The sequence below is a fragment of the Amblyraja radiata genome, chromosome 25 (genome assembly GCF_010909765.2).
Source record: "Amblyraja radiata isolate CabotCenter1 chromosome 25, sAmbRad1.1.pri, whole genome shotgun sequence".
NCBI classification, from domain to species: domain Eukaryota; kingdom Metazoa; phylum Chordata; class Chondrichthyes; order Rajiformes; family Rajidae; genus Amblyraja; species Amblyraja radiata.
In genome coordinates, this window is record NC_045980.1 from 34,332,822 (window position 1) to 34,404,910 (window position 72,089).

At 46.9% G+C, this 72,089-nt stretch overlaps 1 protein-coding gene across 1 annotated transcript; it reads right to left on the minus strand.

The window, feature by feature from the left end:
* Positions 1-13,263: 13,263 nt before the first annotated feature.
* On the minus strand, positions 13,264-50,665 carry ube2l3 (ubiquitin conjugating enzyme E2 L3). The gene is made up of 4 exons (XM_033043821.1): positions 50,575-50,665; positions 35,357-35,452; positions 19,915-20,101; positions 13,264-15,550 (listed from the first exon to the last, which is right to left on the minus strand). Exons 1-4 carry the CDS (start codon positions 50,599-50,601, stop codon positions 15,396-15,398), a joined length of 465 nt encoding a protein of 154 aa, XP_032899712.1. The 5' UTR covers positions 50,602-50,665; the 3' UTR covers positions 13,264-15,395.
* Between the last annotated feature and the right edge of the window lie 21,424 nt (positions 50,666-72,089).

Here is a 72,089-nt window from a genome sequence, read left to right on the forward strand (position 1 = left end):
CCAGTTATTAAAAATTTAATAATTCTGCAGATGAAATGATGACAACATTGTGCAATAACGTGTTCAAATTCAGAATGAAGGCAAGAGAAATGTTTTGATTTATGATTTTTAAAATATTAATTCTTGGTTATCACTTATCACTTTGGTGCTATTAATCAGATTATGACTGTTTACACTTGTGTAATGTGCAATATCTTTCTGGTTTACATAGATACATAGACACTAGGTGCAGGAGTAGGCCATTCGGCCCTTCGAGCCAGCACCGACCGCCATTCAATGTGATCATGGCTGATCATCCCCAATCAGTACCCCGTTCCTGCCTTCTCCCCATATCCCTTGATTCTACTCGTCCCAAGAGCTCTATCTAATGGCCCTGTCCCACTGTACGAGTTCATTCCAAGAGCTCTCCCGAGTTAAAAAAAAAATCAAACTCGTGGCAAGCACGGAGAATGAACGTAGCGGGTACGTCGGAGCTCGGGGACGTCTCTTAGCGGCTCGTAACGCTAACGGCAGGTACTCGGGAAGATCCGCTAACGGCAGGTAAGCTCGGGAAGATCCGCTAACGGCAGGTACTCGGGAAGATCCGCTAACGGCAGGTAAGCTCGGGAAGACTGGTGAAGATTTTTCAACCTGTTGAAAAATGTCCACGAGAGCAGCCATTGCCATAATTCTCCGAGTTCGAATCAGGGCAAACCCGGGGAGAACTCTTGAATGAACTCGTACAGTGGGACGTTTAACTCTCTTTTGAATTTTCTTGATGCAAAACACTGTGGTGAAATATGCAAATTTCCTATTTGCATCAGAACATTCCAACAAGCACAAAGAACAGTTACAGCACAAAGGACAGGCCATTCGGCCCATACCATCCAGGCCATACATGATGCCAAGTTAAATTGCCCCCCGCCTCTCTGGCATATAATCCATATCTCTCCATCTCTGTGTGCCCATCTAGAAGCCCCTCAAACGCCACTCTGCATCCACCACCACCCCACGCACCCACTACCCAACGTGTAAAAATAACATCTCCTTTCAACTTAGCCTCTTTCATCTCAAGGCTACGCTATCTAGTTTTTGATATTTCCATCCTGGGAATAAGGTTCCGACAGTCTACTATTTGTGGCCTACCTTAATTTAACATAATATGCTTCTATCAGGGCATCCCTCAACCTCTGACAATCCAGATAACACTATCCAAGTTTGTCCAAACACTCCTTGTAGCTAATACGCACTAATCCAGGCAGCACTCTGGTGAACCTCCTGTACCCTCTAGTCTACACCCATCCTGTAATGTGGCGACCAGAACTGGACATAATGCTCCAAATGTAGTCAAAACAGACCCATCAAGCCTGCTCCACCATTCAATCACGGCTGATCTATCTTTCCCTCTTCTCACCATAACCCCTGATCAAGAGTCTTATCAATCTCTACTTTAAAAATATCCATTGGCACAGCCTCCGGTGGCAATGATTTCCACAGATTCACCACCCTCTGACTAAAGAAATTCCTCCTCGTCTCCTTTCTAACGGTGCCTTTTATTCTGAGACTATGGCCTCCAGTCCTGGACTCTCCCACTAGTGGAAACATCCTCTCCACATCCACTGTATCCAGGCCTTTTCACTATTCGGTACGTTTCAATGAGGTCCCCCCTCATCCTTCTAAACTCCAGCGAGTACAGGCCCAGTGCAATGATACGCTCATCGTACGTTAACCCACTCGTACCCGGGATCATTCTCGTGAACCTTCTCTGGACTCTCTCCAGCGTCAGCACATCTTTCCTCAGAAATGGGGCCCAAAACTGCCCACAACATTCCAAATGCCCGTTATACTGTGACGTTGATCGAGGGGAAAAGTGTTGGACAGTGTTAAGGATGGCTTCCGTGTTCTGAACGGCCAAAACAGCAGAGAATTGACTCGAGTTAATGTCACGCCTCTTGTGGTGTGTGTGTGTCCCTTAATATTGCCCTGGCCAATCTCAACCTAAACCTCCTAGACTTATGATGGAGACAAGTGTGTGACAATAGACAATAGATGCAGGAGTAGGCCCATTCGGCCCTTCGAGCAAGCACCGCCATCCATGGCTGATCATTCCCAATCAGTACCCCGTTCCTGCCTTCTCCCCATATCCCCCGATTCCGCTATTTTTAAGAGCCCTATCTAGCTCTCCCTTGAAAGTATCCAGAGAACCGGCCTCCACCACCCTCTGAGGCAGAGAATTCCACAGACTCTCAACTCTGTATGAAAAAGTGTTTCCTCGTCTCCGTTCTAAATGGTTTACCCCTTATTCTTAAACTGTGGCCCCTGGTTCTGGACTCCCCCAACACCGGGGACATGTTTCCTGCCTCTAGCGTGTCCAAACCCTTAATAATCTTATATTTTTCAATAAGATCACCTCTCATCCTTCTAAACTCCAGAGTATACAAGCCCAGCTGCTCCATTCTCTCAGCATATGAGAGTCCCGCCATCCCGGGAATTAACCTGGTGAACCTACGCTGCACTCCCTCAATAGCAAGAATGTCCTTCCTCAAATTAGGGGACCAAAACTGCACACAATACTCCAGGTGTGGTCTCACTAGGATCAAATTATGACTGATAACCATAAATAAGTTCCTGAGACACTATATTTCTTCTAAGCCCAAGGTCACTTCATAACCAAATTGAACAGTGTTGTACCATGGGCTGACGAGGGTGTTAATTTTCTTAAATTAATTGTGGAAATATATGTAAATACTGATTTGCATAATGTTTAGCTGCGAAACAGAGGAAGATTAAATATACGGTAGACAAAAATGCTGGAGAAACTCAGCGGGTGAGGCAGCATCTATGGAGCGAAGGAATAGGCGACATTTCGGGTCAAGACACTTCCGGTCTACCTTCGATTTTTCCAGCATCTGCAGTTCTTTCTTAAAGATTAAATGTATCATGAAGTTTGGGGCCAACATGCAATCGTCTCAATAAAATTGGCCATTAAAAACTCAATTTGTTTGTTGTCTTTAATGCTGAACCTTGATGGGAAAAACTTTTTTCACACAGAGAGTGGTGGATCTCTGGAATTCTCTGCCACAGAAGGTAGTTGAGGCCAGTTCATTGGCTATATTGAAGAGGGAGTTAGATGTGGCCCTTGCGGCTAAGGGGATCAGAGGGTATGGAGAGAAGGCAGGTACGGGATACTGAGTTGGATGATCAGCCATGATCATATTGAATGGCGGTGCAGGCTCGAAGGGCCGAATGGCCTACTCCTGCACCTATTTTCTATGTTTCTATGTAAGGTGGGTGAACTGAAAAATATCGGGGGGGGGAAAAAGTGAGTGTAGGAGGAAACCAGAGCACCCGGTGAAAACCCACGCGGTCACGGGGAGAACGTGCAAACTCCGTGCAGACAGCGCCCGTAGTTAGGATGGAACCGGGGTCTCTGGCGCTGTGAGGCTGCGCCCTTGCTTTTGGCAAGTTTGCCCTCAACCACTGATTAGCACTTAGATCTACCTTAGCCCACTCTCGCATCCACTCCCTCCACATAATCTCCCTTGTCCTGCCAGCGTTAACCAGGTTTGATTTCTGACTCCAGTGTTGACTGTTCTACTCCAGCCTTTCCCTTGGAAAAGATAAGACACAAAAATGCCGGAGTAACTCAGCGGGTCAGATTGTTACACGCTAGAGGCAGGAAACATGTTCCCGATGTTGGGGGAGTCCAGAACCAGGGGCCACACAGTTTAAGAATAAGGAGTAAGCCATTTAGAACGGAGACGAGGAACATTTTTTTCTCGCAGAGAGTGGTGAGTCTGTAGAATTCTCTGCCTCAGAGGGCGGTGGAGGCAGGTTCTCTGGATGCTTTCAAGAGAGCTAGATAGGGCTCTTAAATATAGCGGAGTCAGGGGATATGGGGAGAAGGCAGGAACGGGGTACTGATTGGGGATGATCAGCAATGATCATATTGAATGGCGGTGCTGGCTCGAAGGGCCGAATGGCCTCCTCCTGCACCTATTGTCTAATGTCAGGCAGCATCTCTGGAGAGAAGGAATGGGTGACGTTTCGGGATGAGACCCTTCTTCAGACTGAGAGTCGGGGGGGGAGGGAAACGAGAGGTATAAACGGCGATGTAGAGAGGAATGGAACAAAGAAATGAAAGATGTGCAGAAAGGTAATGATGATAAAGGAAGCCAAAAATGCTGGAGAAACTCGGTGGGTGAGGCAGCATCTATGGAGCGATGGAGTAGGTGATGATTTGGGTCGAAACGTTGCATATTCCTTCGCACCATAGATGCTGCCTCACCTGCTGAGTTTCTCCAGCATTTTTGGCCACCTTCGATTTTTCCAGCATCTGCAGTTCCTTCTTAAAACACGATAAAGAGGAAACAGTCCCCTTGGAGAACGTGATTCCACGTAAAATTGTCAATGAACTGCCATCTGGTGGTGCTGCCAGATACTGCGCTCACACACAAGAACTGCACAAGCAAAAAATGATGAAACAAAACACAACGTGCTGGAGGAACTCAGCGGGTCAGGCAGCAGCTGGGGAAGGGAAATGGACGGACAACATTCCGGGTCGGGTCTGCCTACTTGGGCAGCAGAGCGGTGCAGCGGGTAGAGCTGCTGCCTCACAGTGCCAGAGACCCGGGTTCAATCCTGACCTCAGGTACTATCTGTGTGTGTGTGTGTGAAATGTTACTGCTCTATAACGGTGTCTATAACAGGTTAATTGGCCCTCTGTAAATGGTCCCAAGTGTGTGGGGAGTGGATGAGAAAGTGGGATAACATTGAGCCGCGTGTGAACAAGTGATTGATGGCGTGGGCTCGGTGGGCCGAAGGGCCTGTTCCCATGCTGTATCTCTAAACTAAATGAAATCTCTCTTCCCAGACGCTGCCTGACCCGCTGGGTTCCTCCAGCAGTTTGTATTGTGTGCATGCAAACTAAACAGCATAAAATGAGAGGGGGGGGGAAGTTAAAGTGAGGGGGGGGGGATGTTTAAAGGAGACGTGTGGGGCAGGTTTTTTTTAACATAGGGTGGTGGGTGCATGGAAAACGCTGCCAGGGGTGGTGGTGGAGGCAGATACGAATGTGGCATTCAAACAGGCTTTTAGACGGGCACATGAAAATGCAGGGATTAGAGGGATATGGATCATGTACACACTTAGAATAAAGGGGAGGTCATTTAAGACTGAGGCGAGAAAAAAAAGTTTTCACCCAGAGTTGTGAATTTGTGGAATTCCCTGCCACAGAGGGCAGTGGAGGCCAAGTCACTGGATGGATTTAAGTTAGATAGAGCTCTAGGGGCTAGTGGAGTCGAGGGATATGGGGAGAAGGCAGGCACGATCACAATGAATGGCGGTGCAGGCTCGAAGGGCCGAATGGCCTCCTCCTGCACCTATTTTCTATGTTTCTATAAGTGATAGGAGAAGAATTAGGCCATTCGGCCCATCAAGTATGCTCCGCAAATCAATCATGGCTGATCTATCTCTCCCTCCAAACCCCATTCTCCTGCCTTCTCCCCATAACCCCTTGACACCCGTACTAATCAAGACTCTTATCTCTGCCTTAAAAATATCCACTGGCTTGACCTCCACAGCCTTCTGGCTGTGTTCAGCATGTCAGGCATTGGAGGGGAGAGAGATGTTTTCAGTTTTTAGTTTAGAGATACAGCGCAGAAACAGGCCCTTCGGTCAAGCAAGTTGCACCGGCCAGCGATCCCCGCACATTAACACTATCCTACACACACTGGGGACAATTTACATTTATGCCAAGCCAATTAACCTACAAACCTGCACGTCTTTGGAGTGTGGGAGGAAACCGAAGGTCTTGGAGAAAACCCACGCAGGTCTCGGGGAGAAGATTCCAAATGCCCGTTAGATTGTGACGTTGATCGAGGGGAAAAGTATTGGACAGTGTTAAGGATGGCTTCCGTGTTCTGAACGGCCAAAACAGCAGAGAATTGACTCGAGTTAATGTCACGCTTCTTGTGGTGTGTGTGTGTGTCCCTTAATATTGCCCAGGCCAATCTCAACCTAAACCTCCTAGACTTATGATGGAGACAAGTGTGTGACAATAGACAATAGATGCAGGAGTAGGCCCATTCGGCCCTTCGAGCAAGCACCGCCATCCATGGCTGATCATTCCCAATCAGTACCCCGTTCCTTCTCCCCATATCCCCTGAATCCGCTGTTTTTAAGAGCCCTATCTAGCTCTCCCTTGAAAGTATCCAGAGAACCGGCCTCCACCACCCTCTGAGGCAGAGAATTCCACAGACTCTCAACTCTGTATGAAAAAGTGTTTCCTCGTCTCCGTTATAAATGGTTTACCCCTTATTCTTAAACTGTGGCCCCTGGTTCTGGACTCCCCCAACACCGGGGACATGTTTCCTGCCTCTAGCGTGTCCAAGCCCTGAATAATCTTATATGTTTCAATAAGATCTCATCTCATCCTTCTAAACTCCAGAGTGTACAAGCCCAGCTGCTCCATTCTTTCAGCATATGACAGTCCCGCCATCCCGGGAATTAACCTGGTGAACCTACGCTGCACTCCCTCAATAGCAAGAATGTCCTTCCTCAAATTAGGGGACCAAAACTGCACACAATACTCCAGGTGTGGTCTCACTAGGATCAAATTATGACTGATAACCATAAATAAGTTCCTGAGACACTATATTTCTTCTAAGCCCAAGGTCACTTCATAACCAAATTGAACAGTGTTGTACCATGGGCTGACGAGGGTGTTATTTTTTTTAAATTATTTCTGGAAATATATGTAAATACTGATTTGCATAATGTTTAGCTGCGAAACAGAGGAAGATTAAATATACGGTAGACAAAAATGCTGGAGAAACTCAGCGGGTGAGGCAGCATCTATGGAGCGAATGAATAGGCGACATTTCAGGTCAAGACCCTTCCGGTCTACCTTCAATTTTTCCAGCATTTGCAGTTCTTTCTTAACGATTAAATGTATCATGAAGTTTGGGGCCAACATGCAATCGTCTCAATAAAATTGGCCATTAAAAACTCAATTTGTTTGTTGTCTTTAATGCTGAACCTTGATGAAAAAAACTTTTTTACACAGAGAGTGGTGGATCTCTGGAATTCTCTGCCACAGAAGGTAGTTGAGGCCAGTTCATTGGCTATATTGAAGAGGGAGTTAGATGTGGCCCTTGTGGCTAAAGGGATCAGGGGGTATGGAGAGAAGGCAGGTACAGGATACTGAGTTGGATGATCAGCCATGATCATATTGAATGGCGGTGCAGGCTCGAAGGGCCGAATGGCCTACTCCTGCACCTATTTTCTATGTTTCTATGTAAGGTGGGTGAACTGAAAAATATCGGGGGGGGGGGGGGGGGGAAAGTGAGGTTTGGTGGAAACCGGAGCACCCGGAGAAAATCCACGCGGTCACGGGGAGAACGTGCAAACTCCGTGCAGACAGCACCCGTAGTTAGGATGGAACCAGGGTCTCTGGCGCTGTGACGCTGCGCCACCGTGCCGCCCTTGCTTTTGGCAAGTTTGCCCTCAACCACCGATTAGCACTTAGATCTACCTTAGCCCACTCTCGCATCCACTCCCTCACACACTCCCTCCACATAATCTCCCTTGTCCTGCCAGCGTTAACCAGGTTTGATTTCTGACTCCAGTGTTGACTGTTCTACTCCAGCCTTTCCCTTGGAAAAGATAGAAACAAAAATGCCGGAGTAACTCAGCGGGTCAGATTGTTACACGCTAGAGGCAGGAAACATGTTCCCGATGTTGGGGGAGTCCAGGACCAGGGGCCACACAGTTTAAGAATAAGGAGTAAGCCATTTAGAACGGAGACGAGGAAACATTTTTTCTCGCAGAGAGTGGCGAGTCTAGAATTCTCTGCCTCAGAGGGCGGTGGAGGCCTGTTCTCTGGATGCTTTCAAGAGAGCTAGATAGGGCTCTTAAATATAGCGGAGTCAGGGGATATGGGGAGAAGGCAGGAACGGGGTACTGATTGGGGATAATCAGCAATGATCACATTGAATGGCGGTGCTGGCTCGAAGGGCCAAATGGCCTCCTCCTGCACCTATTGTCAGGCAGCATCTCTGGAGAGAAGGAATGGGTGACGTTTCGGGATGAGACCCTTCTTCAGACTGAGAGTCGGGTGGTGGGGGGGGGGAGGGAAACGAGAGGTATAAACTGCGATGTAGGGAGGAATGGAACAAAGAAATGAAAGATGTGCAGAAAGGTAATGATGATAAAGGAAGCTAAAAATGCTGGAGAAACTCGGTGGGTGAGGCAGCATCTATGGAGCGATGGAGTAGGCGATGATTTGGGTCGAAACGTCGCATATTCCTTCGCACCATAGATGCTGCCTCACCTGCTGAGTTTCTCCAGCATTTTTGGCCACCTTCGATTTTTCCAGCATCTGCAGTTCCTTCTTAAAACACGATAAAGAGGAAACAGTCCCCTTGGAGAACGTGATTCCACGTAAAATTGTCAATGAACTGCCATCTGGTGGTGCTGCCAGATACTGCGCTCACACACAAGAACTGCACAAGCAAAAATGATGAAACAAAACACAACGTGCTGGAGGAACTCAGCGGGTCAGGCAGCAGCTGGGGAAGGGAAATGGACGGACAACATTCCGGGTCGGGTCTGCCTACTTGGGCAGCAGAGCGGTGCAGCGGGTAGAGCTGCTGCCTCACAGTGCCAGAGACCCGGGTTCATTCCTGACCTCAGGTACTATCTGTGTGTGTGTGTGTGAAATGTTACTGCTCTATAACGGTGTCTATAACAGGTTAATTGGCCCTCTGTAAATGGTCCCAAGTGTGTGGGGAGTGGATGAGAAAGTGGGATAGCATTGAGCCGCGTGTGAACAAGTGATTGATGGCATGGGCTCGGTGGGCCGAAGGGCCTGTTCCCATGCTGTATCTCTAAACTAAATGAAATCTCTCTTCCCAGACGCTGCCTGACCCGCTGGGTTCCTCCAGCACTTTTGTATTGTGTGCATGCAAACTAAACAGCATAAAATGAGAGGGGGGGAAGTCAAAGTGAGGGGGGGGGGGGGGGGGGGGGATTTTTAAAGGAGACGTGTGGGGCAGGTTTTTTTAACATAGGGTGGTGGGTGCATGGAAAACGCTGCCAGGGGTGGTGGTGGAGCCAGATACGAATGTGGCATTCAAACAGGCTTTTAGACGGGCACATGAAATGCAGGGATTAGAGGGATATGGATCATGTACACACTTAGAATAAAGGGGAGGTCATTTAAGACTGAGGTGAGAAAAAAACGTTTTCACCCAGAGTTGTGAATTTGTGGAATTCCCTGCCACAGAGGGCAGTGGAGGCCAAGTCACTGGATGGATTTAAGTTAGATAGAGCTCTAGGGGCTAGTGGAGTCGAGGGATATGGGGAGAAGGCAGGCACGATCACAATGAATGGCGGTGCAGGCTCGAAGGGCCGAATGGCCTCCTCCTGCCCCTATTTTCTATGTTTCTATAAGTGATAGGAGCAGAATTAGGCCATTCGGCCCATCAAGTATGCTCCGCAAATCAATCATGGCTGATCTATCTCTCCCTCCAAACCCCATTCTCCTGCCTTCTCCCCATAACCCTTGACACCCGTACTAATCAAGACTCTTATCTCTGCCTTAAAAATATCCACTGGCTTGACCTCCACAGCCTTCTGGCTGTGTTCAGCATGTCAGGCATTGGAGGGGAGAGAGATGTTTTCAGTTTTTAGTTTAGAGATACAGCGCAGAAACAGGCCCTTCGGTCAAGCAAGTCTGCGCCGACCAGCGATCCCCGCACACTAACACTATCCTACACACACTAGGGACAATCTACATTTATGCCAAGCCAATCAACCTACAAACCTGCACGTCTTTGGAATGTGGGAGGAAACCGGAGATCTTGGAGAAAACCCAGGCAGGTCACGGGGAGAACGTACAAACTCCGCACAGACAGCACCCGTAGTCAGGATCGAACCCGGGTCTCTGGCGCTGTGAGGCAGCAACTCTACCGCTGCGCCACCGTAGTCAACATATCAGGTCAACAATAGTCATCAGTTGATACCTGCATGGTTTTGGTCTCAGAATTGCAGCATCTGCAGCTTTCAAACAGGATGTTGAAGTGGTTGGTTCTGCTGCCTCATGGTCCCAGGTTCGATCCTGACCTCTGGAGTTATCATTCCTCCCATTCATCACAAGTTAGTTTAGTTTATTGTCACGTGTACCGAGGTACAGTGAAAAGCTTTGGTTGCGTGCTAACCAGTCAGCGGAAAGACAACACATGATTACAATCGAGCCATGCAGTGTACAGATACACAATAAAGGGAATAACGTTTAGTGCAGTAACGTCCGATCTAAGATAGTCTGATAGTGGTTCAGCGCCGCCCTCTAGTTGGTGGTAGGATGGTTCAGTTGCCTGATCACTGCTGGGAAGAAACTGTCCAATGCAGGAAAAATGTTCCCAATGTTGGGCGAGTCCAGAACCAGGGGCCAGTCTTAGAATAAAGGGGAGGTCATTTAAGACTGAGGTGAGAAAAAAACATTTTCACCCAGAGTTGTGAATTTATGGAATTCCCTGCCACAGAGGGCAGTGGAGGCCAAATCACTGGATGGATTTAACAGAGAGTTAGATAGAGCTCTAGGGGTTAGTGGAGTCAAGGGATATGGGGAGAAGGCAGGCACGGGTTATTGATAGGGGACGATCAGCCATGATCATAATGAATGGCGGTGCTGGCTCGAAGAGCCGAATGGCCTCCTCCTGCACCAATTTTCTATGTTTCTATGCTCCTGAATCTGGAGGTGTGCGTTTTCACACTTCTGTACCTCTTGCCTGATGGAAGAGGGGAGAAGAGGGAGTGGCTGGGGATGAGACTGGTCCTTGATGATGCTGCAGGCCTTGCCGAGGCAGCGTGAGGTGTAGACGGAGTCAATGGAAGGGAGGTTGGTTTGCGTGATGGTCTGGGCTGCGTCCACAACTTCCTGCCAGTTTCTTGCGGTCTTGGATGGAGCTGTTCCCAAAGCAGGCTGTGATGCATCCCGATAAAACGCTTCCTACGGCACATGTGCAGGAGTTGAGAAGTAGAAGTCTCTCACGCATCCCAAAAAAAAAATAGCTGTTGATTAATTACTAGCCCGTGTTAATAGCAAAAAAGATCAAAGTGGAGCTGATGTGTACAAGAAGTCGGGAAGAAATAAGAGTACGGGATGTGGAAGAAGGAACTGCAGATGCTGGTTTAAACCGAAGATAGACACAGAAAACTGGAGTAACTCAGCAGGGCAGGCAGCATCTCCGGAGAGAAGGAATAGGTGATGTTTCGGGTCTTGGTTCTTGGTTTCTTGGTCCTCCAAAATATTCCAAATGGAATTTAAACTGGAGGGGGTGAAGGGAGGGCTTAAGCCAGAAAGGGTTATTGGGAAGAAAGAGCTACTTTAAATGTAGTTGCATCTGGTTGGGTAACTATAGTTGGGTGGAGATTATTCCGTGCTTTAATTGTGCGGGGGAAAAACGAATTGCTGTACACATCTGTCTTTGTAGCTGGAATCACAAATTGGATCGAATGCCCTCGTCTGCTCCTAATTGGTTTGGGTTTGGTGTAGGTCTTGTCGTCTATGTCGAGCTGACCATTTAACATTTTGTAAAAACAGGTCGAGACCCTTCTTCAGAAATTCTCACAGAATCGATGGGTCAAATGGCTCTCACCTGGTCTGGACCCGAAACATCACCCATTCCTTGTCTCCAGAGATGCTGCTGCCTGTCCCGCTGAGTTACTCCAGCTTTTTGCGTCTATCTTGGCTTTCACCTGCGTTGTTACAACTTTAAGACTCGATTATTTAAATATTATTCTCGCACTGGGGCTGAACAGTTGTTCAGTGCACGTTGGCGCAGCGGTAGAGTCACAGCGCCAGAGATCCTGACTACGGGTTCCGTCTGTGTACGGAGTTTGCACGTTCTCCCCGTGACCTGCGTGGGTTTTCTCCGGGTGCTCCGGTTTCCTCCCACGCTCCAGAGACGTACAGATTTGTAGGTTAATTTGCTTCGGTAAAATTGTAAACTGTCCTTAGTGTGTGTAGGATAGCGTTAGTGTGTGGAAATCACAGATCGACATGGACCCGGTGGGCCGAAGGGCCTGTTTCCACGCTGTATCTCTAAACTAAACTGGTTCAGGAACAGATTATATAATTAGAGTCACACAGCTTGGAAACAGACCATCCGGCCTAATTTGCCCACATCAACCAACATGTCCCATCTACACTAGTCCCACCTGTCTGCGTTTGGCCCTTATCCCTCCTGTCTTATCCATGTACCTGTCAAAATGGTTCTTAAACATTGCGATAGCACCTGCCTCAACTACCTCCTCCAGCAGCACATTCCGTACACCCACCACCCTTTGTGTAAAATAAAAGTTGCCCCTCAGGTTCTTATTAAATCTTTTCCCCCCTCACCATAAACCTTTGCTTCTCGATTCCACTACTCTGGGCAAGAGACTCTGTACGTCTACCTGATCTATTCCTCTCGTGATTTTGTACACCTCTATAAGATCACCCCTCATCCTCCTGCACTCCAAGGAATAGAGACCCAGCCTGTTCAGCCTCTCCCTGTAGCTCAGGCTCTCAAGTCCTGGCAACATCCTTGTAAATCTTCTCTGCACCCCTTTCAGTTTAAGATGCACACGTTGACACTTCAAATAGTCCCAAATACGGTGTCTCTCACTTCGCAGAGTAGACGGATTCCTGTTTTGAGTCCAACATCGCTACCGAAAATATGTTCTAGATGCCCCATGCAAATGAGATTGCTGCAATGACTTCAATACATTCGCAGAAAATGACGGACCAATATTTTACAAGTTTGGTGGATGAATAAACTGCAGGACTGAGGAAGGGAAAAGGCAATGAGAGACAGAGGGAGAGGGACAGACAGACACAGAGATACAAACACACAGTGAGGCAGAGAGACGGAGACAGCGAGAGACACACACAGTGAGAGAGACAAAGAGAGAAACAGAGACAGAGAGACACAGAGAGAGAGAGACAGAGACAAAGATAGAGACAGAGAGAGAGAGAGAGAGAGAGAGACAGAGACAGAGAAAGAGACAAAGAGAAAGAGAGAGACAGAGATAGAGAGATAGAGACAGAGGCAGAGGGAGAGACAGAGAAAGATAGATAGATAGAGAGAGAGAGAGGCAGACAGACAGAGACAGAGACAGATTCAGACAGAGACAGAGAATGAGGTGAGAGTGGATGGAAACAAAGAAATGGAGAATGTGGGTGAGGCGGGGAGCAGGGGATTGGGCTGGAGAGAAAGAGAGAGCTCAGATATCCAGTAATGCACTGCATGGTTTTATTTGAATCCCAAAGTGCCCAGAAGTTTCTCAAATCCAGGTTCATTCACAATTTTCTATACAAACCCAGTTGAGACAATTACGCTTTATCCAGACTAATTTTAATGTTGGCTGCTTAAAAAAATGATTTGGGGTACTTAAGTTTAAAGGGTTGCTGTTCCCATTTTACAGACAGTACCTGCAGGTTAACAGTGTTAAAATGTACACGAGTCAAAATAGGATACAATTTCAGAGCTAGTTATCCACAAATGGTTCAAATAAAGCCCAGATGATGTACTTTGGCTAACCTTCATCAACCGATATTTCAGCCTCGTGAACATGCTTCCAAAATACCTTTACCGTAACGCTCAAATTCCATTCTATTTTCTATTCCTTCCTAGAGTAAAAGATGGAAATTTGTTTAAGATACAAGGATAATGAATGATCAGGAGAAGGCTTGCCTTGCCAAACACTGGCGTAACCGGGGATTAACTTGAGCCGCTGTAGTTTTGCCAGGAGTCAGTATATTGTCTAAGGCTGGATAGAAATAGACAATTCTCATCTCCTTTCTTAAATGATTGGAATACTTCATGTTTTAAGTGTGACAAGGCCCTGAAATTAGACATCCCAAATCTTTACTCGTATAACAATGCTATGATGTCAAATACTTTTATTTTTTTAACCCCTCAACTGAATGAACTAAACTCGGAACACTTTTCTTTAGCCGATTGGATTGAGCGTAAAAGGGAGCGTGGCGATTTGGCCTCACAACTCCCCAGTCTTTTCGCAAATTTCCCCGCCTCTCCCCCAAACTGAGCCATGTTGGATCGCGAGGCTTTTAAAAGAAGGAGAAAGAGAAAAAAAAGAGAGAGATTTCGACCATCTCTACGAATGCTAATATTATTATTTTTTCTTTTCTGGTTAGGCAACACCGTACCTAAACTAGTGAAGCAGTTTTGAGCAGGATCTAATCCACAGGAGTACAGAGAGGCTGTCGAATCTTGTTCACCGAGCAAAACAAACCAAAAATGGGGGCGAGTTCGACGGCACAGAGGTGGGAAGAGGTGGCCGGAAGGAAGGTAGAGGCTGGGTCGATTGGCTCGTGCAGCCACTGCACTGATCTTACATTCCTATCGCTAGGCTTCGACTCTTGGTGTTATTAATACTGACCACGAGCGGCTCCAAACAAACTTGCTACTGGTTTATGCGTGCGACGCACACAAAGTGCTTTTGCACAGATGGCGAGTGTGCAAGGAAGTGTGAGCAACGGTGCAGCAATGCCTATGTGCCGGGTGACGTGTGGCCCTCAAGGTGTTTTTAATGCCTACACCTCCTCCATTGGTCAGTTAACTCAGGGCGTAAGCGTGGAAAGGGGAATAAGAAAAACACTTTAAAACAAAAAAAGAGAGAAATGAATCCGTAAAATGCTTTTACGTTTAATCGCAAGCAAATCCGTGGGCATCCTATTTTATGAATCGTATTGTAACACGAGTTAAATTATATGGAAACAAGTTGAATTTATTCTCTCGAACTACATTAGCATCCCGCCCTGCCCATGTTCTGAGCACATTGCAGGGCAGGTCCACTTGCAACTGAGTTTCGCACAAAAGCAACGTGAAGTAAACAGTTTTGCTTTTAACATTCACTCATCTCCTTCAGGGCTTTTTTGTGTGTCATTTTTTTTTTGTACCCGCTAAAGATATTGGTTCGGGGGGGGGGGGGGGAAGAGTTATTTAATGGAGGAATATAGCAGAGGGGGATAAACGGAGGCGTGGAGTTGAGAGGAACAAAACAAGAACAAGAACAAAAAAAAACGAACCTGAAGCTGAAGAATAGAATACCATCTGTTATAAGGAACGTGTGGAATTGTGAGGGAGAAGAGCTGTTTACTAAGCAGTGATTTTGTGTTTTTTTTAAACTAGAAAGCAGAACTAGACTGTCTTATTTAAAGTTTTAATCCCATCTGAACAGTCATTATCTAAACCGTTTCTGATTATATGAAAACTGTAGAAAGTTAGTAACAGCCACAAGTGAGCACCAAGGTGACGCTTGTATGTGTTCATCAGAGTCCTGCTGGATGGTGTTTGAAATGTACTGCCCGCAATCTGCTGTCAGAGAGGCAGCGCGTGACACAAGTCTTAGTCCATTGGTCGCTTTTCTCCATATTTCTTAGTAAATTCTTCAGCGTTCTTAAAGAATTTTTTACGGTCCTTAGAGTATTCTTCAGCTAGGTCGGCTCTTAGAGGGTGCTCGGGCTGCGGGTCATTCACAAGTGCAATGAGTGACTGGATAACTGCAAACAAAACAAAAGCAGGCAGCGTTAAAAGAGCAGCAATGTGAAAAACAGTCAAATGACAAAGACAATTAAAATAAATAGTGGATGGCAATCATATATCAGAGGATGATATATTAATAATTAAGAATTATTTTATTAATCAAGCAAGAATTTCATTGGTACACAAAATTGCTGGGGAAACTCAGCGGGTGCAGCAGCATCTATGGAGCGAAGGAAATAGGCGACGTTTCGGGCCGAAACCCTTCTTCAGACTTCAGAATTTCATTGTCCCATCTGGGACACATGACAATAAAACTCTCTTGAATTCTACCTTCTTACTTAAGAGCAGTTGGTGTCTCACTTGTACAGCCTCTTTCTAACTGGAGAATACTTTTGCTGGGATGTATGAAATACCTCCTCAATTTCCATTGCTGATCTGCCATTTTGTCTTTTAGACTTTACGTTAGAGATACAGCGCGGAAACAGGCCCTTCGGCCCAACGAGACCGTGCCGACCAGCGATCACCCCGTACACTAGCACTATCTTACACACACACACACTATATACGGATTTTAACAAAGCCAATTAATCTACAAGCCTGTACGTCTTTGGAGGGTGGGAGGAAACCAGAGCACCCGGAGAAAACCCACGCGGTCATGGGGAGAACGTGCAAACTCTGTACAGACAGCACCCGTGGTCAGGTCTCTGGTGCTGTGAGGCAGCAACTCTACCGCTGTGTCGTCTCACACTCCAAAGACGTACAGGCTTGTAGATAATTTTCATTACACTGAAATGAATCATCCTACCACAACCAGAGAGCCAGCCTGAACTACTATCTACCTCTTTGGTGACCCTTGGACTATCCTTGACCGGACTTTGCTGGCTTTGCCTTGCAGTAAACGTTATTCACTATACACTGTAAATGGATTGATTGTTAAGCATGTATTGTTTTTCTGCTGGTACACAAAATTGCTGGAGGAACTCAGCGGGTGCAGCAGCATCTATGGAGCGAAGGAAATAGGCGACGTTTCGGGCCGAAACCCTTCTTCAGACCTGTTTTTCTGCTGACTGGTTAGCACTCGACAAAAAGCTTTTCACTGTGCCTCGGTACATGACTATTGTATCTCTCAGGCAAGTCCCTGGTTGGTTTTGTGTTTATACCTTGCCCCAAAGCATGGCCACTGTTATGGGACTCACTCCACCACTGATATCTTACCCCAGGGGTGGGGAACCTTTTCATGTTGGAATGCCGCAATAAAGTTAGCTGTAATCTAACAAGGCCGCGTCCAAGAAACTTCAATTAAATATGCTTCAAAATGTACATTATTTTGTCAAAATCTAACTACTATCTACTAACTTCAAGAAAATGAAAACATGTTGTTAATTCTAAAGTTAACTAATCTTTTAATGACTTTGTTGTGACTGCTTTTTGTGGGAAAGCATTTGAATATTTGGTTGCCACATGGAGGTACGCAGTTTCAGCTGATCTTCTAGATGGGTGTCCGTCATTTGTGACCTTAAGGGCGTCTTGTTTTGGGTTAGGTAGGAGAATGTAGATTCGCAGCAATAAGTGGTTAAAAAGCACGTATTTTGATGAATCTTCTTTTACTCTTTGGTATTTTAAATACGTTCATTTTAAGATAAAAATAAAAATAATAAAAGACGAACAAAAACATTTAAATAAAAATAAAAGGATTTGATCTACAAAATTTGGATTCAATCAAAAGGCCGCACTTAATGGCCTAGAAGGCCGCAGGCTCCCCACCCCTGTCTCACCCTAAACTTCCTTCCATACAACTGAGCTCTGGCACAAAGATAGAATAACATCACTAAAACGAACTGTAATGGCCATAAGTAGTTCTGTTCTAGTAGGCAGACAATAGATGTTTCAGGACAGTATTATCTGGCTTTATTCGTCTTAAGTTCATAAGTTATAGGAGCAGAATTAGGCCATTCAGCCCATCGTCTACTCCGCCATTCAATCATGGCTGATCTATCTCTCCTGCAACCTACTACCACCTCTCACGCATATGTTGAAAACCTTCCTCGACTATGAAGAAAACCGGCTTCCACTAGACCTGCGACTACAAAATGATCAATTTTTAAAACGGCAACCTATTTTTAGTCAAGGCCAGTTTTAATCATGGTGAAAAAAAAGCAGCAACCTAGATGAAGCCTCGACCATGCGGAAACCAGTTTCGACCATTAGGGAGAGTGACCAAAACCTCTGGTGACCTCATGGAATGAAACCTTGGGTGGCGGGCAAGGTCACCAGAGGTTGCTGTTTGGGTCTCCTAAGTGGGACAGGGGCTTAAGACTCCTGAAATGGCGTGATAACCTAATCCAGTTAGAGAGAGACCAGATCTATTTAGGTAGAGGGGATGCGGACATTACCCCAGCTTACGGAAGGGCTGTTCAGAAGCCTTCCCCTAACAGAGGGGAAGAGGCTGTTCTTGAGTCCCAAATACCCAAGGCCAGTGAGCCCAAGCCAAAGATGGCCGATGGTCGACATTCCTCGACTATGAAGAAAACCGGCTTCGACTAGACCTGCGACTAAAAAATGATCGATTTTTAAAACGGCAACCTATTTTTAGTCGAGGCCAGTTTTAATCATGATGAAAAAATAGCAGCAACCTAGATGAGGCCTCGACCTATCTCTCCCCATAACCCCTGACACCCGCACTAATCAAATTCTGTCCGGTGAAATCCTGAGATAAAAATTCTGTGGAGTTCAAGATCCAAGCTAACAAATCTAGCCTCCATATCTATGACACGTCATTGCTGTGCAGGGGGTTTAGGAGTTTCACTTCCAAATCACAAATGTAACTTTTAGTTGTTAAAAACGTAGTACTTGTTGTAAAGGTTTCAGCAAGGAAACGAGGCCAAGCCAAGCCCAACCACAAACCGATTTGACCTCGGTCATCGAGTCATAGAATGGTACAGCGTGGAAACAGGCCCTTCGGCCCAACTTGCCCACACCGGACAACATGCCCCAGCTACACTAGTCCCACCTGCCCACGTTTGGCCGATATCCATCTAAACCTGTCCTTTCCATGTGTCCATTCATCCATGGTCAATGGCATACTTTTAAAATTTCTTATCAGCAAATCACTTTAATCTGGATCTGGATGTAGTACGTTGAAAAACTCTAGGTAGAGCATCACTCAGCAGTGGACAATTTTATACTGGACAATGTTTACATTTTTACAAGCCAATTAATCAAGCCAATTAAACTGCAAACCTGTACGTCTTTGGAGTGTGGGAGGAAACCGAAGATCTCGGAGAAAACCCACGCAGGTCACGGGGAGAACATACAAACTCCGTACAGACAGCGCCCGCAGTCGGGATCGAACCAGGGTCACTGGTGCTGCATTTTGCTGTAAGGCAGCGACTCGACCGCTGCGCCACCGGGACATCCCGCAGATTTTTGGGGATCTCAGCACTAACCCCAATCCTAGCTTACCATTTGCCCCAATTTTGTTCCTCGCATTAACAATGTCGACCATCGGCCATCTTTGGCTTGGGCTCACTGGCCTTGGGTACTTGGGACTCCAGAACAGCTTCTTCCCCTCTGTTAGGGGAAGGCTTCTGAGCAGCCCTTCCGTAAGCTGGGGTAATGTCCGCATCCCCTCTACCTAAATAGATCTGGTCTCTCTCTAACTGGATTAGGTTATCACGCCATTTCAGGAGTCTTAAGCCCCTGTCCCACTTAGGAGACCTAAACAGCAACCTCCGGTGACCTTGCCCGCCACCCAAGGTTTCCTTCCATGAGGTCACCAGAGGTTTTGGTCACTCTCCCTAATGGTCGAAACTGGTTTCCGCATGGTCGAGGCTTCATCTAGGTTGCTGCTATTTTTTCACCATGATTAAAACTGGCCTCGACTAAAAATAGGTTGCCGTTTTAAAAATCGATCATTTTTTAGTCGCAGGTCTAGTCGAAGCCGGTTTTCTTCATAGTCGAGGAAGGTTTTCAACATATGCGTGGGAGGTGGTAGGAGGTTGCAGGTCACCTCGACCTTGATTTTTTTTAGGGTTGGGGGCAAGGTCACCAGAGGTTGCTGTTTAGGTCTCCTAAGTGGGACAGGGGCTTTAGGTAAACAAAAATGCTGGAGGAACTCAGCGGGTGAGGCAGCATCCATGGAGCGAAGGACGTTTCGGGTCGAGACCTTTAAGGGCGAGGCAGCATCTATGGAGCGAAGGAATAGGTGACGTTTCGGGTCGAGACCCTTTCGGGTCTCGACCCGAAACGTCACCTATTCCTTCGCTCCATAGACGCTGCCTCACCCGCTGAGTTTCTCCAGCATTTTTGTCTACCTTCAATTTTTCCCGCAACTTCACAGTTCTTTCTTGAACATTTCACTCTTCAGTTTGATCTCACTCACCTTGGTCAGCTTTGGTTGCTGGTTTCCAGTTCTCAGCACTAATGACTGGGAGACAAACTTGGCCTTTTTCATCAATGTTGGGATGATAGATCTTTGTCTTGAATGTAATTTTAGGTGGTTTGAAAGGATATTCTGATGGAAAGCTTATTTCGATCCTGAACGCCCCTTTGTCATATGGAGGGTTATCCTAGGAGAGAAGAACACAACTTAATAAGCCGGCAAAAATCGCTGAACTGTCGACAAGAGAATAAACGTCCTTCGTGTGAGTAAAAATGGTGTAATTGTCGTATAAGTTGATAATGCAGATGACACAAAGCTGGGTGGCAGTGTGAACTGTGAGGAGGATGCTATGAGAATGCAGGGTGACTTGGACAGGTTGGGGGAGTGGGCAGATGCACGGCAGATTAAGTTTAATGCAGATAAATGTGAGGTTATCCACTTTGGTAGCAAAGACAGGAAGGCAGATTACTATCTAAATGGCGTCAAGTTGGGAAAAGGGGAAGTACAACGGGATCTGGGGGTTCTTGTACATCAGTCTACGAAAGTAAGCATGCAGGTACAGCAGGCAGTGAAGAAAGCGAATGTCATGTTGGCCTTTATAACGAGAGGAATCGAATATAGGAGCAAAGAGGTCCTTCTGCAGTTGTACAGAGCCCTAGTGAGACCACACCTGGAGTATTGTGTGCAATTTTAGTCCCCTAATTTGAGGAAGGACATTCTTGCTATTGAGGGATTGCAGCGTAGATTTACAAGGTTAAATCCCGGGATGGCAGGACTGTCATATGTTGAGAGAATGGAGCAGCTGGGCTTGTACACTCTGGAGTTTAGAAGGATGAGAGGGCATCTCATTGAAACATATAAGATTGTTAAGGATTTGGACACGCTAGAGACAACAAACATGTTCCCGATGTTGGGGGAGGAACCAGGGGCCACAATTTAAGAATAAGGAGCAAGCCATTTAGAACGGAGACGAGGAAACACTTTTTCTCAGAGAGTGGTGAGTCTGTGGAATTCTCTGCCTCAGAGGGTGGTGGAGGCAGGTTCTCTGGATGCTTTCAAGAGAGAGCTAGATAGGGCTCTTAAAAATAGCGGAGTCAGAGGATATGGGGAGAAGGCAGGAATGGGGAACTGATTGGGGATGATCAGCCATGATCACATTGAATGGCGGTGCTGGCTCGAAGGGCCGAACGGCCTACTCCTGCACCTATTGTCTATTGATAAGCTGTAGGAGCAGAATTAGGCCATTCGGCCCATCAAGTCTACTCCGCCATATATGTGTGTGTATATATATATATAAATATATATAATAATATATAATGAATATAAATATAGAAGTTCCCTCTACAACAGACCAATATAACTAACACAAGAGAAAACGCAGACACACACAGTTAAGGTCATAGGTCATAAGGAATAGGAGTCGAATTAGGCCATTCGGCCCATCAAGTCTACTCTGCCATTCAATCCTGATCCACCATGAAACATGCAGGTCACGGGGAGAACGTACAAACTCCGTACAGACTGCACCCATGGTCAGGATCAAACCCAGGTCTCTGGCGCGTTAAGGCAGGAGCTCTACCGCTGCGCCACCGTGTCGCATGGAATAGCGGCATATGGATCAGGTCCAGGCAGATTTAGATAGACGATAGAATTTATTACTACACAACCAGGGTCGGTGGAATTTGGGTTATCAGCAGCGGTACAATAATAAAGAACACACAACCACAATAAAAATGTAACATAAACATCCACCACAGCATTCATCACTGTGGTGGAAGGTACAAAATTTGGCCAGTCCTCCTCCATTTCCCCCCCCGTGGACAGGACCAGAGTCCAGAGTCAGTCCAGGATCGGCTCTTCCTCACCGGAGACCGCGGCTTTAAGTTGTTGTAGGCCGCAGGCCGGCGGTCGATATTTAAAGTCTCCGCCGCAGCCAGAAGCACCGTAGACTGCAGGGCCGGCGGTCGAAGCTCCCCTCCAGGGGTGATGGTAAGTCCATGCCGGGCCCGCGGTAGAAGATGGCCGCGGGCTGGCAGTGGTGGCTTCTTCTTTCCCCCCCCCCCGGGTCCCCCACGAGGGATCCCGGGTTGTAGACGCCGCGCCAGCTGGAACTCTGCTGACCGCGACTTCAGGCTTCAGGCTGTCCCGGGCCAGCGAAACCGAGCGCTCCCCTCCAGCGAGGGCTCACCCGTTCCACGCCGAGAGTCCACGCTGCGCCCGCCGCTGAAGCCTCGAGCGGGTCTCCGTGGAAAGGCCGCGCCGATCCTTGTTGTTAGGCCACGGGGGAGGCGACCTGGAAAAAGTCGCCTCTCCATGGAGGAGGCGACCGAAGCGGTTTCCCCCTTGCCCCCCACACAACCCCCCACACAAAACACACAAAGGAACATTAAACACATACTTTAATACATACTAAAAAATAACTGACGCGCAGTTGACATGGCTGCTGCCAGAGCAGCGCCCCCTAACAAACAGATGAGATCAGTTAACGCAGAACTAAATAAATTCTTTGATCCGTAGAATAAGTACAGCACAGAACATGTTGGCAAGTTAAACTGATCTCATCTGCCTGTACATGGTCCATATCCCTCCATTCCATGCGCCTATCTTAAAGTTTCATGAACACCACTACGGTAGCTAGCTCCACCACCACCCCTGTGTGTAACATCTGCAATGTTTCAAACATCTCACTTCTAACAATGTAACATCTGCTTTGGTGTTAGCAATCCCAAAAGAGTCCCAACTGGCATGAGAAACAACTGCAAGAAACTGAAAGTCATCCAAAACTATTTATTGCACCAAATTAAAAAAAGGCTTAATGACGTTACACTCCAGATTAAAAAAAAATCAGTGGCTATTCTGAGCCTTTCCTTTCATTCCTACAAATAATTGCGTAAATTGCCCGTAACGTTAAAATAGTTTGTTTTCTAAGCAACTTCCGATCAACAGCTAACACATATTCCTATAGCATTTAAGAAGAAACTGCAGATGCTGGAAAATCAAAGGTAGACGAAAACGCTGGAGAAACTCAGCGGGTGCAGCAGCATCTATGGAGCGGAGGAAATAGGCAATGTTTCGGGCCGAAACCCTTTGGGTTTCGTCCCGAAACATTGCCTATTTCCTATTGCCGAAACATTGCCTATTTCCTATTGCCTATATTTTTACAGAGAGTGGTGAATCTGTGTAAAACGAACGTATTTAAAATACCAAAGAGTAAAAGAAGATTCAACAAAATAATCAAACTCAAATCAGCATTTCAACCTCACCTAGTTGTTGTCTCCAAGGCTCCTAAAGAACTTAAGGATAAGGGGGAAATCTTTTAGGACCGAGATGAGAAAAACATTTTTTACACAGAGAGTGGTGAATCTCTGGAATTCTCTGCCACAGAAGGTAGTTGAGGCCAGTTCAGTGGCTGGATTTAAGAGGGAATTAAATGTGGCCCTTGTGGCTAAAGGGATCATGGGGTATGGAGAGAAGGCAGGTATGGGATATTGAGTTGGATGATCAGCCATGATCATATTGAATGGCGGTGCAGGCTCGAAGGGCCGAATGGCCTACTCCTGCACCTAGTTTCTATGTAATAGGAAATGCCTATTGCCTATTTCTACGCTCCATAGATGCTGCCGCAACCGCTGAGTTTCTCCAGCATTTTTGTCTACCGTCTGTACTCCTATAGCATTATCGTAATATTACATTAACAAATGTAGTCAGTGAATGCTCGGGCCTTGCATCAAGAGCATCACAAAAGCAAATGGTTCATGTTGCAAAAAACAAATGCTGCGCAGAGCAAAGAAGAATAATTGACTTAAAGTTCTCTCTATGTGGATAGAATTAAGATAGTGGCATTTCAGACACTTTGGAAAGGAAAATAGATATGCAGGGAATGGAGGGATATCGATTAGAAACATAGAAACATAGAAATTAGGTGCAGGAGTAGGCCATTCGGCCCTTCGAGGCTGCACCGCCATTCAATATGATCATGGCTGATCATCCAACTCAGTATCCCGTACCTGCCTTCTCTCCATACCCTCTGATCCCCTTAGCCACAAGGGCCACATCTAACTCCCTCTTAAATATAGCCAATGAACTGGCCTCGACTACCCTCTGTGGCAGAGAGTTCCAGAGATTCACCACTCTCTGTGTGAAAAAAGTTCTTCTCATCTCGGTTTTAAAGGATTTCCCCCTTATCCTTAAGCTGTGACCCCTTGTCCTGGACTTCCCCAACATCGGGAGCAATCTTCCTGCATCTAGCCTGTCCAACCCCTTAAGAATTTTGTAAGTTTCTATAAGATCCCCCCTCAATCTCCTAAATTCTAGAGTATAAACCAAGTCTATCCAGTCTTTCTTCATAAGACAGTCCTGACATCCCAGGAATCAGTCTGGTGAACCTTCTCTGCACTCCCTCTATGGCAATGTCCTTCCTCAGATTTGGAGACCAAAACTGTACGCAATACTCCAGGTGTGGTCTCACCAAGACCCTGTACAACTGCAGTAGAACCTCCCTGCTCCTATACTCAAATCCTTTTGCTATGAAAGCTAACATACCATTCGCTTTCTTCACTGCCTGCTGCACCTGCATGCCTACTTTCAATGACTGGTGTACCATGACACCCAGGTCTCGCTGCATCTCCCCTTTTCCTAGTCGGCCACCATTTAGATAATAGTCTGCTTTCCTGTTTTTGCCACCAAAATGGATAACCTCACATTTATCCACATTATACTGCATCAGCCAAACATTTGCCCACTAACCCAGCCTATCCAAGTCACCTTGCAGTCTCCTAGCATCCTTCTCACAGCTAACACTGCCCCCCAGCTTAGTGTCATCCACAAACTTGGAGATATTGCCTTTAATTCCCTCATCCAGATCATTAATATATATTGTAAATAGCTGGGGTCCCAGCACTGAGCCTTGCGGTACCCCACTAGTCACTGCCTGCCATTGTGAAAAGGACCAGTTTACTCCTACTCTTTGCTTCCTGTTTGCCAGCCAGTTCTCTATCCACATCAATACTGAACCCCCAATGCCGTGTGCTTTAAGTTTGTATACTAATCTCTTATATGGGACCTTATGTGCGGGGAGCTGAGAGTTGGACTGGGCATCATGTTCGGCACAGACTTGGTGGGCCGAAGGGCCTGTTCTTGTGCTGTACTATGTTCTATGAACCCAGGTCTCTGGTGCTGTGAGGCATCAGCTGTACCAGCCGCGCTACTGTGCTGCCTGACAATAGAGTTCTATATTTAGTACCTTCCCCACTAGACTCTCCTGAAAGCAGGGGCTTCATCTCCAGATTTAAAGAGCAGTGCAAAGTGATGAATAATCTAAAATACACATTTAGCCACTGGCTGCTTAGCACCTTCAGCTGTTACCTCTAGCTGTGTTACTTCCAGTCCCATGGCTTTCATGCATGAACTGTCCAAATGCAGATCTGCTGTCAAATGAAGTCAGCTGCAAAAAGATGGGAGGAGGGGCCTCAACTGGAAACGTCGCCCATCCATGCTCCCCCAGAGATGCTGCCTGACCCACTGGGTTACTCCAGCACTTTACAAAGACAAAGTGTTGGAGTATCTCAGCAGGATGGATTAGAAGGATGAGGGGGCGGAATCTTATAGAAACATAAAAAATTATAAAAGGACTAGACAAGCTAGATGCAGGAAACATGTTCCCAATGTGGGGCGAGTCCAGAACCAGGGGCCACAGTCTTAGAATAAAGGGGAGGCCATTTAAGACTGAGGTGAGAAAAAAACTTTTTCACCCAGAGAGTTGTGAATTTATGGAATTCCTTGCCACAGAGGGCAGTGGAGGCCAAGTCACTGGATGGATTTAAGAGAGAGTTAGATAGAGCTCTAGGGGCTAGTGGAGTCAAGGGATATGGGGAGAAGGCAGGCACGGGTTATTGATAGGGGGCGATCAGCCATAATCATAATGAATGGCGGTGCTGGCTAGAAGGATCGAATGGCCTCCTCCTGCACCTATTTTATATGTTTCTGTCAGACATCTCATATTTCGCTTGGGCAGCTTACACCCTAGAGTATTGACTTCTCTAACTTCAAGTAACCCTTGCTCTCCCTCTCACTCCATCCCTCGCCCATCGTGGTTCTCCGACTAGTTTGACCGTCCTGCTGGTTGCATTGTATGCCTCATTGTCACCTCTCCCTAGCTAACAATGATCTGTTCTACATTTTCTGTGACCCTCATCCCCTTTGATCTCTCATTCTCACACCGTACCCATATCTCTCGTTTCCCTCTCCCCCTAACTCTCAGTCTGAAGAAGGATCTCAACCTGAAACGTCACCCATTCCTTCTATCCAGATGCAGCCGCCTCTCCCGCTGAGTTACTCTGATATTTTGTGTCCATCCCTGGAGAACATGGATAGTTGACCTTTCGGGTCGGGACCCTTCTTCAGACTGACGTTCAGAGTAACCCGCTGAATTACTCCAGTGCTGTGTGTCTTTTTTTTTTTTTGTAAACCAGCATCTGCAGTTCCTTGTTTCTACTCCAGCACAACCAGCATCTGCAGTTCCATGTGTCTCCAAAGTTAGCTGAAAATACATGACTGGTTCTGGCCCCAACCTATCCCTGGCCTTTCACTCCTTCCCGACATTGCTAATTTATGGGGTTTTTCAGCAATGTTTTTAGATTTAGTTTAGAGATACGGCGCGGAGACACCACCTGGGGTCAGGATCGAACCCGGGTCCGTGGAGCCGTAAGGCAGCAACTCCTCTACCGCCGCAGCCCTGGTGAGGTGTTGATGGCACAAACAGAGATAAACGGGTATAATCTAATCGCCGCAATACAAGATGTACAGGTTGTTCTGTTCCAATGCAATAGATGCACTCCCAAGAAAACCTGCGCTCGCAGCAATTGGGGCACTTTCTACGTCGTGCAGCCTTCTGGGTGAAGTACCGCCGCCATTGCCAGCTTGTTTATGTATGATGCAAACTTGAATAATCATACAGCATTGTGGAAATTATAAACCACCTTGACTGTATAGAACAAGGGGTCACAGTTTAAAGATATGGGGGAAGTCTTTTAGGACCGAGATGAGAAAAACATTTTTCACACAGAGAGTGGTGAATCTGTGGAATTCTCTGCCACAGAAGGTAGTTGAGGCCAGTTCATTGGCTATATTTAATTCTATATTTAAGAGGGAGTTAGATGTGGCCCTTGTGGCTAAAGGGATCAGGGGGTATGGAGAGAAGGCAGGTACAGGATACTGAGATTGATGATCAGCCATGATCATATTGAATGGCGGTGCAGGCTCGAAGGGCAGAATGGCCTACTCCTGCACCTATTTTCTATATTTCTATGTTTCTACTAGTGACTGAGTACAGAATTGTTGATGTAAGTGCTATTGCTTAAGTCAGGGAGTGTCTGTATTGCAAAGTCCAACAAGGTAACAGCACACCAACGGGTGCTGTCTGTGCGGAGTTTGTACGTTTTCCCCGTCACCTGCGCGGGTTTTCTCCGCGATCTCCTCCCATACTCCAAAGACTTGCAGGTTTGTAGGTCAATTGGCTAGGTGTAAATGTAAAATAGTTCCTAGTGTGTGTAGGATAGTGTTAATGTGCCGGGATCGCTGGTCGGCGCGGACTCGGTGGGCTGAAGGGTCTGTATCTCTTCACTAAACTCAACTCTTACTTCCTGACAATTGGGTCAATTTGATAAATCCTTACATTTCATTAATATTGGTGAGTACCGTTCACTATTTTAAAGGCCATATTTGTCAAATTTAGATAAAAAAGACCAGAAATTACCTCCAAAGAAACTGCAAGGGAGACAAACTGACAATCCCAGTACCCAAGTTAATGTTTAAGAAGGTAGAAACGATCCGTTTCAGGACTGGGTGAATGGTGGCCAAGAATAACAAATAGCTACCTCTCCTTTATTCTTCTGCTTTCTACCTCGGCTTCTTTTCTCTTCATTCGCTTTCTTTCCTGATTTTCCTTTTCTTACTTTCTGATATCACACACGTTTCTATTTCTTTTCTATTCTTTCTCAGTCTCCTTTTTATTGTTAAAATTTAAATAATAAGAAGCTGTACATGAATTGGAACATGCCAATATATACTAGGTACCTAAAAAGGTACCATATTATTGTACTTAGTTCTAATAAAAATATTAAAAAAAAAAAAAAAAAAAGGAACTGCAGATGCTGGAAAATGGAAGGTCGACAAAAATGCTGGAGAAACTCAGCGGGATGAGGCAGCATCTATGGAGCGAAGGAAATAGGCAACGTTTCATCCCGAAACGTTGCCTATTTCCTTCGCTCCATAGATGCTGCCTCATCCGCTGAGTTTCTCCAGCATTTTTGTCTACCCAAGTTAATGTAATGTTTTGCAACTGATTAATCTTCTGTTTCAACTAGTTCGAATTTGCAGAGAACACTGAAAATGACATTAATTTGATGAAGTTACACATATTAACAATTTAAATCACATTTCCTGTCCCCAAAGGGATTCATCTGCATTTGTTAATTAATTAACAGCGCTTCCCATCTTTCACAGATGCACACCCCACAGTCTACCATTTTGTACTGTCGTAAGATCACCTCCATTTTAAATAGTTGTCGTTCAAGTTATATCACACTAAAGCAAAATAGCCATTCAGCCTCATATGTAATTAATAATTGTGCTCACGGCCAATATATATGTCAACATGATTGTACAGGGCCTTGGTGAGACCACACCTAGAGTATTGTGTACAGTTTTGGTCTCCTTGACATTCTTGCCATAGAGGGAGTACAGAGAAGGTTCATCAGACTGATTCCTGGGATGGCAGGACTTTCATATGAAGAAAGACTGGATAGACTCGGCTTGTACTCGTTAGAATTTAGAAGATTGAGGGGGGATCTTATAGAAACTTAAGGGGTTGGACAGGCTAGATGCAGGAAGATTGTTCCCGATGTTGGGGAAGTCCAGAACAAGGGGTCACAGTTTAAGGATAAGGGGGGGGGGGGGGGACTTTTAAGACATAGATGAGAAAAAAAAATTCACACAGAGTGTGGTGAATCTGTGAAATTCTCTGCCACAGAAAGTAGTTGAGGCCAGTTCATTTGGCTATATTTAAGAGGGAGTTAGATGTGGCCCTTGTGGCTAAAGGGATCAGGGGGTATGGAGAGAAGGCAGGTACAGGATACCGAGTTGGATAATCAGCCATGATCATATCGAATGGTGGTGCAGGCTCGAAGGGCCGAATGGCCTACTCCTGCACCGCACAGTGCCAGAGACACGGGTTCGTTCCTGACTACGGGTGCTGTCTGTACGGAGTTTGTACGTTCTCCCCGTGACCTGCATGGGTTTTCTCCGAGATAATTGTTTTCCTCCCACACTCCAAAGACGGACAGGTTTGAAGGTTAATTAGCTTGGTATAAATGTAAAATTGTCGCTAGTGTGTGTAAGGTAGTGTTAATGTGCGGAGATTGCTGGTCGGTACGGACTCGGTGGGCCGAGGGGCCTATTTTCGCACTGTATCTCTAAACTAAACTAAACAAAATATAAAGAAGCAGGAGAAATGAGTAGGAAAGAATTGCAGATGCTGGGTTAAACCGTAGACAGAAAATGCTGGAGTAACTCAGCGGGACGGGCAGCATCTCGGGAGAGAAGGAACGGGTGACGTTTCGGGTCGAGACTCTTCTTCATGTGTGGGAATTTTTTACAGGGATGATTATAGTACTAACAAAGCATTTACCTCAGGTTTTATAGTTAGCAGCACTTGCCATTAGGTGGTGAATCACAGAGCAAGTGGGGTCAAGGAAAGCGTTCATGTCGCAACCCTGTTTCCACCAATCTTTCCACCACCACTCACAAGAAGCGACAAGACAGACACTATTGTATGCAGATGCTGAGACGTGTGTTCAGCCAGGACTTGTTCTGGTAATTGCCCACATCTAAATGCAAGGGCACAGAGGTTGTTGGCAGGTAAGCATTTGTGACACTAGATCAGGCATTGGCAAGATATAGGGAAGGATGTGCTGGCATTGGACGTGGCCAGATGCAGGTCCGATGCCACCTTCAAATTGGCTGCCGTTGGATGAATTCTTAAGGGGTTGGACAGGCTAGATGCAGGAAGATTGTTCCCGATGTTGGGGAAGTCCAGAACAAGGGGTCACAGTTTAAGGATAAGGGGGAAATCTTTTAGGACCGAGATGAGAAAAACATTTTTCACACAGAGAGTGGTGAATCTGTGGAATTCTCTGCCACAGAAGGTAATTGAGGCCAGTTCATTGGCTGTATTTAAGATGGAGTTAGATGTGGCTCTTGTGGCTAAAGGGATCAGGGGGTATGGAGAGAAGGCAGGTACAGGATACTGAGTTGGATGATCAGCCATGATCATATTGAATGGCGGTGCTGGCTCGAAGGGCCGAATGGCCTACTCCTGCACCTATTTTCTATGTTTCTATGAATAAAAGCTAGCAGTGAGTCAGAGTACAGGACTCATCTGAATGGTGTCAGAACTTCAGACCGAGTCTCAACCCGAACCTCACCCATTCCTGACTTGTTAGCACGCAACATGTTGTCATTGTACCTCGGTACACGTGACAACAAACAAAACAAACTAACTGTTCAAAAGGGAACTGCAGATGCTGGAATATCGAAGGTACACAAAATTGCTGGGGAAACTCAGCGGGTGCAACAGCATCTATGGAGCGAAGGAAATAGGCGACGTTTCGGGCCGAAACCCTTCTTCAGACCGGTTTGTCTAAACTAAAAATAACCTAAAATATAAACTCTGAATAATCTAGGCTCAGAATTCCAGTAAGATGGTTGACAACAGAATGAGCTAACCAGGCAGGCCGTTTAGCACATTGGTCCACAGGTATTCAAGTAAACCGCATGCTCTCTGGTTATCCATTCAGGAGTTTTGAAACAGAAGGCTCACAAAAATGCTGGAGAAACTCAGCGGGTGCAGCAGCATCTATGGAGCGAAGGAAATAGGCAACGTTTCGGGCCGAAACCCTTTCGGGTTTCGGCCCGAAACGTTGCCTATTTCCTTTCGGGCTTCGTCCCGAAACGTTGCCTATTTCCTTCGCTCCATAGATGCTGCTGCACCCGCTGAGTTTCTCCAGCATTTTTGTGTACCTTCGATTTTCCAGCATATGCAGATCCTGCTTAAACCCATAGGCTCTGTTGAAAATGAAAACTAGAAGGGAAGTTTAAACTTAAGGCGTGGTTTCACTTAAACGAGCTGCAGGTTGATTTAAACTCATTGTAAAATTCAAAAGTCCTTTAACTAAGGACATTATTCTTACGGAATAAGTTTAAAACCTACAAGCAGACTTTACAAATTGAGAAACTACTCTTAAAGGTTTCCAATCGCTGATGTTCTATGAGCAGATTAGGCCATTCGGCCGATGGTCTACTCCGCCATTCAATCATGGCTGATCTATATTTCTACCTCAACCCCATTCTCCTGCCTTCTCCCCGTAACCACTGACACCCACACTAATCAAGAATCTGTCAATCTCCGCCCAAAAATATCCAATGATGGCCTAAAGAAATTCCTCCTCATCTCCTTTCTAAAGGTACATCCTTTTATTCTGAGGCTCTGGCTTCAGGTCCTAGACTCTCCCACTAGTGGAAACATCCTCTTCACATCCTGAAGAAGGGTTTCGACCTGAAACGTTGCCTATTTCCTTTGCTCCATAGATGCTGCTGCACCCGCTGAGTTTCTCCAGCACTTTTGTCTACCCTCTTCACATCCATTCTATCCAGGCCTTTCATTATTCGGTAAGTTTCAATGAGGTCGCCCGTCAGCCTTGTACACTCCAGCGAGTACAGGTCCAGTGCATCCAATCATTCTCGTAAACCTCCTCTGGACCCTCACAAGTTGTGGGCCGAAGGGCCTGTTCTTGTGCTGTACTGTTCTATGTTCAAATTAAATTCTTCCTTTTTAGGTACACTGGAATGGCTTTACTTCTACATTCCAATTGCAATCAGGGACGATTAAAATCACTGGAGTGGATTTCGACAATCACTGTTCAGTAGATTTCAACAAATCTTTGCTAAAATTTACGCAAGGTATTTAAAAATAACCTGTGTTTTCTAATCATTGCCAAGTTTCTGCAGTGTCACAGAAACAAAAGTAAAATGTGAGAACGTTTGTATCAATAGGGTGGTGTGGGTCTCTGATGATATCAGCTGTCTTCTTCAGGCAATGCTTCCTGTAGATCCCTTCGATGGTGGGGAGGTCAATATCTCTGATGGTCCAGGCAATGCCCACCACTTTCAGCAGCCACCTTAATTCCTGAGTTACCGAACCAAGACTTGATGCAATCAGTCAGTATGCTCTCTACTGTACTCAGTAGTTTGAGTATTCGGCAACAGGGGGAATCTCCACAAACTTCTCAGGAAGCAGAGGCGGTGATGAGCTTTGTTTGTGATTTGCAGAGATATGCACGCCCAGGAACAGTTTGAAGCTCTTGACTCTCTTCACCTCCACCCCCGTCAATGAAGACAGGACTGTGGATCCATGGCTGTTCCTTCTTTTAAGTCAACGATCGGCTACTGGTCTCATTTAATGTGTAGGAGGGAACTGCAGGTGCCGGTTTACACCATAGACATAAAGTGCTGGAGTAACTCAGGCAGCATCCGTGGAGAGAAGGAATGGGTGACGTTCGTCTCGAGACTCGACTTCAGACTCGGTCTGAAATTCTGACACCATTCAGATGATTCCTGTACTCTGACTCGCTGCTAGCCTCCATTCGTCCAACAATGGTGGTAACATCAGATGGCGTCGGACCTACGTCTGGCCGGTATAGAGAGGGGGAGAGTAGATCGAGGAGAGCGAGCAGGCAGCCTGGAGGTGCTCCTGTGCAGATGGCCATCCAGGAGGAAGTGTTGTCACCGATGCACACGGACTTAACGATGCACACGAAGATTTAATAGGAACCCAATGAGCAAGCTTTTTACACTTCTGGGGAGAAGGCAGGAGAATGGGGTTAGGAGGGAGAGATAGATCAGCCATGATTGAATGGCAGAGTAGTCTTGATGGGCCGAATGGCCTAATTCTACTATTCCTTATGACCACATTCCCCAATGATGTTTTGTGGGGACCCTTGAAGAGTTTCGGCCCGAAACATTGCCTATTTCCTTCGCTCCATAAATGCTGCTGCACCCGCTGAGTTTCTCCAGCACTTTTGTCTACCTTTGAGTTTAAATTCTGTGGCTGCCCTAGTAAGAACTGAACTCATCACCACATCAATGGTCCTAAAGAATAGCTACTAGCTCAGCAAGGTAACACTCCTGCAACCTTTCTCCAACTCTTTATCAACATTATACCCGGCACTTTGCTGGGCATCCATTTTTTAATTAGAGTCAGAGTCATACAGCCTGCAGTCATGTCCTTCGGTCCAACCTGCCCATGCCGATCAACATGCCCCTCTACCTTAGTCCAACCTGGCTGTGTTTGACCCATATCCCTCTAAACATTTCCTATCCACATACCTGTTCAAATGTATTTTTAAACGTTGTGATAGTACCTGCCTCAACTACCTCCTCCGGCAGCTCGCTTCATATGAAGGGTCTCGACCCGAAACGTCACCCATTCCTTCTATCCAGAGATGCCGCCTATCCCGCTGAGTTACTCCACCATTTTGTGTCTACCTTTTGTCATAAGGAATAGTAGAATTAGGCCATTCGGCCCATCAAGTCTACTCCGCCATTCAAACATGGCTGATCTATCTCTCCCTCCTAACCCCATTCTCCTGCCTTCTCCCCAGAAGTGTAAAAAGGTTGCTCATGGGGTTCCTATTAAATCATTCCCCCCTCACCTCCCCTTAAACCTATGTCCTCTGGTTCATGATGCCCCTACTCTGGGTAAAAGACTGTGCATTTACCCGAGCTATTCCTCTCATCATCTTGTACATCTCTATAAGATTACACATAATCCTCCTATACTCCAAGGAATAAAGTCCCAAATTACATATAACGATGCCTTCGTTCAAATACAGTAATCCAAATTAATCGAGGACTATCTTTCAAAAGAACTGTATTCATGACCAACACAGAAGTGTCAGGTCATGCTCACCCTTGAACATGCCGCTGCACATTTGATGTCGCAAAAAATACAAGATGACTCACAGAAAACGATCAAAAGCCTGAAGAAAGGTACAGAGAACATAGCATAGTACAGCAAAGGAACAATGCCCATGTCGAACATGATGTCAAGTTAAGCTGACCTCCTGTATCTTCATGTGACCCATACCCCATCCATATCTAAGTGTAGGAAAGAACTGCAGATGCTGGTTTAAATCGAAGGTAGACACAAACTGCTGGAGTAACTCAGCGGGACAGGCAGCATCTCTGGAGAGAAGGAATGGGCGACATTTCGGGTCGAGACCCTTCTTCAGACTGATGTCAGGGGAGTGCGCGGGGCAAAGACAGAATGTAGTCGGAGACCGTAATCCCCTAAAATGCCACAAATAAGATGCGAGATGCACTTTAAAGGAATAAAATGAGGTAGAGGGGTTTAGGGTGGAAAGGACAGTTGAAGATCCAGCCGGCAAAACGAAGAGCAAATTATTTTGGAGGATAATCAAGAAACCAGAATTGGAGAAACACTAGTATCGTATTATAGATCAAAGGGTATTATGTACGGGTAATATAATATTGAAGGATATTATCTACGGGCAAAGCCAATGTTGATTTGAAACATAGGTAAGAATATTAGTACTGGAAATGCAATGGTGATAATGTAAATAGCATTTTCGCAAATTGGACAAAAGCTATTTTTAATGACAAGTATAGGAAAGGCAAATTGAGGGGTTATTATCAGATTCATACTGCACAGAAACAGGCCCTTCAGCCTAACCTGTCCATGCTGACCATGATGCCCCACCTCAGCTCATCCCACCTGCTTGCATTTAGCCCATATCCCTCTAAACCGTTTCTATCCATGTACCTAATATGTATCTATGTATCCATGTATCTATCTAAAGTGTCAGTGCCAAAGTGTGTTGGACCAGTCCAATTTTAACAGTTGATGGGATTAGCCAGGACTAGAAAAGAACATGTAGGAAGGAACTGCAGATGCTGCTTTACACCGAGGATAAGACACAAATTGCTGGAGTAACTCAGCGGGATAGACAGACCCTTCTTCTCGATCCGAAACGTCGCCAGAGACGCTGCCTGTCCCGCTGAGTTGCTCCAGTATTTTGTGTCTATCGTCTAGAAATGAATATTATGGTGGAAAAGGGCCATCTTAGTGATGGTATGGTTATCTCCACAGAAGCTGCTTCAAGATCAAACACGACACCCATTAGGAAGTGAGTACACAGCTGAAATTTTAAAAATTAACACCAAATAATTGCACGGTCTTTTTTACCTTGTGTTAGACGTCAAACTGCGTTGAGTTTAAACAGTGAATTAAAATTTACAATCACAGAGAATGATATAACGATCAGCTACAAAATGCGTATCATGTTGAATTAACCTGCTGTCTACTTACAGGAACAATAAGTCCTTGCCAATAGAATACATTTGTTTCATCCACTAGGATATTACGAAAATTCTTCATTCTAGTCTTGCGGATTTCTTCAAGTTCCTACGAAAATAAAAAACAACGGTAGAATACAGAGAACTCTTCCACAGCAGAGTATTCAGGGACTGATCGGAGCGGACCCGTCCCATTGCCCGAACACATTGCCCGCACTGTGCCCCTTGAGTGCAGAGAGGATTAAGGTGACCATCCCAGCCTTCTGTGAAGCTGAGCAAGTCACAGCAGAAGACCAGGTCTGACGTTGTGCATTCTGGCAGTGTGCAAGCCCTGTGATGACTAATTATAATCCAAGGTCTTTCAACTTGAACACACTCAAGTAACTTCAAACTAAAACTAATTAGAAACACCTTAAAAATCAAATTGATAGAAATATAAATATGCCACACACCTACCTACACTTACTTTTTATTGAGCTACTGAGCAGTTTAAGTAGTTTATTTTGCTTCAAATCACAGCATAGGATCTAGAGTGGTTACAAGACAGAGGACAATTCGACCAAGTGCTACAAAATGGAATCAAAGGGTCAGCATGATCATAGTGGGCCAAAGGACCTGTTTCTATGCGGTTTGACCCTAGAATTGCTGGAGTTTTGGATGTTAATTGAATTGGGGGGGGGGGATAGGATAGGGGAAAAAAATGTTCAAAAAACTGCTTCATTTATACTCAGGGATATCACTGTCAGCTGGAGTATTACTATCAACAAATCATGATACAGAGGAACAAATATATACCATGGACCAATGTATAGGAAGGAACTGCAGATGCTGGTTTGCACCGGAGATAACCACTAAAGTGCTGGAGTACCTCAACGGGTTAGACAGCATCTCTGGAGATAGAAACATAGAAAATAGGTGCAGGAGTAGGCCATTCGGCCCTTCGAGCCTGCACCGCTATTCAATATGATCATGGCTGATCATCCAACTCAGTATCCTGTACCTGCCTTCTCTCCATACCCCCTGATCCCTTTAGCCACAAGAGCCACATCTAACTCCCTCTTAAATATAGCCAATGAACTGGCCTCAACTACCTTCTGTGGCAGAGAATTCCAGAGATTCACCACTCTCTGTGTGAAAAATGTTTTCCTCATCTCGGTCCTAAAAGATTTCCCCCTTATCTTTAAACTGTGACCACTTGTTCTGGACTTCCCCAACATCGGGAACAATCTTCCTGCATCTAGCCTGTCCAACCCCTTAAGAATTTTGTAAGTTTCTATAAGATCCTGCCTGTCCCGCTGCGTTACGCCAGCAGTTTTGGGTCTATCTACCATGGAACTATATTTTGTTTAATTTAGAGATACAGCTCAGAAACAAGCCCTTCTGGGTTCATGCCCACCAGCGATCCCCACACACTAACACTAGCCTACACACACCAGGGACAATTTACAATTACACCAAGCAGATTAACCTGCAAACCTAAAATAGACGCAAAATGCTCAGCGGGACAGGCAGCATCTCTGGATAGAAGGATTGTCCTACACAATCTACAAACCTGTACGTCCTTGGAGTGTGAGAGGAAACCGGAGATCATTCAAACACCGTACAGAAAGCACTCGTAGTCAGGATCGAACCCGGGGTCTCTGGCGCTGTAAGGCAGCAACTCTACTGCTGCCCTTATATACTTATTCTGGTAGAAACAAGAACTGATAATGCTAGTTTACACAAAAAGACACAGAGTGATGGAGTAACTCAGCGGGTTAGGCAGTATCGCTGGAGAACATGGATAGGTGATCGGGACACTTTTTCATACTCATTCTTTCACTGCTCCTTCCTGTTTTCTAGCACCTTGGATTGTCTTGCTTACTGAAATATGCAATTACAAAATGTACTTTCATAACAGATAACATCCTCACTGACTCGCTCGCATCCCTGGCCCATAATCACTCAAAATGGAGGAGCTTTCAAGACACATTGAGAACCCTGAATCCGTTTATTGGGAGCAGTCAAAGTTCTGGCGTAAATGGCAGATGAGGCACACCACCTCACCATCTACACAACCTTCTGCTGAGTCCAATATGTATGGCAGAGTCTGTGAGATTCGCACTAGCCACAAGGCAACTCAGGAAACAATCCTCAATATGTAGGGCGGCACGGTGGCGCAGCGGCAGAGTTGCTGCCTTACAGCGCCAGAGACTCGGGTTCGATCCTGACAGCGGGTGCTGTCTGTACGGAATTTGTACGTTCTCCCCGTGACCTGCGTGGGTTTTCTCCGGGTGCTCCGGATTCCTCTCACACTCCAAAGGCGTGCAGGTTTGTAGGTTAATCGGCTTGGTATAATAGTAAATTATCCCTTTAAGAAGGAACTGCAGATGCTGGTAAGATCGAAGATAGACACAAAATGCTGGAGTAACTCAGCAGGTGAGGCAGCATCTATGGAGAGAAGGAATGGGTGAAACATCGCCCATTCCTTCTCTCCATAGATGCTGCCTCACCCGCTGAGTTACTCCAGCATTTTGTGTCTTCCTGTAAATTATCCCTAGTGTGTGTGGGATAGCGTTAGTATGCGGGGATCGTTGGTCGGTGCGGACTCGGTGGGCCTCGCTGTTTCCTCGCTGCATCTCTGAAGTATACTAAACTAAATGTAAAAGACTCATATTAGAGATAAGCAATGAGTTAGCACAAGAGTAGTGATCTGTTGAGCAACCTCACGCTGCAAGGCAGCAACTCTACCGCTGCGCCACCGTGCCAGTATTGTTGACATTCCTGCTGTTAAGATTAGCTGCTGCTGCTAAAATTTCCTGCTGCTGTTAAAATAAACTGTGGTGGAATGGTAAAAAAAAGTTTGAATGTTTGCTTTGTTTGTAATGTATATTTAGGGAAAGAAAAGTTAAATTCACCACCATTCTGGAAAACTAAACACCCTACACTTATCTCACCCTGTCTAATCTTTGGGTGGGGTCAATTTCCCTGTAGAAACATAGAAAATACGTGCAGGAGTAGGCCATTCGGCCCTTCGAGCCAGCACCGCCATTCAATATGATCATGGCTGATTATGCAAAATCTGTACCCCGATCTGGCTTTTTTCCCCATATCACTTGTTCCCTTAGCCCTAAGAGCTAAATCTAATGGGCCTGTCCCACTTAGGTGATTTTTTAAGCGACTGCCAGCGACTAGGACAATGGAATTCACCGATCAACCTACATTAACCTGGCGACAACCTACGACAGCACTTACGACAGCCCAAATATTCGCCACTGTCGTCGAAATTTGTTCAGCATGTTAAAAAAATTTCGACAGTCGCCTAAAAAATTGGGACAGGCCCATAACATCCAGTGAACCAGTAAGTCAGGGATCAATCAGTCTTTCTGGTGTGTATACCAATGGTATATATGTGCACCATGACACGTGTGGCTATCCGAGTCATAGAGTGATACAGTGTGGAAACAGGCCCTTCGGCCCAACTTGCACACACCGGCCGACATGTCCCAGCTACACTAGCCCCACCTCCTAGCATTCCTGCATTTCCTCTGGAAATTTAGTGTATCAAAATTCAATGCTGCATATCTGCGGTGGTGTGAATGCAAAGGAACGCGATTCAAATTTGTTGCCATTTATTATCTACACATGCTGTTGTGGAATTCCCCCCCCACCCCCCCCCCCCACCTTGTTCTTTGCACACAATGATTAATTTACTTATCTTTCCTTCTGCGCAAAACGCAAGAACTTTGAATCTTATATAAACAAAGAAACCTCTTTGGAGGATTGGGTCCTGCATTGGAAGGCAATGGTGAGGAAGGTCAATTAGAGGAGAACCCCACCATTCAGTTTCCACTGCGAAACAACGTGGGATTATGACAGTGGTCTGTAAACTGTTCATAAATTATAGGAGTAGAATTAGGCCATTCGGCCCATCGCGTCTAATCCGCCATTCAATCATGGCTGATCTCTGCCTCCTAATCCCATTTTCCTGCCTTCTCCCCTTGACACCCGTTCTAATCAAGAATTTGTCAATCTCTGCCTTAAAAATATTCACTGACTTGGCCTCCGCAGCCGTCAGTGGCAATGAGTTCCACAGATTAACTACCCTCTGACTAAAGAAGTTCCTCCTCACCTCCTTTCTAAAAGAGCGCCCTTTAGACAATAGACAATAGATGCCGGGGTAGGCCATTTGGCTCTTCGAGCCAGCACCGCCATTCAATGTGATCATGGCTGATCATCCCCAATCAGTACCCCGTTCCTGCCTTCTCCCCATATCCCCTGACTCCGCTATTTTTAAGAGCCCTATCTAGCTCTCTCTTGAAAGCATCCAGAGAACCTGCCTCCACCGCCCTCTGAGGCAGAGAATTCCACAGACAGGCAGAGAATTCTACAGACAATTCTGAGGCTATGACCTCAGGTCCTGGATGGACTCTCCCACCAGTGGAAACATCCTTTCCACATTCACTCTATCTATGCCTTTCATTATTCTGTACGTTTCAAGGTTTACAAGGTTGTTGCCAGGACTAGAGGGTGTGATCTACAGGGAGAGGTTGAGTAGGCTGGGACTATTCCTTGGAGCGCAGGAGGATGAGGGGTGATCTTATAAGTAGTCTAAAATCATGAGAGAAATAGATTGGGTAGATGCACAGAGTCTCTTGCCCAGAGTAAGTGAATCGAGGACCAGAGGGCATAGGTTCACGGTGAAGGGAAAATGATTTAATAAAGATCTGAGGGGTCACTTTTTCACACAAAGAGTTGATGTACACAAGTATTCTTGGATAGTTATAGCACAGTGCCTCCAAAGGCAGCATCTGTGGAGCTTGGAGTTTGGTTGGTAAGGGACTTGTAGGATTAGAGCAGTGCTAGAATTAAGTTATTTTAGTTTAGTTAGAGATTCAGCGTGGAAACAGGCCCTTCGGCCCACCGGGTCCACACCGACTAGCGATCCCCACATTATACACTATGCTACACCCACTAGGGACAATTTTTACATTTACCAAGCCAATTAACCCACAAACCTGTATGTCTTTGGAGTGTGGGAGGAAACCGGAGCAACTGGAGAAAACCCACACTGGTCATAGGGAGAACGTGCAAACTCTGTGCGGACAGCACCCGTAGTAATGATCGAACCCGTGCCTCTGGTGCTGTGAGGCAGCAACTCGGCCCCTGTTATGCTCAACACAATGTTATGACAGATCAGGCTATCCTTATATTTAGGAAGGAACTGCAGATGCTGGAACAATCGAAGGTAGACAAAAATACTGGAGAAACTCAGCGGGTGAGGCAGCATCTATGGAGCAAAGGAATGGGTGGCGTTTCGGGTCGAGACCCTGCTGAAGAAGTTTCTCAAGCATTTTTGTCTACCTTAGGCAATCCTTATACCTCACTTTGGACAAGTAGAATTCTAATGTAAATGTGACCTCAAATGGCATACACACTGCTGATATTCTGTAAATGTCACGGTACAACTTTAAATGTCACTACTGTGTTGGCATTTTGACAAATACAGAACTTCCTTGAAACCAATGACATGCTATATAAATTTCAACTGCACACCGAACGTTGCAAACTTTGCAATGTACTGGCACTTGAAATGGTTTTCACCTTGCAAGACAGGTGCATCAATTTCCAAATAATAAAAGTTGGATGTCCTCAGCAAGTTACATGTTGTGGACTGTGGTGATATTGAATAAACTAAGCCCTCGTCATCCACAAAATTGTAAATCCATAATATGTAGGTAGGGACTGCACATACTGGTTTACACCATAGACACAAAATGCTGGTGGAACTCAGCGGGTCAGGCAGCATCTCTGGAGAAAAGGAATAGGTGACGTTTTGGGTCAAGATCCTTCTTAAGACTGAGAGTCAGGGGGAGAGGGAAACAAGAGGTATGAAAAGGTGCAAAACAAAGCTTAGAAACATAGACAATAGGTGCAGGAGTAGGCCATTCGGCCCTACGAGCCAGCACCGCCATTCAATATGATCATGGCAGATAGATAGATAGATAGATCATGGCTGATCATCCTAAATCAGTACCCTGTTCCTGATTTCTCCCCATATCCCTTGATTCCGTTCGCCCGAAGAGCTCTATCTAACTCTCTCTTGAAAACATCCAGTGAACATCCATCCATCGAATGGCTTCTGTGGCAGAGAATTTCAGACACAACTCTCTGGGTGAAAAATCAGAGCCGGCAACGATGGCTCAGGAAAAATTGAGTCCACAATAGTTTATTGTTGGTGATGGAAGAGGTGATAACGAAGGGATTCTAGCAAGACGACTAGGGTGGGGGAGGGACAAAATGCAAGGATTACTTGAAGTTGGAGAAATCAAATTCATACAGCTGGGTGGTAAGCTGCCCAAGCAAAATATGAGATGCTGTTCCTCCAATTTGTGTGTGGCCTCACTCTGACAGTGGAGGAGGCCCAGGACAGAAAGGTCAGTGTGGGAATGGGAGGGAGAGTTAAAATGTTTGGCAACTGGGAGATGGTGTAGGCCGAGACTGATTGAGCGTAGGTGTTCAGCAAAAGGATCGCCCAATCTGCACTTGGTCTCGCCGATACATAGGAGGACGTTGCCAGGACTAATGGGTCTGAACTATAGGGAGAGGTTGAGCAGGCTGGGTTTCTATTCCTTGGAGCGCAGGAGGATCTTATAGAGGTGTATAAAATCATGAGAGGAATAGATCGGGTAGATGCGCAGAGTCTCTCGCCTAGAGTAGGGGAATCGAGGACCAGAGGACATAGATTCAAGGTGAAGGGGAAAGGGGGAAGGGGAAACACTGCCCAGTCCATCATCGGCTCTGACCTCCCTTCCATCGAGGGGATCTATCGCAGTCACTGCCTCAAAAAGGCTGGCAGTATCATCAAGGACCCACACCATCCTGGCCACACACTCATCTCCCTGCTACCTTCAGGTAGAAGGTACAGGAGCCTGAAGACTGCAACGTCCAGGTTCAGGAATAGCTACTTCCCCACAGCCATCAGGCTATTAAACTCGGCTCGGACAAAACTCTGAACATTAATAGCCCATTATCTGTGATTTGCACTTCATCAGTTTATTTATTCATGTGTGTCTATATTTATATAATGGTATATGGACACACTGATCTGTTCTGTAGTCAATGCCTACTATGTTCTGTTGTGCTGAAGCAAAGCAAGAATTTCATTGTCCTATCAGACACAAGACAATAAACTCTCTTGAATCTCTTGAGATTTAATAGGAATCTGAGGGGTAAGTCCAGAAGGCAGGTGGGGAAAGGGTCCCGGGTTCAGAGGTGACGTGAGGAAGAATTCTGTTTCACCCAGAGTGTGTTGGAAATCTGGAATGGAATTCCTAACGGGGTGGTGGAGGCATGGACTCTCACATGTATTGTCTCCCTGCTGACTGGTTAGCACAAAATAAAAGCTTTTCACTGTACCTTGGTACACATGTCAATCTCAATCTGGAGAAGGGTCTCGACCCGAAATGTCACCCATTCCTTCTCTCCAAAGATGCTGCCAGTCCCTCTGAGTTACACCAGCTTTTTGTGTCTAAACTAAACTGAAGCGAACACAATACTTAAATATCTAAACAAGCTATTGAAGTGTTACGGTATAGGTGGTGTAAAGCAGGATTAGTACCCGATGGGCCAAAGGATTCATTTCTATGTGTAGGAAAGAACTGCAGATGCTGGTTTAAATCGAAGGCAGATACAATATGCTGGAGAAACTCAGCAGGACAGGCAGCAACATCTCTGGAGAAAAGGAACGGGTGACGTTTCGGGTCGAGACCCTTCTTCAGACTGAGATTGAGATTGTCACGTGTGCCCATCTCTATGCTCTATGACTATGATTTATAAATGGCATTACAACGTGTACCCCATGAAGCTACAGCAATATTTCAAAAAGGAACTGGAATATAGCACAATCAAGAATTAAAATTGAAACTAACTTGTTGCGTACTACTTTACCAATGCTGAATTTTAATCAAGTGTTTCTTTTAAAAGCACACAAAAGAAACCACTGAATTAAAATTTGAGTGCAGATATTACCATCATACACTGAGCTGTCAGTATCTTCATACCAGGATTAATTTAAGACATTAAAATGGAAACATATTTTCCATTATTAGGTTCTCCAATAGACTGGGCCATATATTTACCAAAATTATTTCATTCATTGATGTCTCACAGCGATTAGTATTACCTCATGCTCACTACTCTTGCCTGACCGAACAATTGTCATGCATTTCATAATATCTACCCCAAGAGTCTATTCACTTTGAACTTACAAATTAAAAGAGGTATGATTTATGACAACGTTAGTATATATTTTTAATGGAAGAGACAGCAGCGGCCATCGAGTGCCAGATGACATTGCACGAAGGTTGTGCAAGGTAAAGTGGGGCTGCATAATCATAATGGTCTCCAGCAGTGGATGCAATCTTTAAATGGAGGCACTGTTGACTTTTACACGAGTGTTCTTGGATGGTTATAGCACAGTACCTCCAAAGGCAGCATCTATGGAGCATGGAGTTTGGCTAGCAAGGGACTTGTAGGATTAGGGCAACAGTGATAGAATTAAGTAGTTTAGTTTAGAGATACAGCACGGAAACAGGCCCTTCGGCCCACTGGGTCCGCGCTGACCAGCGATCCCCGCACATTAACACTATCCTACATCCACTTGGGACATTTTTTACTTTTACCAAACCAATTAACCTACAAACCTGTACGTCTTTGGAGTGTGGGAGGAAATAGAAAATCTCGGAGAAAACCTATGCAGGTCACAGGGAGAACGTACAAACGCAGTACAGACAGCGCCCGTAGTCGGGATCGAGCCAGTGTCTCCAGCACTGCATTCGCTGTGAGGCAGCAACTCTACCGCTGGGCCACCGTGCTGCCGGCAATATTCCAACCATTTTACGTTAGGGCAGGTGATGTGTGGCGACTGTAGAGGGTGGGAGTGGATGGAAACCACTGCTGACAATATCTGCAGTAAGTGCTTGCCCTGGAGTTGATGAGCCTGGGGGGTGGGAATGGTGATGGTGGGGGTTGGGGTGAGGGAAGAGGGGGTTTTGTGGCTGCTTTATTCCAAGAGGCAGTCACGAGTACAGCTCGGGAATGCTGTGTCTTTAGACTTGAGAGATAAAGCGGGTAAACAGGCCCTTCGGCCCATCGAGTCTGTGACGACCGGCGATCACCCTGTAGACAAGCACTGTCCTAAGCACGAGGGACAATTTACAATTATACAGAAAACAATTAACCTGCAAACTTGTACGTCTTTGAGATTTGGGAGGAAACTGGAGCACCCAGAGCAAACCCACGCGGTCACAGGGAGAACACGTCTACTAAGTCAGTACAGACAGCACCCATAGTCGGAATCGAACACGGGTCTCTGGCGCTGTGAGGCAGCAACTCTACCGTTGTGCCACCGCGCCGCCCCCATCGTGTCGTCACCCCATTGCTGGGATAAAGGCATCTCTTCCGAAATGGAGAGGGGGACGGATGCAGGAGGGGAGATTCCAGTTGCGATGGTCCACGTGGATGGAAACCAATGGCAATTTCAACTTCCAAATTGAAAGTATGACTGATGGCATTAACAAATCTTTGATGGAAGTGGCAGCACCAGCTGCCAAATTACAGTGAAGGTCATGCAAGATGAATTTAACTTATATAATCATTGTGGACAAAGCACGTAGTTCTGCTGAGAGCGTAGACGCAGCCAGGATCCACATTAAAACGCTGGACAGCCTCTGCTTCACTATGTGAGCCAGTTAACCAGCAAGGAATAATTGAGATCAGAGAATGTATGGCTCAGCGATTTAATAAAGAAGGGGGTCCGAGTGAGGTAGTTGATGGGAATGGGGTAAGAGGGGAAATTCTGAACGCTAAAGGGAATTGAGCAAGGCAATAGTGTCGTGGAGCAAGAAGGGTCTCCACCAGAAATGTCACCCATTCTTTCTCTCCAGAAATGCTGCCTGTCCCGCTGAGCTACTCCAGCATTTTGTGCCTATTTTCGGTGTAAAGCAGCGCCTGCAGTTCTGTGCAGCAAATATAGACAATAATTAGCAAGGGACATTGCACAAATATATAAGAGTATACCTCAAATGATCTTCAAGGGAAGGGAATATTGGTACAAAGATGGAATTGAAGGCCCTTTAACTGAATGTGCAGCATAACAATGGAAGCGACTTAATGACAAGCAGAAATGGGAAGAATGTAATAGCATTACAGACTCGTGGTTACAAAGCGACAAAGCTTGGGAGTTAAATATTCCAGCAGGTTTAGTTTAATTTAGTTTACTATTGTCACAAAATAAAATCTGCTGGAGTATTTAATTCCCCAGTTTTGCCGATTTGCAAACATGTTTCTGTCGTGCTATTAGATTGGGCTAGCAAAATGGATTAAGAGGAGAGCAGTTCATTTTACATAGGATTAAGGCAGTAGAGGGGCTGATGGTACAATGGGTTAATTGAGAGGCTGATGTTCATCCTGAATGGTGTGTCGAGACCTCAGGGTCATTGTCTCAAGACAAGGATAGATGAGAATGGGCTACGGCAGTTCAGATGTTGTGTTTGCGCAAGACTGAGATCAATAGATTTTTAGATATGATTATGGGAATCCGGAGATCTGAGGTTAGTAGGGAAGAATAATGAAGGCGAAAGATGAGATGCTGTGATGAAGTGCTTCGAGAGGTTGGTTATGATGCAAATCAACTGCTACCTTAGTGATGGCCTCATCGTAAGTGATGGCCTCATCATAGAGGGTGTAAAGACAAACTGCAGATTCTGGTTTAAACCAAAGATAGACACAAAATGCTGGAGTAACTCAGCGGGACAGGCAGCGTCTCTGGAGAGAAGGAATGGGCGACGTTTCGGATCTGAAGAAGGGTCTCAACCCATAACGTCGCCAATTCCTTCTCTCCAGAGATGCTGCCTGTCCCGCTAAGTTACTCCGGTATTTTGTGTCTACCTTCAACACAGTGGATGGTGGGTGTATGGAACAAGCTGCCAGATGAGGTAGTTGAGACAGGGACTATCCCAACGTTTAAGAAACGGTTCAACAGGTAAATGGATAGGACAGGTTTGGAGGGATACGAATCAAATGTGGGCAGGTGGGACTAGTGTACGTGGGACATGTTGGCCGGTGAGGGCAAGTTGGGCTGAAGAGTCGGTTTCCAGTGACAGAAATAATAATTCTACTCATGATATGCGCTCTTGTAAAAGTTCACAGGCAGGTGCGGCAAGTGATGCTGGGTTGGGTCCCAGCATCACACGGGAGGCCAGTGGGGTGGGGGGGAGGGGGCTTTCTGGAGCGTTAGTATGGGTGTTGTGGGCTGAAGGTACTGGTTTCCAGAGGGCTAGTATGGACATTGTGGGCCGAATGGATTCTTGGGCTGGTGGCTCGGTCACTCAAGCCTGTTGTGCTGGCAGCTCACTCACTCACGGCTGGTGGGCTGGCAGTTGACTTGCGGCTATTCCTTGAAATTCCATTTCAAGCAGGGCGCAAGGCCACCAAATTCAAGTGCAGTTTCTTACCACTTCAAGAAGGATGCAAGGCCACTAAAGATAGCGAGTCGTGACCTCTCCCTCCTCCATCTTGCAGAGACTGAGCCACGCCCACAATTCTGGGTTTTATAGTCCCTCCCCCTTCCACCAGAAGGGGCGTGGCCTTCATGCCGTGATTGAGCGAATCTCAACATTTTTTAAACACTAATAACTCTTTTATTTTTCATCAATGGGAAAAATCCTCTGCACCTGATGAGCTGAGGGGGACCCTGAGTAAGATGGCCAAAAATCACAGCCGTAGGTGATAGCATTTTTTCTAAAATCAATTAAATTAGTTCTTTCCTGAGATGGGAGGATTGTCCTATCATGGGCTGCTGAAGATAAAATAGACTAGATATATCTTCCTATTAATACATATGCATCCAGGGAGAGGAGAGGGTGCTTGACTGGATAGACATGAAGATGTTTTCCATCTCGAACGAGGGGTAACAGTTATAAAGGTAAGGTGGTGGCCATTTAACATTTCAAGATCCCCTCATAGTGTGAATCACGAAATTTTCTACCTTAGTGGGTTGCAGAGGTTAGACCACTGAGGATATTCAAAGAAGTAGATGACATTTTGAAAGGTCAGAAGTGAGGGGAACTAGCACAGATGGACATAATCATATAGAATGTTGGGCAAGATGGCCTACCCCTGTTCCTATTTTCTGATGTTATTACTATGAATAAATATTTATAATAATTCTTATGTTATTATTATGAATTAGAAACACCAGTTATAGTCACACAGCATAGAAACGGGCCCCTCAGCCCAACCTGCCCATGCCGACCAACATGTTCCATCTACACTAGTCCCTCCTGCCTGTGTTTGTCCCATATCGCACTAAACCTTCCTATCCATGTGTAGGAAGGAACTGCAGATGCTGGTTTAAACTGAAGATAGACAACTCAGCAGGACAGGCAGCATCTCTGGATAGAAGGAATGGGCGACGTTTCGGGTCGAGACCCTTCCTCAAACCCGAAACGTCACCCATTCCTTTTCTCCAGAGATGCTGTCTGATCCGCTGAGTTACTCCAGCATTTTGTGTCCCTCTTCGGTTTAAACCAGCACCTGTAGTTCCTTCCTACACGTCTAGATCCTCCAAGTTCAATAAGACCTTGCACCTCCTTAACCTGTATCATTAGAGGCAAATCACTTCCTATCAATTGTAAAAATCGTCAATTATGAAAATAATGTGCTTGTACCATCTCTGAGCAAAAGCCAGCAAGGATTCTGCTCAATAAAACACAGAATTGGGCAGTGTCAGGCGTTGGAATTGTGAGATCAATCCCAAGTGAGATACAGAAGGGTGGGAGAACTGGGAAGACGATGCACATAAACTGTTAAAAAAACGACCTCTGAAGGAACTCCCTGTTTAGCCTGGGGTTAATAACGGTATTAGGTATCGGCATTGAATAACGGACTGATTATAGCAGGTGTATGCTGGCCTCGGCAGTATTTCCCGGCCTCGGCAGTATTTCCCTGGAAAGCCGCAGTGAGGGGAGGTTGGTGAAAGGAAAGACAGGGGGACGAGGGGAGGATTATTTTGGCTGCGATGAGTGGTGGAAATGCTGAGTCAAACTGGGAGATAGGGGGGGGGGTCCCACCACTCTGGTCTTGGCCCCGGGCTGGGGAAGGGAGGGAGTGGGGGGAGAGAGGAGTGGGAGGAGAGAGGGGAGTGGGGAGCGAGGGGAGGGGACGGGGGAGAAGGGAGGGGGGAGAGAGGGGAGGGGGGAGGGAGAGAGGGGAGGGGGGAGGGAGCGAGGGGAGGGGGGAGCGAGGGGAATGGGGAGGAGGGGAATGGGGAGGAGGGGGGGAGGGAGGGGAGGGGGGAGGGAGGGAGGGGGAGAGGGGAAAGGGGGAAGGGAGGGGGGAGGAGGGGGAGGGGGGAAGAGGGGGGAAATGAAGGGAGGGTGGAAGATAAGGGAGGGGGAGGGAAAGGGAGGGGGAGAAGGGGGAAAGGAAGGGAGGGGGAAAGTGAAGGGAGGGGTGGAGGGGGGAAGGGAAGGGAGGGGGAGAGGGGGGAAGGGAAGGGAGGGGGGAGAGGCGGGGGAAGGAAAGGGAGGTGGGAAAGGAAGGGAGGGGGGGGAAGGAAGGGAGGGGGAGAAGGAAGGGAGGGGGCGGGGGGGAAGTGAAGGGAGGGGGGAAGGGGGAGGGGGGAGAAGGGCGGGGGGAGAAGGCAGGGAGGGGAGAATGGAAATGGGAGGGGGAGACGGGAAGGGAGGGGGAGAGGGGAAGGGAGGGGGAGAGATGGGAAGGGAGCTGGGAGAGGGGGGAGGGAAGGGAGGGGGGAAGAGGTTAGGGGAGGGGGAAGGACGAGGAGGGGGGGGGAGAAGGGAGGGGGAGGGGGGAGGAGGGAGGGGGAAGGAGGAGGGGGGGAGGGGAGGGGGGGAAGGGAGGGGGGGAGGGGAGGGGAGGAAGGAAAGGGGGGGAAGGAAGGAGGAAGGTGGGGAAGGAGGGGGGGAAGGGAGGGGGGAAGGGGTATGGGGGGTAAGGGGAAGGGGAGGGGGGAAGTGGGAAGGGAGGGGGGAGCGAAGGGGAGAAAGAGAGGGGGGGAGAGCGGAGGAAGGGAGGGGAGAGAGGGGGGGAGGGGAGGGGAGAGAAGGGGGGGGGGAGGGGAGGGAAGAGAGGGGGGAGGGGAGGGAAAGAGAGGGGGGGGGAGGGAGGGAAGATGAGGGGGGAGGGGGGGGAGGGGAGAAAGAGAGGGGGGGAAGGGGGGGAGGGAAGAGAGAGGGGGGGAGGGGAGGGGAAGAGAGGGGGGGATAGGGGAGGGGAAGAGAGGGGGGAGGGGAGGGGAGGGGAGGGAAAGAGAGGGGGGAGGGGAGGGGAAGAGAGGGGGGGAAGGGAGGGGAAGAGAGGGGGGGGGGGCGGTGAGAGGGGGGGAAGGATGGGGAAGAGAGGGGGGGAAGGGAGGGGAAGAGAGGGGGGGAGGGGAGGGGAAGAGAGGGGGGAAGGGAGGGGAGGGGAAGAGATGGGGGGAAGGGAGGGGAAGAGAGGGGGGGAAGGGAGGGGAAGAGAGGGGGGGAAGGAGGGGGAAGGAAGGGAGGGGGGAAAGGAAGGGAGGGGGGAAAGGAAGGGGGGAAGAGGAGGGGGGAAGGGTAGGGGGGTAAGGGAAGGGGAGGGGGGAAGGGGAAGGGAGGGGAGGGGAGGGGGGAAAGGAAGGGGGGAAGAGGGGGGGGGGAAGGGTAGGGGGGTAAGGAAGGGAAGGGAGGGGGGAAGAGGGGTTGGGGGTGGAAGAGAGGGGGGAAGGGGGGGGTGGAAGAGAGGGGGGAAGGGGGGGGTGGAAGAGAGGGGGGGAAGGGTAGGAGGAGGGAAGGGAGGGGGAAGAGGAGGGGAGCAAGGAGAGGGGGGGAAGGGAGGGGGAGGGGCCCGCGTTGGTGGAGCCGCGGTGACCGGCCCAACGAGGCCGGGCCTCAACTCTCTCCCCGCATCCTCTCTCCAGCCGCGGCGCATGTTCGGCCCTCAGATCGTCCTCGCTCCTCTCTCCCCGCATCACCATCACCGTCATCTCTCTCTCTCTCTCCCCGGCCCGGGGCCTGGCCGTCCCTCACACCCCGCTCCCCTCACTCTGTCTGCCCCCCGCCCCTCACCATCCCCCCCCCCCCCCCCCCCCCCCCCCCCCCCCCCCCCCCCCCCCCCCAGCAGCAGCGGCCCCGGCCCCCCCCCCACCCTCACCACCCCCCCCTGTGCCCGTGTGTGTGTGTGCGCGGCGCCGGTGCCGTTTACCTTCATCAACCGCTTGCTGCCCGCCATCTTGCCTCTCCCTCGCTTCCCACAATGACCCACCGCCACTTCCGGCCGCCCCCCCCCGCGCCCGCGCACTAACCGTGCCCACACCGTGCACGCGCATCGTCTCCCCACCGTGCACGCGCATCCCCACACACCGTGCACGCGCGTCCCCCCACACCGTGCACGCGCGTCCCCCCTCCACCGTGCACGCGCGTCCCCCACACACCGTGCACGCGCGTCCCCCCACACAGTGCACGCGCATCTCCACACACACACCGTGCACGCGCATCCCCCCACACCGTGCACGCGCCTCGTCCGTCCCCCCACACCGTGCACGCGCATCTCCACACACACACCGTGCACGCGCATCCCCCCCCCCCCCGACGCGCACTGCCCCCCCCCCCCTACTCACGCTCACCACACCACGTGCACTCACAGTGCGGGGGCAGCGCCGCCGCGGAAGCCCAGGCTCATCCTCTGTGTGTGGGTATGTATGTGTGGGTGTGTATGTCTATGTGTGTGGGTGTATGTATGTGTGGGTGTATGTATGTGTGGGTGTATGTATGTGTGGGTGTATGTGTGTCCATGTGTATGTGTGGGTGTGTGTCTATGTGTGTGGGTGTGTCTGTGTATGTATGTGTGTCTATGTGTGTGGGTGTGTCTATGTGTGGGTGTATCTGTGTATGTATGTGTGTCTATGTGTGGGTGTATCTGTGTATGTATGTGTGTCTGTGGGTGTGTCTATGTGTGTGGGTATGTATGTGGGTGTGTGTCTATGTGGATGTGTGGGTGTGTCTATGTTTATGTGTGGGTATATGTGGGTGTGTCTGTGTGTCTATGAGTGTGGGTATGTATGTGGGTGTGTCTGTGTGTATGTCTGTATGTATGTGGGTGTGTGTCTATGTATGTGTGTTTGTCTATGTGTGTGGGTGTGTGTGTGTCTGTGGGTATGTATGTGTGGGTGTGTGTCTATGTGTGTGTGTGTGGGTGTGTATGTGTGGGTGTGTATGTGTGGGTGTGTGTCTTATGTATGTGTGTGTATGGGTAGGTGTATGTGGGTGTGTCTATGTGGGTGTGTCTATGTGTGTGTGTGTCTATGTGTGTGTGTCTAGGTGGGTGTGGATGTCATGTGTGTGTGTGTATGTCTATGTATGTGTGGGTGTGTGTGCTTATGTGTTTGTGGGTGGGTGTATGTCGGTGGGTGTGTGTTTGTGTACAGTGCCCTCTATAATGTTTGGGACATAAACCCATCATTCATTTATTTGCCTCTGTACTCCACAATTTGGGATTTGTAATAGAAAAAAAAATCACATGTGGTTAAAGTGCACAATCAGATTTTAATAAAGGCCATTTTAATACATTTTGGTTTCACCATGTAGAAATTACAGCAGTGTTTATACATAGTCCCCTAATTCAGGGCACCATGTTTTGGACACAGCAATGTCATGTAAATGAAAGTAGTCATGTTTAGTATGTTGTTGCATATCCTTTGCATGCAATGACTGCTTGGTCTGCGATTCATAGACATCACCAGTTGCTGGGTGTCTTCTCTGGTGATGCTCTGCCAGGCCTGTATTGCAGACATAGAAACATAGAAATTAGGTGCAGGAGTAGGCCATTCGGCCCTTCGAGCCTGCACCGCCATTCAATATGATCATGGCTGATCATCCAACTCAGTATCCCGTACCTGCCTTCTCTCCATACCCTCTGATCCCCTTAGCCACAAGGGCCACATCTAACTCCCTCTTAAATATAGCCAATGAACTGGCCTCGACTACCCTCTGTGGCAGAGAGTTCCAGAGATTCACCACTCTCTGTGTGAAAAAAGTTATTCTCATCTCGGTTTTAAAGGATTTCCCCCTTATCCTTGAGCTGTGACCCCTTGTCCTGGACTTCCCCAACATCGGGAGCAATCTTCCTGCATCTAGCCTGTCCAACCCCTTAAGAATTTTGTAAGTTTCTATAAGATCCCCTCTCAATCTCCTAAATTCTAGAGAGTATAAACCAAGTCTATCCAGTCTTTCTTCATAAGACAGTCCTGACATCCCAGGAATCAGTCTGGTGAACCTTCTCTGTGAGACCAAAACTGTACGCAATACTCCAGGTGTGGTCTCACCAAGACCTTGTACAACTGCAGTAGAACCTCCCTGCTCCTATACTCAAATCCTTTTGCTATGAAAGCTGACATACCATTCGCTTTCTTCACTGCCTGCTGCACCTGCATGCCCACTTTCAATGACTGGTGTACCATGACACCCAGGTCTCGCTGCATCTCCCCTTTTCCTAGTCGGCCACCATTTAGATAATAGTCTGCTTTCCTGTTTTTGCCACCAAAACGGATAACCTCACATTTATCCACATTATACTGCATCTGCCAAACATTTGCCCACTCACCCAGCCTATCCAAGTCACCTTGCAGTCTCCTAGCATCCTCCTCACAGCTAACACTGCCCCCCAGCTTAGTGTCATCCGCAAACTTGGAGATATTGCCTTCAATTCCCTCATCCAGATCATTAATATATATTGTAAATAGCTGGGGTCCCAGCACTGAGCCTTGCGGTACCCCACTAGTCACTGCCTGCCATTGTGAAAAGGACCCGTTTACTCCTACTCTTTGCTTCCTGTTTGCCAGCCAGTTCTCTATCCACATCAATACTGAACCCCCAATGCCGTGTGCTTTAAGTTTGTATACTAATCTCTTATGTGGGACCTTGTCGAAAGCCTGGAAGTCCAGATACACCACATCCACTGGTTCTCCCCTATCCACGCTACTAGTTACATCCTCGAAAAATTCTATAAGATTCGTCAGACATGATTTACCTTTTGTAAATCCATGCTGACTTTGTCCAATGATTTCACCACTTTCCAAATGTGCTGCTATCCCATCTTTAATAACTGACTCTAGCAGTTTCCCCACTACCGATGTTAGACTAACTGGTCTGTAATTCCCCGTTTTCTCTCTCCCTCCCTTCTTAAAAAGTGGGGTTACGTTTGCTACCCGCCAATCCTCAGGAACTACTCCAGAATCTAAAGAGTTTTGAAAGATTATTACTAATGCATCCACTATTTCTGGAGCTACTTCCTTAAGTACTCTGGGATGCAGCCTATCTGGCCCTGGGGATTTATCGGCCTTTAATCCATTCAATTTACCCAACACCACTTCCCGGCTAACCTGGATTTCACTCAATTCCTCCAACTCCTTTGACCAGCGGTCCCCTGCTATTTCCGGCAGATTATTTATGTCTTCCTTAGTGAAGACGGAACCAAAGTAGTTATTCAATTGGTCCGCCATATCCTTGTTCCCCATGATCAACTCGCCTGTTTCTGACTGCAAGGGACCTACATTTGTTTTAACTAATCTCTTTCTTTTCACATATCTATAAAAACTTTTGCAGTCAGTTTTTATGTTCCCTGCCAGTTTTCTTTCATAATCTATTTTTCCTTTCCTAATCAAGCCCTTTGTCCTCCTCTGCTGGTCTCTGAATTTCTCCCAGTCCTCCGGTATGCTGCTTTTTCTGGCTAATTTGTACGCATCAGCCTTCGCTTTGATACAATCCCTGATTTCCCTTGTTATCGACGGATGCACTACCTTCCCTGATTTATTCTTTTGCCAAACTGGGATGAACAATTTTTGTAGTTCATCCATGCAGTCTTTAAATGTCTTCCATTGCATATCCACCGTCAACCCTTTTAGAATTAATTGCCAGTCAATCTTGGCCAATTCACGTCTCATACCCTCAAAGTTATCTTTCTTTAAGTTCAGAACCATTGTTTCTGAATTAACAATGTCACTCTCCATCCTAATGAAGAACTCAACCATATTATGGTCACTCTTGCCCAAGGGGGCACGTACAACAAGACTGCTAACTAACCCTTCCTCATTACTCAATACCCAGTCTAAAATAGCCTGCTCTCTCGTTGGTTCCTCTACATGTTGATTTAGATGACTATCCCGCATACATTCCAAGAAATCCTCTTCCTCAGCACCCCTGTCAATTTGATTCACCCAACCTATATGTAGATTGAAGTCACCCATTATAACGGTTTTGCCTTTGTCGCACGCATTTCTAATTTCCTGTTTGATACCATCTCCAACTTCACTACTACTGTTAGGTGGCCTGTGCACAACACCCACCAGCGTTTTCTGCCCCTTAGTGTTTCGCAGCTCTACCCATACCGATTCCACATCCTCCAAACTAATGTCCTTCCTTTCCATTGCGTTAATCTCCTCTCTAATCAGCAACGCTACCCCACCTCCTTTTCCTTTCTCTCTATCCCTCCTGAATATTGAATATCCCTGGATGTTCAGCTCCCAGCCTTGGTCACCCTGGAGCCATGTCTCCGTGATCCCAACTATATCATAGTCATTAATAGCTATCTGCACATTCAACTCATCCACCTTATTACGAATGCTCCTTGCATTGAGACACAAAGCCTTCAGGCTTGTTTTTACAACACTCTTACCCCTTATACAATTATGTTGAAAAGTGGCCCTTTCTGATTTTTGCCCTGGTTTTGTCTGCCTGCCACTTTTACTTTTCACCTTGCTACCTATTGCTTCTACCCTCATTTTACACCCCTCTGTCTCTATGCTCACACATTTAAGAAACCCTTTCCCTTTAACTCCATCCTCCACAATCCCATTCGACACCCCACCCCCCTTATTCAGTTTAAAACCACCCGTGTAGCAGTGGCAAACCTGCCTGCCAGAATGCTGGTCCCACACCTGTTAAGATGCAATCCGTCCCTTTTGTACAGTTCCCCCTTACCCCAAAACAGATCCCAGTGATCTAAGAATCTAAATCCCTGCCCCGTGCACCAGTTACTCAGCAACACGTTCAGGTCCCGTATCTCCCTGTTCCTGCTCTCGCCAGCACGAGGAACTGGAAGCAAACCGGAGATAACAACCCTGGAGGTCCTGCTTTTCAGCATTTTTCCGAGCTCTCTAAAGTCACGCTGCAGAATATTCATCCCCTTCTTTCCGACATCGTTTGTGCCGACATGCACTACCACTTCCGGATGTTCACCTTCGCCCTTGAGGATTTTCTGCACTCTGTCCGTGACATCCTGGATCCTGGCACCAGGAAGGCAGCACACCATCCTCGCATCCCGTCTGTTGCCGCAGAAACCCCTGTCCGTACCTCTCACAATGGAGTCTCCCACTACAATGGCGTTGCCTGCCTTAATAATAATAATAATAAATTTTATTTAATGGGCGCCTTTCAGACATCTCAAGGACACCTTACATAGTAATCGGAATAACATATAATCGGAATATAACAAGTAATAAAGACATCACAGAGACACAAATTAAAAACAGAATTCAATCCAAAAACAGAAAATCAAAAACACAGTGTGAAGGCCTTTTTGGTTTGGGCTCAACAGCCCTATTCGCATCACAAGCCAGTCCGTCGCCCAGTGTAAACACCTCTTCTGTCCCGACAGCTTCTAAGTGGGTGAACCTGTTCACAAGAGGTACAACACCCGGGGACGTTGGCATTCCATGCTTCCCTCCCGTTCTCACTGTCTCCCACCTTCTCTCTTCCAGTACCTTAGGTGTAACAATCGTACTGTAGGACTTGTCGAGGAACGACTCCGTTTCTCGGACGAACCGGAGGTCATCCACTTGCTTCTCCAGTTCCCCAACACGGCCCTTCAGGAGCTCCACCTGGATGCACTTCTCGCATTTGTAGCAGCCAGAGGCACCAGCGGTGTCCTTGACCTCCCACATACTGCAAACATCGCACTGAATCAGCTTGCCTGACATTTCCTTCTTTCGTCTCCTCGCCGAAGACTCTCGAGCTAAAGACTCACACTTTACTCACAGGGCACTTCCCTCACAAGGCCTCTCACTCACTGCCGCTCGCTAAGAGCAGTCTTGCTTAAATTGACTGATAAATTGCCTGATTTACCAATTTACAAACCAAATTCCTCAGTTTTCAACTGTTTTCCCGGCACTGACTCACTTCTCTCCTCCCACTTGGGCTAGAGCCAATCAGTCGTATCTCTTGCTAAACTCCTGCTGCTGTTGCTCCCAAAACTACAGCAGTTCTGAGTCAAGTCTGCCTGTCCTTGGCCTTTACTTTAACTGTTTTCACTTCTCTCCTCCCACTTGGGCTAGAGCCAATCAGTCGTATCTCTTGCTAAACTCCTGCTGCTGTTGCTCCCAAAGCTACAGCAGTCCTGAGTCAAGTCTGCCTGTCCTTGGCCTTTACTTTAACTGTTTTCACTTCTCTCCTCCCACTTGGGCTAGAGCCAATCAGTCGTATCTCTTGCTAAACTCCTGCTGCTGTTGCTCCCAAAGCTACAGCAGTTCTGAGTCTTATTTCCTTCGCTCCATAGATGCTGCTGCACGCGCTGAGTTTCTCCAGCATTTTTGTGTACCTTCGATTTTCCAGCATCTGCAGTTCCTTCTTGAAAACTTCTTTAGCTTAATGCTTGTTTTGGCGGCTAGTCCCCTTCAGTTTTCTCATCAGCATATAAAAGGCTTGCTCAATTGGGTTCAGATCGGGTGATTGACTTGGCCACTCAAGAATTCACAATTTTTTAGCTTTGAAAAACCCCTTTGTTGCTTTTGCAGTATGTTTGGGACCATTGTCTTGCTGTAGAATGAACCGCCGGCCAATGAGTTTTGAGGCATTTGTTTGAACTTGAGCAGATAGGATGTGTCTATACACTTCAGAATTCATTATGCTACTACCATCAGCAGTAGTATCATCAATGAAGATAAGTGAGCCAGTACCTTCAGCAGCCATACACGCCCAGGCCATAACACCCCCACCACCGTGTTTCACAGATGAGGAGGAATGCTTTGGATCTTGGGCAGTTCCTTCTCTCTTCCATACTTTGCTCTTGCCATCACTCTGATATAAGTTAATCTTCGTCTCATAGAAACATAGAAACATAGAAAATAGGTGCAGGGGTAGGCCATTTGGCCCTTCGAGCCTTCACCGCCATTCAATATGATCATGGCTGATCATCCAACTCAGTATCCCGTACCTGCCTTCTCTCCATACCCCCTGATCCCCTTAGCCACAAGGGCCACATCCAACTCCCTCTTAAATATAGCCAATGAACTGGCCTCAACTACCCTCTGTGGCAGAGAGTTCCAGAGATTCACCACTCTCTGTGTGAAAAATGTTCTTCTCATCTCGGTCCTAACGGATTTCCCCCTTATCCTTAAGCTGTGACCCCTTGTCCTGGACTTCCCCAACATCGGGAACAATCTTCCTGCATCTAGCCTGTCCAACCCCTTAAGAATTTTATAAGTTTCTATAAGATCCCCCCTCAATCTCCTAAATTCTAGCGAGTATAAGCCGAGTCTATCCAGTCTTTCTTCATATGAAAGTCCTGACATCCCAGGAATCAGTCTGGTGAACCTTCTCTGCACTCCCTCTATGGCAATAATGTCCTTCCTCAGATTTGGAGACCAAAACTGTACGCAATACTCCAGGTGTGGTCTCACCAAGGCCCTGTACAACTGCTGTAGAACCTCCCTGCTCCTATACTCAAATCCTTTTGCTATGAATGCTAACTTACCATTCGCTTTCTTGACTGCCTGCTGCACCTGCATGCCTACTTTCAATGACTGGTGTACCATGACACCCAGGTCTCGTTGCATCTCCCCTTTTCCTAATCAGCCACCATTTAGATAAGTCTGCTTTCCTGTTTTTGCCACCAAAGTGGATAACCTCACATTTATCCACATTATACTGCATCTGCCAAACATTTGCCCACTCACCCAGCCTATCCAAGTCACCTTGCAGTCTCCTAGCATCCTCCGTCACAGCTAACACTGCCCCCTAGCTTAGTGTCATCCGCAAACTTGGAGATGTTGCCTTCAATTCCCTCGTCCAGATCATTAATATATATTGTAAATAGCTGGGGTCCCAACACTGAGCCTTGTGGTACCCCACTAGCCTGCCATTGTGAAAAGGACCCGTTTACTCCTACTCTTTGCTTCCTGTTTGCCAGCCAGTTCTCTATCCACATCAATACTGAACCCCCGATACCGTGTGCTTTAAGTTTGTATACTAATCTCTTATGTGGGACCTTGTCGAAAGCCTTCTGGAAGTCCAGATACACCACATCCACTGGTTCTCCCCTATCCACTCTACTAGTTACATCCTCGAAAAATTCTATAAGATTCGTCAGACATGATTTACCTTTCGTAAATCCATGCTGAGTTTGTCCAATGATTTCACCACTTTCCAAATGTGCTGCTATCCCATCTTTAATAACTGACTCTAGCAGTGTCCCCACTACCGATGTTAAACTAACTGGTCTGTAATTCCCCGTTTTCTCTCTCCCTCCCTTCTTAAAAAGTGGGGTTACGTTAGCTACCCTCCAATCCTCAGGAACTACTCCAGAATCTAAAGAGTTTTGAAAAATTATCACTAATGCATCCACTATTTCTGGAGCTACTTCCTTAAGTACTCTGGGATGCAGCCTATCTGGCCCTGGGGATTTATCGGCCTTTAATCCATTCAATTTACCCAACACCACTTCCCGACTAACCTGGATTTCACTCGGTTCCTCCATCTCCTTTGACCCACGGTCCCCTGCTATTTCCGGCATATTATTTATGTCTTCCTTCATGAAGACAGAATCAAAGTAGTTATTCAATTGGTCCGCCATATCCTTGTTCTCCATGATCAATTCACCTGTTTCTGACTGCAAGGGACCTACATTTGTTTTAACTAATCTATTTCTCTTCACATATCTATAAAAACTTTTGCAGTCAGTTTTTATGTTCCCTGCCAGTTTTCTTTCATAATCTATTTTCCCTTTCCTAATTAAGCCCTTTGTCCTCCTCTGCTGGTCTCTGAATTTCTCCCAGTCCTCTGGTATGCTGCTTTTTCTGGCTAATTTGTACGCTTCATCTGTCCACAAGATCTTTTTCCAGAACTGTGATTGCTCTTTTAAGTACTTCTTGGCAAACTATAAACTGGCCATCCTATTTTTGTTGCTAACCAGTGGTTTGCATCTTGCAGTGTAGCCTCTGTATTTCTGTTCGTGAAGTCGTCTGCAGAGAGTGGCCATTGACAAATCCACACCTGACTCCTGAAGAGTGTTTCTGATCTGTCGGACAAGTGTTTGGTGATTTTTTTAAATTATCGAACGAATTCTTCTGTCATCAGCTGTGGAGGTCTTCCTTGGCCTGTCAGTCCCTTTGCAATTAGTAAGCTCACCAGGCTCTCTTTCTTCTTAATGATGTTCCAAACAGTTGCTTTTGGGAAGCCTACGCTTTAGCTGATGTCTGTAACAGTTGTATTCTTGTTTCTCAGTCTCATAATGGCTTCTTTGACTTTCATTGGCACAACTTTGATCCTCATGTTGATGAACAGCAATAAAAGTTTCCAAAGGTGATGGAAAAACTGGAGGTAAGACTCGGTGCTGAGAGCTCTCTTATACCTGCATTAAGGAGGCAATTAAACACACCTGGGCAATTACAAACACCTGTGAAGCCATGTGTCCCAAACATTATGGTGCCCTGAAATGGGGGGACTATGTATAAACACTGCTGTAATTTCTACATGGTGAAAGCAAAATGTATAGAAATGGCCTTTAACAAAATCTGACAATGTGCACTTTAACCACAATGCACTCCATAATGTTTGGCACAAAGACCCATCATTTATTTATTTCTCCACAATTTGAGATTTATAATAGAAAAAAAATCACATGTGGTTAAAGTGCACATTGTCAGATTTTATTAAGGGCCATTTTTCTACATTTTGCTTTCACCATGTAGAAATATGTGCGTGTATATTGATAAAAGCCTGATCTTGACCACTTCCTGTTGTTCTGTACATTGATTTTAGAAAAAATGCTGCCATTTACGGCTGTGATTTTTGGCCATCTTACTCAGAGTCCCCTTCCGCTGCGCAGGACAAGAGGATTTTTCCCATTGATGAAAAATAAAAGAGTAATTAGTGTTTAAAAACTGTTGAGATTCTCTCTCCTGAAGGCCACGCCCCTTCTGGAGGGACTATAAAACCCGGTTGACTGCCTCAGTCAGTCTCTGCAGGATGGGGGAAGCGAGAGGGTCACGTCTCTCAGTCTGAGCTGTGAATAACATTGAACACATGTCTAATAAACTGTGAGTGGTTTTTCTGACCTGTCAGTGCCCTTAATGTGGTTTGAAAATATAGTTTAGATATGATAAAGCTGTGTTGCCTTTGGTTTGGAAATGTTAAAGCTGTGTTGCCTAATTAAAGTTACCTTGCCTAATTAAATTTTCCTTGCCTAATTAAAGTTGCCTTGCCTAATTAAAGTTGCCTTGCCTTTGATTTGACAATGCTAAAGTTGCCTTTCCTCATTAAAGTTGCCTTGCCTAATTAAAGTTGCCTTGCCTTTGGTTTGAAAATGCTAAAGCTGCCTTGCCTAATTAAAGTTACCTTGCCTAATTAAAGTTGCCGTGCCTAATTAAAGTTGCCTTGCCTTCTATGTAATTAAAAGTCTAATCTTGACCACTTCCTGTTTGTGCTTTATATTGATTTTAGAAAAAAGCGCTACCACGTACGGCTGCGATTTTTGGCCATCTTACTCAGAGTCCCTCTCCGCTCATCAGGTGCCGAGGATTTTCCCATCGATAAAAAAATAAGAGTTATTAGTGTTTTAAAAAGGTTGAGATTATCTCTCCTGTCAATCACGCCATGAAGACCACGCCCCTTCTGGTGGGAGGGGGGGAGGGACTATAAAACCCAGAAGCGTGGGCGTGGCTCAGTCTCTGCATGATGGAGATGGGGAAGGTCACGACTCGCTGTCTTTAGTGATCTTGCACCCTGCTTGAAATTGGTGGAGAGGTGGAATATTGCGTTGGGGGACCAGCCCTCCCCTGTGATGCTGGGACCCAACGGGTCCCACTTAGTCTAGTGATATTATATGTTTCAATGAGATCCCCTCTCATCCTAAATTCCAGAGTATACAAGCCCAGCCGCTCCATTCTCTCACCATATGACAGTCCTGCCATCCCGAGAATTAACCTTGTGAACCTACACTGCACTCCCTCATTAGCAAGAATGTCCTTCCTCAAATTAGGGGACCAAAACTGCACACAATACTCCAGGTGTGGTCTCACTAGGGCCCTGTACAACTGCAGAAGGACCTCTTTGCTCCTATACTCAACTCCTCTTGTTATAAAGGTCACCATGCCATTCACTTTCTTCACTACCTGTTGTACCTGCATGTTTACTTTCATTGACTGATGTACAAGGACCCCCAGATCCCATTGTACTTCCCTTTTTCCCAACTTGACGCCATTTAGATAGTAATCTGCCTTCCTGTTTTTGCTACCAAAGTGGATGACCTCACATTTAGCCACATTAAACTTCATCTGCCATGCATCTGCCCACTCACCCTACCTGTCCAAGTCACCCTGCATTCTCATAGCATCCTCCTCACAGTTCACACTGCCACCCAGCCTTGTGTCATCTGCAAATTTGCTAATGTCACTTTGAATCCCTTCATCCAAATCATGAATGTATATTATAAATAGCTGCGGTCCCAGCACCGAGCCTTGCGGTGCCCCACTAGTCACTGCCTGCCATTCTGAAAGGGACCCATTAATCCCTACTCTTTGTTTCCTTTCTGCCAACCAATTTTTTATCCATGTCAGCATTCTACCCCCAATACCCATGTCAGCATTCTACCCCCAATTATCAAATGCTTTTCTGAAAGTCCAGGTACACTACATCCACTGGCTCTCCCTTGTCCATTTTCCTAGTTACATCCTCAAAAAAATTCCAGAAGTTTCACACCTTTATAAGATCACACCTCAGACTCCTGCGCTCCAAGGAATAAAGTCCCAACTTGAGCAACCTCTCCCAACAGCTCGGCCTCCTGAGTCCTGGCAACATCCCCGTAAATCTTCTCTACACTCTTTCAAGCTCGATGACATCCTCCCTGTAGCTGGGTGATCAAAACTGAACAGACTATTCCAAATACAGTTGTAGAACTGTAACATAACGTCCCAACTTCTCCACTCAATCTGTGTTGGAAGGAACAGCAGATGCTGGTGTCCACCAGGTGGCACCACCGTCGTGGCAGCTTCGCCAACAGTCTGTGTGTCCTTTCTCCTGTTTTTATTATTTTAAGCACATTCTAAAAGTTTGTTTCATGTTTTTTGGTTGGTTTATGTGGGGGGGGGGGGAAACTTTTTCCTGTCGCTTACCTTGACGGAGAAGCGATTTTTTTCCGTGTCGCATCTCCGGCCCCTCCTGCGGCCTACAACGTGGAGTGATGCGGCCTTTCCTGGAGATTGGCCCGGAGCTTCAAGCCGCGGGCACGGCGTGGACTTACCATCGCGGAGCCTGCGATCCTTTGCCGAGGATCGCCAGTGTTGTAGCTCCGGCCTGTGGACTCTAAAACCGTGAAGCCTGCGGTCTCCGGTAAGAAGAGGCCCGACTCGGGAGCTCGGGAGTGTTCCCATCCGTCCCGACGCCGGAGTTTCCATCATCCCCACGAGAGGGCTTGGACAACAGACCATCAGCAGCGGCGAAGAAAGCTAATGGAATGTTGGCCTTCATAACAAGAGGATTTCAGTATAGGAGTAAAGAGGTTCTTCTGCAGTTGTATAGGGCTCTGGCGAGACCACCTCTGGAGTATTGTGTACAGTTTTGGTCTCCTAATTTAAGGAAAGACATCCTTGTGATTGAGTCAGTGCAGCGTAGGTTCACGAGATTGATCCCTGGGATGGCGGGACAGCACGTAAGAATCAATGAGTAATGTGCCAGACTAGCTACGGAATTTTAAAGTGTTGGAAGGAACTGCAGTTCTGGTTCCTTTTGAAAAGATTGAAAAGACTAGGCTTGTATTCGCTGGAGTTTAGAAGGATGAGGGGGTATCTTATAGAAACATATAAAATTATAAAAGGACTGGACAAGCTAGATGCAGAAAAAATGTTCCCAATGTTGGGCGAGTCCAGAACCAGGGGCCACAGTCTTAGAATAAAAGGGAGGTCATTTAATACTGAGGTGAGAAAAAACTTTTTTACCCAGAGAGTTGTGAATGTGTTTGAATTCCCTGCCACAGAGGGCAGTGGAGGCCAAGTCACTGGATGGTTTTAAGAGAGAGTTAGATAGAGCTCTGGTCCTAGACTCACCCCTAGTGGAAACATCCTCTCCACATCCACTCTATGAGAGGAATAGATCAGGTAACCTCACAGAGTCTCTCACCCAGAGTAGGGTAATCGAGGACCAGAGGACATAGGTTCAAGGTGAAGGGGGAAAGATTTCATAGGAATCTGAGGGGTAACTTTTTCACACAAAGGGTGGTGGGTGTATGGAACGAGCTGCCAGAGGAGGTAGTTGAGGCAGGGAATATCCCAACGTTTAAGAAACAGTTAGACAGGCACATGGATAGGACAGGTTTGGAGTGATGTGGACCAAATGCAGGCAGGTGGGACAAGTGTAGCTGGGGCATGTTGGGCGGTGTGGGCAAGTTGGGCCGAGGAGCCAGTTTCCACACAAAATCACTCCTTGCCTGCACTTGGTCTCACCGATGTCGATGTTGGGGGAGTCCAGAACCAGGGGCCACAGTTTAAGAATAAGGGGTAAGCCATTTAGAATGGAGATGAGGAAACACTTCTTCACACAGAGAGTGGTGAGTCTGTGGAATTCTCCGCCTCAGAGGGCGGTGGAGGCCGATTCTCTGGAGACTTTCAACAGAGAACTAGATAGGGCTCTTAAAGATAGCGGAGTCAGGAGATATGGGGAGAAGGCAGGAACGGGGTACTGATTGGGTATGATCAGCCATGATCACATTGAATCACCCTCAATCCGTACCCCGTTCCTACTTTCTCCCCAGACCCCTTGATTCCAAGAGCTATCTTTAAGAGCTCTATCTAACTCTCTCTTGAAAACATCCAGAGAATCGGCCTCCACTGCCTTCTGAAGCAGAGAATTCCACAGATTCACAACTCTCTGGGTGAAAATGTTTTTCCTCATCTCCGTTCTAAATGGCCTACCCCTTATTCCTAAACTGTGGCCCTTGGTTCTGGACTTGGTTCCCCAACATCGGGAACATGTTTCCTGCCTCTAGCGTGTCCAATCCCTTAATAATCTTATATGTTTCAATACGATCCCCCTCATCCTTCTAAATTCCAGTCGCTCCATTCTTTCAACATATGACAGCCCCGCCATCCCAGGAATTAACCTCAAGAACCTACACTACACTCCCTCATTAGCAAGATTGGCCTTCCTCAGATTTGGAGACCTAAACTGCACATCATACTCCAGGTGTGGTCTCACTAGGGCCCTATACAACTGCAGAAGGACCTCTTTGCTCCTGTACTCAACTCCTCTTGTTATGAAGGCCAACATGCCATTCGCTTTCTTCACTGCTAACGGCATGTTGACACTCTTGGCTCTTGATGAAACAAGCTAAGTGATGAGAGACTCATCTTTGCATGTCATCGTAAGGAAGCTGCATCTTGTGAGATTCTTCTGTCTGAATGATCTTCTGCGTGATGCATGATTGTAACTGCGATACAAATATTAATTGCTTGGGAGACAGAGTCTGCGCCGACCAGCGATCCTCGCACACTAGCACTATCCTATACATTCTTGGGGGAACTTTACAATTTACCAAAGCCAATTAACCTACAAACCTGTACGCCTTTGGAGTGTGGGGGGAAATCAAAGTTCTCGGAGAAAACCCACGCAGGCCATGGGGAGAACATGCAAACTCTGTACAGACAGCGCCCGTAGTCAGTAGTATACAAGCCCAGCCGCTCCATTCTCTCACCATATGACAGTCCTGCCATCCCGGGAATTAACCTTGTGAACCTACACTGCACTCCCTCATTAGCAAGAATGTCCTTCCTCAAATTAGGGGACCAAAACTGCACACAATACTCCAGGTGTGGTCTCACTAGGGCCCTGTACAACTGCAGAAGGACCTCTTTGCTCCTATACTCAACTCCTCTTGTTATAAAGGTCACCATGCCATTCACTTTCTTCAATGCCTGTTGTACCTGCATGTTTACTTTCATTGACTGATGTACAAGGACCCCCAGATCCCATTGTACTTCCCTTTTTCCCAACTTGACACCATTTAGATAGTAATCTGCCTTCCTGTTTTTGCTACCAAAGTGGATGACCTCACATTTAGCCACATTAAACTTCATCTGCCCACTCACCCTACCTGTCCAAGTCACCCTGCATTCTCATAGCATCCTCCTCACAGTTCACACTGCCACCCAGCCTTGTGTCATCTGCAAATTTGCTAATGTCACTTTGAATCCCTTCATCCAAATCATGAATGTATATTATAAATAGCTGCGGTCCCAGCACCGAGCCTTGCGGTGCCCCACTAGTCACTGCCTGCCATTCTGAAAGGGACCCGTTAATCCCTACTCTTTGTTTCCTTTCTGCCAACCAATTTTTTATCCATGTCAGCATTCTACCCCCAATTATCAAATGCTTTTCTGAAAGTCCAGGTACACTACATCCACTGATTGATTGATTGATTATACCTTTAATAATCCTTTACAGGAAATTACAGTGCCACGACAGCTTCAAGACAGACATAACACCACACATTTCCTCAAATAGCTTCCATACTTAACAAGTTAAAATACAAGTTAAAATACAAGTTAAAATACAATTAATGAAAAAAAGTGCAGTTATTTTTGGGCATTATATAACCTTATAGCAGCTGGTAAACAGGACTTCCTATGTCTCTCAGTTTTGCACATTGGTGCAATCAGTCTCTGACTGAAGATGCTGCTCTTGATCACCTTCAGGGCATGGAGTGGGTGAGTGGGGTTGGTCATTATTGAACCCAGTTTGTTCAGAGTTCTGGCCTCTGCCACCTGCTGGACCGTTCATTGCTCAGCCCCGACCACTGAGCCGGCCTTCCTGATCAGCTTGTCCAGTCTGTTTTTGTCCGCTATGCGGGCGCCATCTCCCCAACAGGCCACAGCAAAAAACAGAGCACTGGCCACCACTGAATGGTAGACACTGCACAGTAGGGGTTGGCAGATGTTAAATGACCTAAGCCTCCTTAAGAAATACAGTCGGCTTTGTCCCTTCCTGTACACCGCCTCCATATGACACTTCCAGTCCACTGGCTCTCCCTTGTCCATTTTCCTAGTTACATCCTCAAAAAAATTCCAGAAGATTTACACCTTTATAAGATCACACCTCAGACTCCTGCGCTCCAAGGAATAAAGTCCCAACTTGAGCAACCTCTCCCAACAGCTCGGCCTCCTGAGTCCTGGCAACATCCCCGTAAATCTTCTCTACACTCTTTCAAGCTCGATGACATCCTCCCTGTAGCTGGGTGATCAAAACTGAACAGACTATTCCAAATACAGTTGTAGAACTGTAACATAACATCCCAACTTCTCCACTCAATCTGTGTTGGAAGGAACAGCAGATGCTGGTGTCCACCAGGTGGCACCACCGTCGTGGCAGCTTCGCCAACAGTCTGTGTGTCCTTTCTCCTGTTTTTATTATTTTAAGCACATTCTTAAAGTTTGTTTCATGTTTTTTGGTTGGTTTATGTGGGGGGTGGGGGGTACATGGGGGGGGGGGACATTACTGTCACTTACCTTGACGGAGAAGCAATTTCTCTCCGTGTCGCATCTCCGGCCCCTCCTGCGGCCTACAACGTGGAGTGATGCGGCCTTTCCTGGAGATTGGCCCGGAGCTTCAAGCCGCGGGCACGGCGTGGACTTACCATCGCGGAGCCTGCGATCCTTTGCCGAGGATCGCCAGTGTTGTAGCTCCGGCCTGTGGACTCTAAAACCGTGAAGCCTGCGGTCTCCGGTAAGAAGAGGCCGACTCGGGAGCTCGGGAGTGTTCCCATCCGTCCCGACGCCGGAGTTTCCATCATCCCCACGAGAGGGCTTGGACAACAGACCATCAGCAGCGGCGAAGAAAGCTAATGGAATGTTGGCCTTCATAACAAGAGGATTTCAGTATAGGAGTAAAGAGGTTCTTCTGCAGTTGTACAGGGCTCTGGTGAGACCATCTCTGGAGTATTGTGTACAGTTTTGGTCTCCTAATTTAAGGAAAGACATCCTTGATCACATTGAATCACCCTCAATCCGTACCCCGTTCCTACCTTCTCCCCAGACCCCTTGATTCCAAGAGCTATCTTTAAGAGCTCTATCTAACTCTCTCTTGAAAACATCCAGAGAATCGGCCTCCACTGCCTTCTGAAGCAGAGAATTCCACAGATTCACAACTCTCTGGGTGAAAATGTTTTTCCTCATCTCCGTTCTAAATGGCCTACCCCTTATTCCTAAACTGTGACCCTTGGTTCTGGACTCCCCCAACATCGGGAACATGTTTCCTGCCTCTAGCGTGACCAATCCCTTAATAATCTTATACGTTTCAATACGATCCCCTCTCATCCTTCTAAATTCCAGTCGCTCCATTCTTTCAACATATGACAGTCCCGCCATCCCAGGAATTAACCTCGAGAACCTACACTACACTCCCTCATTAGCAAGAATGTCCTTCCTCAGATTTGGAGACCTAAACTGCACACCATACTCCAGGTGTGGTCTCACTAGGGCCCTATACAACTGCAGAAGGACTTCTTTGCTCCTGTACTCAACTCCTCTTGTTATGAAGGCCAACATGCCATTCGCTTTCTTCACTGCTAACGGCATGTTGACACTCTTGGCTCTTGATGAAACAAGCTAAGTGATGAGAGACTCATCTTTGCATTTCATCGTATGGAAGCTGCATCTTGTGAAATTCTTCTGTCTGAATGATCTTCTGCGTGATGCATGATTGTAACTGAGATACAAATATTAATTGCTTGGGAGACAGAGTCTGCGCCGACCAGCGATCCCCGCACACTAGCCCTATCCTATACATTCTTGGGGGAACTTTACAATTTACCAAAGCCAATTAACCGACAAACCTGTACGCCTTTGGAGTGTGGGAGGAAATCAAGGTTCTCGGAGAAAACCCACGCAGGCCATGAGGAGAACATGCAAACTCTGTACAGACCGCGCCCGTAGTCAGTAGTATACAAGCCCAGCCGCTCCATTCTCTCACCATATGACAGTCCTGCCATCCCGGGAATTAACCTTGTAAACCTACGCTGCACTCCCTCATTAGCAAGAATGTCCTTCCTCAAATTAGGGGACCAAAACTGCACACAATACTCCAGGTGTGGTCTCACTAGGGCCCTGTACAACTGCAGAAGGACCTCTTTGCTCCTATACTCAACTCCTCTTGTTATAAAGGTCACCATGCCATTCACTTTCTTCACTGCCTGTTGTACCTGCATGTTTACTTTCATTGACTGATGTACAAGGACCCCCAGATCCCATTGTACTTCCCTTTTTCCCAACTTGACACCATTTAGATAGTAATCTGCCTTCCTGTTTTTGCTACCAAAGTGGATAACCTCACATTTATCCACATTAAACTTCATCTGCCATGCATCTGCCCACTCACCCTACCTGTCCAAGTCACCCTGCATTCTCATAGCATCCTCCTCACAGTTCACACTGCCACCCAGCCTTGTGTCATCTGCAAATTTGCTAATGTCACTTTGAATCCCTTCATCCAAATCATGAATGTATATTATAAATAGCTGCGGTCCCAGCACCGAGCCTTGCGGTGCCCCACTAGTCACTGCCTGCCATTCTGAAAGGGACCCGTTAATCCCTACTCTTTGTTTCCTTTCTGCCAACCAATTTTTTATCCATGTCAGCATTCTACCCCCAATACCCATGTCAGCATTCTACCCCCAATTATCAAATGCTTTTCTGAAAGTCCAGGTACACTACATCCACTGGCTCTCCCTTGTCCATTTTCCTAGTTACATCCTCAAAAAAATTCCAGAAGATTTACACCTTTATAAGACCACACCTCAGACTCCTGCGCTCCCAACTTGAGCAACCTCTCCCTACAGCTCGGCCTCCTGAGTCCTGGCAACATCCCCGTAAATCTTCTCTACACTCTTTCAAGCTCGATGACATCCTCCCTGTAGCTGGGTGATCAAAACTGAACAGACTATTCCAAATACAGTTGTAGAACTGTAACATAACATCCCAACTTCTCCACTCAATCTGTGTTGGAAGGAACAGCAGATGCTGGTGTCCACCAGGTGGCACCACCGTCGTGGCAGCTTCGCCAACAGTCTGTGTTTCCTTTCTCCTGTTTTTATTATTTTAAGCACATTCTAAAAGTTTGTTTCATGTTTTTTGGTTGGTTTATGTGGGGGGTGGTTGGGACATGGGGGGGGAAAAACTTTTTCCTGTCACTTACCTTGACGGAGAAGCGATTTTTCTCTGTGTCGCATCTCCGGCCCCTCCTGCGGCCTACAACGTGGAGTGATGCGGCCTTTCCTGGAGATTGGCCCAGAGCTTCAAGCCGCGGGCACGGCATGGACTTACCATCGCGGAGCCTGCGATCCTTTGCCGAGGGTCGCCAGTGTTGTAGCTCCGGCCTGTGGACTCTAAAACCGTGAAGCCTGCGGTCTCCGGTAAGAAGAGGCCGACTCGGGAGCTCGGGAGTGTTCCCATCCGTCCCGACGCCGGAGTTTCCATCATCCCCACGAGAGGGCTTGGGCAACAGACCATCAGCAGCGGCGAAGAAAGCTAATGGAATGTTGGCCTTCATAACAAGAGGATTTCAGTATAGGAGTAAAGAGGTTCTTCTGCAGTTGTATAGGGCTCTGGCGAGACCACCTCTGGAGTATTGTGTACAGTTTTGGTCTCCTAATTTAAGGAAAGACATCCTTGTGATTGAGTCAGTGCAGCGTAGGTTCACGAGATTGATCCCTGGGATGGCGGGACAGCACGTAAGAATCATAGAATCATAGAATCATAGAAAGTAGGTGCGAGAGTAGACCACCAGGTCCGTCGAGCCCGCACCGCCATTCACTCATGGCTGAACACTAAACAGACACACTTACCCACAAACAGTAGACACAAGACACAGAACACAAGACACTACCCTCCCCTTTATACCGCTATCACCCCTCTCCACCCCAAGAACCGCGTGATCTCCTGGGGGAGGCAAAAAAACGGATAAAAACCCAGGTCCAATTCCGGAAAAAAATCCGGGAAATTCCTCTCCGACCCCAATCCAGGCGATCGACACTTGTCCAGGAGATCACTCAGGTCTACTATACTAACCATACCTAGGTCCATATCCCTGCCCTCTCCCCGTAGCCCCTTATCCCCTTGGCAGCTAAAAAACCATCTATTTTTGACTTAAATATATTTAACGTTTTTGCTTCCACTGCTCCCTGGGGCAGTGAATTCCACAAACTAACCACCCTCTGGGTGAAGAAGTTCTTCCTCATCTCAGTTTTAAAAGAGCCCCCCCTCACTCTGCAACTATGTCCCCTAGTTCTAGGTAATGAATAATGAGTAATGTGCCAGACTAGATACGGAATTTTAAAGTGTTGGAAGGAACTGCAGTTCTGGTTCCTTTTGAGAAGATTGAAAAGACTAGGCTTGTATTCGCTGGAGTTTAGAAGGATGAGGGGGTATCTTATAGAAACATATAAAATTATAAAAGGACTGGACAAGCTAGATGCAGAAAAAATGTTCCCAATGTTGGGCGAGTCCAGAACCAGGGGCCACAGTCTTAGAATAAAAGGGAGGTCATTTAATACTGAGGTGAGAAAAAACTTTTTCACCCAGAGTTGTGAATGTATTTGAATTCCCTGCCACAGAGGGCAGTGGAGGCCAAGGCACTGGATGGTTTTAAGAGAGAGTTAGATAGAGCTCTGGTCCTAGACTCACCCCCTAGTGGAAACATCCTCTCCACATCCACTCTATGAGAGGAATAGATCAGGTAACCTCACAGAGTCTCTCACCCAGAGTAGGGTAATCGAGGACCAGAGGACATAGGTTCAAGGCGAAGGGGGAAAGATTTCATAGGAATCTGAGGGGTAACTTTTTCACACAAAGGGTGGTGGGTAGTATGGAACGAGCTGCCAGAGGAGGTAGTTGAGGCAGGGAATATCCCAACGTTTAAGAAACAGTTAGACAGGTACATGGATAGGACAGGTTTGGAATGATGTGGACCAAATGCAGGCAGGTGGGACTAGTGTAGCTGGGGCATGTTGGGCGGTGTGGGCAAGTTGGGCCGAGGAGCCAGTTTCCACACAAAATCACTCCTTGCCTGCACTTGGTCTCACCGATGTCGATGTTGGGGGAGTCCAGAACCAGGGGCCACAGTTTAAGAATAAGGGGTAAGCCATTTAGAACGGAGATGAGGAAACACTTCTTCACACAGAGAGTTGTGAGTCTGTGGAATTCTCCGCCTCAGAGGGCGGTGGAGGCCGGTTCTCTGGAGACTTTCAACAGAGAACTAGATAGGGCTCTTAAAGATAGCGGAGTCAGGAGATATGGGGAGAAGGCAGGAACGGGGTACTGATTGGGTATGATCAGCCATGATCACATTGAATCACCCTCAATCCGTACCCCGTTCCTACCTTCTCCCCAGACCCCTTGATTCCAAGAGCTATCTTTAAGAGCTCTATCTAACTCTCTCTTGAAAACATCCAGAGAATCGGCCTCCACT

What these genes read in the sequence shown, in the direction of transcription:
- ube2l3 (XM_033043821.1), bottom strand. Translation starts at nt 50,601, where the DNA reads ATGGCGGGCAGCAAGCGGTTGATGAAG. An exon ending in GGCAAGGACTTATTGTTCCT is followed by an intron (nt 20,102 to 35,356) that starts GTAAGTAGACAG and finishes CTTCTCTCCTAG; the next exon opens with GATAACCCTCCATATGACAA. An exon ending in AGCAACCAAAGCTGACCAAG is followed by an intron (nt 15,551 to 19,914) that starts GTGAGTGAGATC and finishes TTTTGTTTGCAG; the next exon opens with TTATCCAGTCACTCATTGCA.